At 47.8% G+C, this 61,205-nt stretch overlaps 3 protein-coding genes across 7 annotated transcripts; 1 reads left to right on the forward strand and 2 right to left on the reverse strand.

Annotated features, from left to right (window-relative positions):
- Nucleotides 1-8,707: 8,707 nt before the first annotated feature.
- Nucleotides 8,708-12,177, reverse strand: C23H1orf216 (chromosome 23 C1orf216 homolog). 2 transcript variants are annotated; one of them, XM_015649022.3, is made up of 2 exons: nt 12,130-12,177; nt 8,708-11,049 (listed from the first exon to the last, which is right to left on the reverse strand). In XM_015649022.3, the coding sequence occupies exon 2, from the start codon at nt 11,031-11,033 to the stop codon at nt 10,215-10,217; it is 819 nt and encodes a 272-aa protein (XP_015504508.1). In that variant the 5' UTR covers nt 11,034-11,049; nt 12,130-12,177; the 3' UTR covers nt 8,708-10,214. The 2 variants fall into 2 exon arrangements, with proteins under 2 accessions (XP_015504508.1, XP_015504507.1); XM_015649021.2 differs by lacking the exon at nt 12,130-12,177 and adding an exon at nt 11,150-11,866.
- A 14,357-nt stretch (nt 12,178-26,534) lies between these two features.
- On the reverse strand, nt 26,535-40,315 carry CLSPN (claspin). Of its 2 annotated transcripts, none has more exons than XM_015649155.2 (25): nt 40,193-40,315; nt 39,322-39,451; nt 38,383-38,834; nt 37,904-38,065; nt 37,220-37,309; nt 36,917-36,989; nt 36,552-36,660; nt 35,458-36,011; nt 34,799-34,990; nt 34,195-34,376; nt 33,628-33,830; nt 33,399-33,463; nt 32,775-32,980; nt 32,030-32,190; nt 31,717-31,943; nt 31,409-31,520; nt 30,636-30,717; nt 30,238-30,329; nt 29,522-29,686; nt 29,307-29,428; nt 28,928-29,052; nt 28,548-28,653; nt 28,389-28,471; nt 28,038-28,199; nt 26,535-27,838 (listed from the first exon to the last, which is right to left on the reverse strand). In XM_015649155.2, exons 1-25 carry the CDS (start codon nt 40,229-40,231, stop codon nt 27,725-27,727), a joined length of 4,008 nt encoding a protein of 1,335 aa, XP_015504641.1. In that variant the 5' UTR covers nt 40,232-40,315; the 3' UTR covers nt 26,535-27,724. The 2 variants fall into 2 exon arrangements, with proteins under 2 accessions (XP_015504641.1, XP_015504640.1); XM_015649154.2 differs by having other exon boundaries at nt 31,409-31,523.
- Nucleotides 40,316-40,677: 362 nt separating this feature from the next.
- Nucleotides 40,678-59,848, forward strand: AGO4 (argonaute RISC component 4). 3 transcript variants are annotated; one of them, XM_015649158.3, is made up of 19 exons: nt 40,678-41,529; nt 47,532-47,697; nt 48,377-48,497; nt 49,461-49,642; nt 50,045-50,181; nt 50,261-50,395; nt 50,561-50,648; nt 51,079-51,226; nt 51,303-51,422; nt 51,649-51,777; nt 51,929-52,062; nt 52,515-52,699; nt 52,949-53,108; nt 53,216-53,335; nt 54,119-54,434; nt 54,706-54,840; nt 55,599-55,700; nt 55,915-56,114; nt 56,207-59,848. In XM_015649158.3, exons 3-19 carry the CDS (start codon nt 48,393-48,395, stop codon nt 56,313-56,315), a joined length of 2,505 nt encoding a protein of 834 aa, XP_015504644.1. In that variant the 5' UTR covers nt 40,678-41,529; nt 47,532-47,697; nt 48,377-48,392; the 3' UTR covers nt 56,316-59,848. The 3 variants fall into 3 exon arrangements, with proteins under 3 accessions (XP_015504644.1, XP_015504642.1, XP_015504643.1); XM_015649156.2 differs by lacking the exon at nt 40,678-41,529 and adding an exon at nt 44,915-45,016; XM_015649157.2 differs by lacking the exons at nt 40,678-41,529; nt 53,216-53,335 and adding an exon at nt 44,916-45,016.
- Nucleotides 59,849-61,205: the final 1,357 nt, after the last annotated feature.

A 61,205-nucleotide genomic window follows, 5' to 3' on the forward strand; every position in this document is an offset into this window, starting at 1 on the left:
GGGGAAACGGCCCCGCCACCACCCTCCGTCCCTGGCCTTTTGTTCGGGCAATTTTTATTGCCGGATTGGATTTGATGAGGTTTAAGGTTTATTCTTAGGACTCCATTGAAGAGCTGATCCTTTGTCTCCCACCGTGGAGAGTGAAGAATATGAAACGTAGGCAAAAATAAATCTGCTTTTCACACATATTAGCCCCTGGTACACGCGGGGACCACCAAACGCAGCTGAGAGCAGCAGCACCCCCGGCCCTCTGCCCCGGCCCCCGGCTGCACGAGGTCACTCTGGCCTCCACAACCTCTCCCCAATTTCCAGTCCCCTCTGAGCAGGGACAGACCTGGGTGGTCACTGGTGGAGCAGTCCCCGCTGCAAGAGCCACCCAGGGCTGCTCTGGTGATATGGATTTAGGAGGTGTCAGGTCTGTAAAGAGCCCAAATGGAAGAGGGGAGGGAACATCCCTCCCTGCCCACCCCCACAAAACCCCAGCCCTACAGGCAGGTCAGTCTCTTAATCGCTTCATTTATCACCGGTGACTTCCTGAGAGATTAATCAGCAGGATAATTCCTGAGGAAAGGTTGCTCCAAGAGGCTGCTTTCATTTCAGAGGAGCTCCCTGCAAATTTCACCTTTACTGCAGAAACCTGCTCTGACATGCTCCCAGCAGCACCGGGATGAGCCCATGCCCCAGGCTCCATCCCCACCTTGTCCCCTTGGCCATGGGGCTGCTGCTGAGCGTGAGGTAAGGCTCGTGCCCCAGCTTTGAGCTGGTGACTCCTGAGCAGCCTCCAAGGCAGTTTTGGCAAAACCAGGATCCAGCAGCAGGCATCTGGCACAAGCCAAGAGGTTGAGTTTCTGGAAAGTCTGGAGCTGGAGGCAGAAAATCATGCAAAATTTGGTTCATTGGGCTTATTCCAAGCAAAAACAAAAGAAAAAAAACAACTAAAACAACAAAACAAAAACAAAAACAAAACAAAACAAAACAAAACTTGCTCAGAGCTGAACCAGAGCAGGGCTGTCCTGGAGGAGCTTGGCTGGTTTCAATCCACATCTCTCCTGGTGGCTCTGACTCCCTGGAGATCTCTGGACCCAACTTCTCCATCTATCAGGTCCCACAGCTGGGAGCTGCTGCAGCCTCATCCTCCACACAGGAGGAAGGTGCAGGCTCTGGCGTGGCAGCACCAGTAGGGATGCAGCCTCCTCTGACAGGGCTTAGAAAGAGCTGGCAAATGAGTAGGATGGGACAAGAGCTTGCCATTCCAAGCATTTAGGATGCTTGGAGGTGGATATCCACTGTCAGGATGATTGTCCCACCATGATATATCATAGAAGGGGAGGCAGAGGAGGAGTTTGGCTGGGATGCCCACACTGGTGGCATGTCTTCAGGACAGTTATTGTCCCCCTGTCCCACCCGGCAGCCCTGGGCAGGGTCTGCATCAGCCTGTCCTCCATCCACCACATCGTTTCCTGCTTTGCATGTAGTGAGATGATTCCCCAGATACCCAGGGATGTTCCAGCTCCTCCTGTTTGGATAAAATATCGATAATTACACGCATGCCTAATTTGAATTATTTCCACAGTGCAATCCTGGCGCTTTGGACCCCACTGAGTAACGTTGCAGGAGACTCCTTCCTCAGCAAGCAGATGTTGGGTGGTGGCTTCTGGCCTGGGTGACCAGCGTGGCCATCAGGTGACCCCCATGGGGTGCAAACAGCTCATTCCCAGCACCCTTAGAGGGTCTTCCCTCTTCAGCATGTTCCCAAATGTACTTTAGGTGTCCATAAAAATGAGTGGAGAGGGGGATTTGACATCTGCTCTCAGAGCTGCCATGGGTGTCCTCATGTCGAAGGTGTGGAGAGTTAATTGCTGTGCCCATGGCTTTTGTTGCCACAGAGCTGACAGATGCTTTCCCAGCCGCCACGCTGCTGTCAGAAACTGTGGGGCTGGTGGAGAAGGTTCTGGGTGAGTTTCCTTGGCCCAGGCTGGGTAAAATGTCAAATTGATTCATGTCATGTTTCCTTCTGGCCCCGCAGTCAATGAGTGCAGAACTGGGGCTGGCTGGGGAGCAAGAACTGGTTCATCAACTGTTGAAGGTTTTAAAACTTGGTTTTCTTCCAGTGTGCAACCAAACCAAGTCTTTTGGAAAGTTTTCCATGGCGAGCTGCCTGCATGTCCCAGGGAGCTGGGAGCAGAGCAGAAATCTCCCATAGCAGGCGGAAGGTTTTGGGGCGCATATTTCAGCCATGAGAATCTCCAGCCTCCTGTTCCCTCTCTGCTGCCTGCCCACACTGATCCCTGCTCTGGCAGGTCCCTGCCCACACTGCCGGGCACATTCTCTCTGTATGGTGGGTTTCCCTCAATGCAGGGGTCTCTGCAGCCCCTCACAGCTCCTCACTGTAACATTGCATTATTTGCTCGTGAGAAGTGACTGATGAACATTCTCCCTCTCTTCTCCGTCTGCAAAATTCCCAGTGACCACCTGGCATTGCCATGGCACCAGAGGGAGGTGCTGGAAAGGGGACCCCAGACCTAAGCGCCCATTGCTGCCTCCCATCCACCAGCATCTGCAGTGGGTGGCTCCAGGATTGGAGAGGGGAATTATTTGGGGATTAGGAAGTGATGCCTCAGGTGGGATTCATGCCCTGATGCCCTCTGGGCACCCCTTCACTCAGGTTCCTGCCATTCCTGGTTTTGTGAGTGAAGGTCTGGGCAGGGCTGAGCCCCTTGTCCAGGGCACAGCAGCTCCCCCTCCATGTTTCGTCCAATTCTTAATTTGTTCTCCATCATTTTTGTCTCCCCCTCCTCCCCCTCTCTGTCTCAGCTGCCTGATGAATGAAGGATGGGTGTTTAAGCCTTTTTTGCCCCCAAGGCCTGCAGCTCTGGCTCGGCTGCTATCACTGGAATAAATGCAGCTTTTGGGCCCGGAGCAGCATCCATTGGAGCTGTGGCCCCCTGCGCCGGGTTATCAATCCCCGCTTAGCATCGCCAGTGCCAGGCTGGGTCCTCTCCACTGGGAGCCCTTTTCCTACCCTCTGGCCACAAGAAAGACCAGTCTGACTTAATTCTGCACAGTATCAACACCAAACAGACTTAGCCCAGCACTACTGGCTCTCCTAATTCAGCTTTGTATGCCTCGGTTTTCATGAATTTTTAAAAAGTTTACATTTCTCCTGGGTTTTGGCAGGTTTTCTGGGGTGTGTGTGCCCCAGTGTCAGCTCCACATCCTCCTACTTGACCTCCTGGAGCAAACAAAGGAGACAGAAAGTCAGCTTGGATCTCCCCACCCTGGCAAGTTTTTGGATAATTTGAGAAACCAAGTGTGTCACACCTCAGGGGATGAAAGGGTCGGCGTGGTGATTGGATCCAGTGCTTGGGTCCTGGCACAGCCATTGTGCCACTCCTCCCTTTGGCAGCACTCAAACGTGAAAATACAGAGGGTGCCACTTGCAGGGTAGGGATGGAGACTTGGAGGAAGGTGGTTTTGGGAAGGGAAAACAAAATTAGCCAAGCCCTCAATGGACTGAAAAAACCCAAATGCATTTCTTTGTTGTTCACTTTGTTGTTGGTGTGAAATGCAGCCTCCATCTGTGACTGGAAGCTGGAAGCTGCCTTCTCCCTCTAGCCCTGTCCAGAGCAGAGAAATTAAGCCAGGACAGAGGAAAATGGAAATTCCAAGATGGAAAGCATAGATAGGATCTGTGAATGCAGCTAAGCCAGACACTTCAGTTTAAATCTAAGCATAGACAACCTGGAAGCTTCACCCCACCACACCAACCTGAACTTTCATCTGCTTCCAGTAGGCCACAGAGAGCTTGGAGACCAGTCTGGCCGTCCCAGAGGCTGAAACCTGTGCCCAATCTGCACCCCAGGGGTTCCTGTCTGCAGAGGTTGGCAGTGGTGACATTGCAGTCCCACCTATGTCCCGGAGCTGGAGCCTGTCTTTGGCAGCTCCCAGCCCTGTGCCAATGTGCAGCAGCCTGTGGGGAATGGTGTCCCCACATCCTGGCCCAGAGGAGCCAGCAGCACCCCCAGTGAGTCCCTGAGGCTGCATAGGGGCTCCTGGCTGTCCAGGCAGAATCTTTGTTTTCAGCCCTCAATCAAACACTCATGGACAGGCCGTGTGTGCAGAGCTTGGATTATTATCGTCTTGAAGGAATAAAATGCAGCATTGGAGCTTTTGGGATTCAAACCAATGCTTCCAGGCCTCCAGATATATTCCAGTGCTGATGCTGGAAACAGGGACTGCATTCCCTCCAGCGAGACAGCCACTACATCACACGGGACCTGCATGAGGAAATAATGATGTACGGCTGGCCTTGGGGCACTCTTTGCAGCTTGATTGGCCTCCCTGGAAGAAGAATAACCGAGAGTTTATTGCCTCTCTTCCAGTGATCTTTACTCCCAGCTGTTTTCTCAGGAAGGCCTGGATCCTCATACCTCATCTGAATAGCCATGGACTGCTGGTGGGGCACGGAGTTGGTTCCTGGGCACTGAGGTGCTGGTTCCTGGGATGGAGCTCTGCTCTCACAGGGGAAATCCTGCCTCACCTCTGTCCAAAGCAGAGGATGATGTCTGGGACCCCTTTTCCCCTCCTCCTGCAGGTGCAGTGAGCTCCTGGAGCAGCACCAGCACCCTCAGCCTCAGCACCCAAGCATCCCAAATGGACAGCATCCGTGTGCTCGCTCCTTCACACCATGTCCCCTTCCCCAGCACCAAAACACCCAGTGCACCTGTGTCTCAATGCTGCACCTGGGCAAAGCCCCTGCAAGGGGTCCAAGAGGCCACTTCTGACTTAAATCCCATCTACCTGGGCAGGAAAAAGGGAAAAAGAGCCCCTTCATGCCAAAAGCTGGTGATTCCCAGCTCCTGGTGCTGTTTACAGAGGGCAAAGGTGAGGTTGTGGCAGGTGATTTTTCCCCCTTTCCCTGGCCCTCCTGCAAACAGCCCAATTGCTATGATTCCTCTGTCATTAAAATGTAAATGAAAACAGACACAAAAACAATCTGAATTTCCAGCTGAGTTGCTCTTGCTTAATATTCTACCCCGAAGGGGGATGTGCGGAAGCAACAACATTTCAAAGGGAATCATTAAAGAAGGGAGGCTCAACCTGCGTTTCCATCAGATACCACGGCAGAGCCCAGCACTCGGGGTCCCACCCATCCCAATGCCCCTGGAAAGGACAAGCAGGAAACTGGTCCTGGAAAATGAACCATCAGAGCCAGGGTGAGGAGGATGCTCACACTGAGTGGGGCTGTGCTGGTCATGTCCCAGCATGGTCCAGTTCTGGCTGGGGATGGGCAGTGCTGCTCCAGGTTCATGTTTACAGCTGCAGTGATCAGGCTGGGATGATGCCCAGATTTTAATGCATTCCAATGTTTTAGAAATACCCTGGAAGGGCATCAGGGTTTGCAATGTGTCCTGACACATCAGCAGTGCAAGGTGGGGGGGAAGATCCTGGTATTCCAAATCCTGCCTCCTACCTTGTCCACCCTGAGCGCTTGGTGCTGATGCTGCTCTGCTCTTTTTCAAGCATGAGGTGAATGTATTTCTTCTGTATTTATTCTGCCAGTGTGAGGCATTTAAAATGAAATATAAAACTTCAGGGAGTGAGAATAGCCTGAAAAATCCTGTGAATGGTGCTTCTGTCCCAGTGGATGCTGCTGGAACAGGAGGGATGCACCAAGGCTCAGGGCCACACATTAAATCCCAGGATCTGCTTCCAACCCTCCTTTTCCCACTGGTCAGTGCCACTTACCCAGGGCTGCAGGAAATGGAGCCTGGCTGGACAAGGAAGATCTCTCTGTGGAGAGACTGGAGCAGCAGTACAGAGCCCCCCTGCTGCCCACTACATCTCCTGGACCTTCCAAGCAGTGGCGGGTGCTCCCAGCATGGTGGCACATATGGATCCTGTTATAAATTTGTATTGTGATATTGGCTTTCACAGATGAATATTATATATTAAATACTTTTTAGCTATGTATGTATTTATTTTCTTCTTGCTAACAAGTATTAAATCTAAAAGAATTTCCTAGGTACAAGGCAAGGAAACCCCAGAGGGCAAGGACACTGGGGCCCAAGCTGTTATCAGGAGAACAATAGAAGCCAAACTGTTATCAGCGGAAAGATGTGAAGACCAGCTACCCTCAGAGGAAGGATGAGGGGCCCAGAGTCTTATCGGCCAGTGACCATCTGCAGAAGAAAGGAAAACAAACTCCAAAATAATGCTGACCAGCTAGAATAATGCTGACCAGCAAAATAAATGCTGACCAGCAGAAAATAAAAAATTGTACAAAAGCATGATCTAAGAAGGCGGAACCAGGGAGGGGACGCTTTGAATATGCATTAAACCTTCATAGCAGGGGGGATAAAAGGAGTGTTCCTGGGATACCAGGTGTGTTCCTGGCAACCCACCAGGGCACCCGGCTGTTTTAACCCTTTGCTTTATTTCTTTTGTCTCCTAATTGTCTTTTTATTTATATTAAATTCTTTTTAGAATTTATTAAGTGAATCTCGTTTTTAAGAATCCTATAAGGGCTGAGCTCATCTCTCTGGGCAGCCTCACTCCTCCAGCCTGGGAAGGATGTGAGGTGGGACATGGGGTGCCCAGGGGGGGTGGGACCCCTCACCACAGTGGGTGCTGCCTGGATGTGACGTTTGGGCTGAGGGGAGCAGCTGTGGCTGTGCTCATCTTCCCAGCTGAGAGCAAGGAAAGCCCTTTTCCCACTGCAAACCAAACATGCGGGATCTGGAAGTCTTTGAGACACAATAAACAAGGGATCCTGGGATGCTTTAAGTGTGTCCCAGTCTGGATCTCTGGATAATGGCCTGAGATGATTAATTTTCTTTTGTACTTTCATTGCATCAGTTACTACATCATTCAATTTTATTTTTAAAGACTTTTTTTAATTCCACAAAATACTGGAAAGGGTTAGAGTGTATTCCAATTTCAAGGTAAAATATTTCCCTCCAAAGCTTCTTAAATACTTGATTTTGGTTTAAAGCCATTGTTTTAACTTTCAAAGCAAGACAACGTTTGCCAGACCTTGCTTTGTGCAGTAAAACCGACCCAGCGTCACAGGGATTTGATATAATAGTAATAATAAACTTTCAGAGGAGGCCTTAAAACCAGAAGGGCTGTGGGTCAGGCACAGGAATTCAGGCTCAGATGCCATGGGGTCCATATAGATCCCCCATGCTGGGGGGGAGCCCCAGCGTGGCTCCAGGTCTCTGCTGGGACCAATGGCTGGATCCAGATCCTGCTGGTGGCATTCCCACTGACCTGGGGGTGTTTGGGGCTGGAGCATCTGCCCTGAGAGCCAAGTTAATCCCTCTATGAGGTGAGAACTGAGCCCTTTTATCGAGGTTTGGCAATCCCTGAGAATGGGGAAATCCCTGGTGTGGAGTCCTGGGTCAGACCCCTGTCCCAGCCCCGTGCTGGAGGCTGCCTGTGGCCCCCATCCCACCTGAGCTGCACCCAGAGGGGGCTGAGTATGCAGGGTCAGAGTGTCCTGCCCACCCCCCCCCCCCAAGCTGGCCTGGGCTCAACCCTGCAGCTTTTTGTGCCTTTATTGGTTTTCCCCCACAATTGGTCGGGTTTTTAATTACTTCCCAAATCCCATTTGGGGCACGGGAGGTGGGGGTGGAAAAGCTCTGTCTGAAGCTGATTTTGCAAATCAGTTCTGGCCATCTCCAGCCAGGTCCTGAGGCAGGAGCATTGGGCTCCCAATAACCAGGGAGGAAGCCTCTTGTTGCCAGAGCAGATCCACCCCTTTGATGTGTTCCCGCAGTTATTCTTTCATTTCTTGAGCAAATAATCTGGATTTTCACAATATTTACCTTGGAAATAATTATTTGTGTAAAGCATTTGACCAAGATAAACAGAGAATCTCTCAGTCTCACTGCGGGGCTGGGAGGGCTTGTGGTCTCCCAAACCTGCTGGAGCATGGGCTCCATGGAAAGTGGATGAGGTGAGAAACGGGCTCAGAGAGAAGCACTCTACATCCTATGGAACCCCGAGTGCTTGGACAAACCTCCCGGCAGCCCTGGCTGCATGGCACAGATGAAGATGGAAAAATGTGTCCACTCTGCCCTTCACACCTTGTGTGTCTGTACATGGATCCCTGAATTGCATCCCTGGATTCCCACAGACGCGGAGGCTGGAAAGGAGAAGCAGGAAGGGGTGGGGGGAAAGGTGAGGCAGGGTTCAAAGAGCTGCTACAGCCTCGCTTTTTCATCTCTAGTTAATCTCTGTGAAGCCTGAGGCAAAGTCACCTTTGGGTCAACACTCAGGTGTTGTTATCTGCCACCTCCATCACCCGGAGCTGCCCCCCATGAGCAGGGCTGCGGAGCTGGGTGCCAGGAATCCTGGAATCCGGTCCCCCGGGTTCCAGCCACGTTCTCCTGGGGCAGAGCTAAATCCCGCACTCAGCTGCACCCCAGAGCCGGCTCCCTGCTGCCCCATGGGAGAGAGGGGAGCAATACACGGTGCTTTAAAAACCTTTAAAAATTGAGCCTGGATGAATGGCCAGTGCTGGCACAGCATGCCAACATGCCCAGGGATGCAGGGATGGGAGGAAGGTACCAAGACCTCAGCCTGCCATTCACCCTCAGTCCCACCTGTGCACGCTCAGCCCCCACGGTGAGCACGGGGTGGCTGCTCCCAGCTCAGCAGGCTCGGGAAGAAAAAGAAAGGAAAAAATCCAGCAGAGGCTCAGCTCCAAGGCTCCAAGGCTTTTATTAAGGTGTGCAACATGCCCACAATCACGGGTCTGGGATACGACAGAGGCAGCATGCGCTGAACATGAACGAGCAGATGGGAGGTGAGGGCAGCGTGAGCCTTGCGGGAAGCTGCCAGAATCCCCCAGCGATGGCACAGGTTGCTTTAGCTGAATGCACCCTTTGCCACCAAAATGTCCTTTTTGGAAGAGGATTTTTGTGGATCTCCTCACTTCACCCACTGGCAGCAGCCCCAGGGGGAGCAGAGCCCAGTTGTGTCCCATGTGGGGCAGGAGGAGGCTGGTGCTGCCCCTGGACCTTGAGTCACTGGTGGACTTGGCCATAGTTGTTTATCCACAGTCCAGGAGCATCTGGTGGGTGGTGCGTGCCAGGATCTGACCAGGCTTCCTGATTCTGCTGTTCGCTGGGGTCCTGGTGAAGTGGCTCTGATGGCAGGAGGCAGTTTGGCTGGGAGCAGCACGGCAGCTCTGGAATCCTTCATCACCCTCCTTTGCAGATGAGAAATGGAATCAGTGCCCAGCTTTACTTGGCAGCTGGGGCAGGACAGAGAGTGCAGACTCCTCTGTCTGAACCCTCACTGCCCACTGCTGCTCTTCCACATCAGCACTTGAATGGAATATGTGTCCTATGGATATACAGCAAAGCACAGCAAACAAACACAGCAGCTCCTTTTCCATCTCTAGTTAAGACAATTGTTCTTTGGGTTCTGTGTACAGCAAAATGCAGATCCAAAAAAAAACATTCTCTTTGCTCTCAAATGATAAATTAATATAAACACCAACACCACAAGTTCATGAGCAGCTTTAGGATCATGCACTGAGTGAGAGTATTGCCCACGGCAGACAGATGTGCACACACATAGACCTAAATTAACTTTTCTCTAATACTGACATTAAAAACATAAATTGTTGGTGTTGGATCATTTGACTTAAATTTACTTTTCAGGATTCTGAGGTCACTTTTCAGAGTGATTTTTTTCTCTCACAGCCCAGGACACCTCACTCTCACCAACAAGTGACATTTTCCAGGAGCTGGGCCGTGGCTGCAGGTGGGATGTGGGGATGAAGCACATGCTGGAAGTGCTATGCCCAGAGAGGTTTAGAAGCTTCACTGCCCTGGGGCCCTCACTGCCCTGCAGCTCCAGCACAGCCATCCCAGCACTGGTGTGGCTCAGCCAGGCTCAACAATGGACTAGATTAGGTTTAAAGATGAGCCTAGTCACCTTGGGCTCAGCAAACCCCAGGGTCCTGAGGTCAACACAGCTCAGTGCCACCCCGGACCTGGGTGCAGGACAAAACAAATTCCAGTGCAGAGGGATAATGGAGATGAACTCTTCAGAGACTCTTGGCTGTGTTGGAGGGAGATGGGAAGGGAAGGGTGGGCACCCAGGGGCTCGGTGAGCGCTTGGCACAGGATGGAGATGCCACCAGTCAACGCCACAGCGTCCGGAGGGTGGGGGCTGGGCTGGGCTGTGCTGGTGGCACCTCAGGGGCTAGGGGTGGCTGCAGCAGCAAGGCAGGCTGGGCCCTGCTGCATGTAGCGGATGAGCTCCTTGCGATTATCCAGGATGGTATCAAAACTCTCCTGCAACCGGTTCTGCTGGTCCACAACTTTCTGCTGCAGGCCGTGGATCCAGCGCAGCAAGGCCAGACGCCGGTACATCACCAGCTGGATGTGGTGCTTCTCCTTCTCCTGCTCTTTGAAGCGCTCCTTGTCCTGAAGGTGCTGCACAGCCTCTGCCAGCACTGGGAAGAGGGTCCCCAGCTCAGGCTCAGCCAGCCCTGCCTCAGGGGGACTCCTGGCTTGAGGGGCAGAGGCAAGAGGATTCCAGTTGGTGCTGCAGGTGCTCTCAGGGCTGTCGATGCTGAGGGAGCTGCTGGCGTAGCCGTTGTCCTCTGCAGGGGAGCTCAGGGGCTTGACACATCCCCCAGCCACCTCTTCGGCAGTGTTTTGTCCCCCTGCCCCGCTGACCTCTGCTCCCTCAGGGGAGCTGCGCACCCCCTGCTCAGGGTGCGTGTCGCCCAGGCCTGGGGCAGTGTCCCTAAGCTGGCCCTGGACCATCTGTCTCTGCATTAATAACAGCAGATTATCAGACGGATTTGTAGTGTTTTCGCTCCGGCTGGAGCCCTCCTCTGGCAGGGACCCCGGCGCTGGCTGGCTCCAGTTCTCGTTGCTGTCACACACCTCTCCCACGAAGTTGGAGTTGGAGTCTTGTCCATGTCCTGCCCCTGGGATGGCTGTGCCCAGCGCTGGGCCCCCCTGGCCCTGCCGGAATGGAGCATTTGCTGGGCAGACAGCAAACATTTTTCCGGTGTCCCTCCTGCAAGAGAGACACTGAACTGTGACACGTCCGTGGGCACCTGGGCTGGCACAACCAGAGCAGCTACAGTGGGGAAAAACATACTCATAACTTTATTTACCTCTTTAAAGTTACTGGACCTATCATAAGGTCAGTGCTCCTGGCTGTTTGACTGCTGCTCTCAGCATGTTCCCATGCAACATCATGGACTCATAGATTGGACTGGGTCGGAAAAGACCTTAAAGCTCAATTAGTTCCCACCCTTTGCCATAGGCAGGAATGCTACCCATCCAAGGGCATTTTCCCACCTGATGCAGAAACTCAAGGAGCCACCTCCCATCCCATTTGCCTTCCCTGAGAGCTTCAGTCCAAGCCCATGTTCCTGCAGCATCCCTTGGGTTATGCCAAAGGGCATCACGGGGTGCAGGCATGCAGCTCCAAGTGCTGCTGGCAGCATTTGGGCTGTGGCTGATGCAATGAATTCCATGCTGGTAAAGGTGTGCTTGGAAGGAGATGCTTTTCCAACAGCAGTAAATGTCTTTCAGCAGCTGAGACTGCCTGGGCTCCTCTAAACAACCTCTGCATCAGGATGGGGGGCTGGCCTCCACCTGCGCCCAAACTGGCGACCCCACTGGTCTTCCTTCTCTGCAGGACCGGGAACAGACTGGCCCAGGAAATGAAAGGTTACCCAGCCCTCCTTGCCGGGTCACTGGCTGCGAGAGGCGCTCTCCAATCCCTCTCCTACAAGGACGCGCGCGCTCACAGGAATCGCAGGAGGGAACCCATCAGGTTTCCCGGTCTGACCCCGGCAAGGAGAGGGGCAGCAGGACGGGTGCAGGAGCCCCTGCCCAGTCCAGGGTGCTGCCAGGAGACCCCGGGACCCCCGCCCCGCAGCTCCCCGCACTGACATCTGCTCGATCCAGGGCTGGGTGACACCGCCATAAAGCCTCTGCCGGGGGGATGCGCGGGCGGGGGGGACCGAGCCGGCGAGCATCCCTGCCCCGCAGAGCCCCCCTGAACCCGCAGCCCGGCCAGGGGCGGTCCGCGACCCCCGGGAGCCGCCATTCCGCTCCCACCGCCCGGCCGGCCCCGAGCACTCACCGCCCCCAGTCCAGCCCTGCTCCAGCCCCGGCCCCGGCCCTGGCCCCGGCCCCGGCCCGGGCTCCGACCGCCGCTGCCGCCGCCGCGGGTAGGAGCGGGAGCGGAAGCGGCCCCGCGTGGGGAGGTGTCACGGGCGCACTTCCGACGGCGTCGGCGGGACTGCTGGGGGGGCACAGTGATGCTGGGGGGGGGACAGAGATGCTGGGGGGGGGGACATGGATACTAGGGAGGACAGAGATGCTGGGGGGAACAGGAATGCTGGGGGGGAACAGGGATATTGGGGGGGATGCAGGGATGCTGCTGGGGGACAAGGATGCTGGAAGGGAGCAGGGATACTTGGGAAGAACGAGGATGCTCGGGGGGGGGGGGGGGGGGGTGGTGGTGGGGCTCTCAGGGCCGCCCAGTTCTGCCCCCGGCTGCTGTGACTGTGTGTATCCCTATAGGTCCGTGTTCACCCACAGCCTCCCCCGAGAAACTCCCACCTTGTCCTCCAGGGGAAAGGGGAAAACTCCCACCCATGTCAGGGTGGCTGAATTGGGACACTCTGGCTCCTTCCCACCAGCTCCTGGGTCCCGTGAGCCTCAGCAGGTCCCCATGGGAATGGGGATGGAGCTGAGTGCTCAGTGGGTTCTTTATTCCACTCACCCGGAGCCGGGGTGTATGCACTGGGAAAGAAAAAGGCTCAGGAACATCAAACGGTTCCCACGAGCCCCTGCCCGGCTCTGGGGTCACATGAAGCACTGGGAACCTCTCGGAAGATAAAGAGGCTTTGTGGGGCCGGGAGCCACGATAGGGGCAGCCACATACTCCCCAGTCACTCACAGAGCTGCCCCGGGCGGGGACAGTCCCATCTCCTGCCAGATCACCCGATGTGGCCTTCCCTGTCATCCTACGTGAGCTCTGGGATAGACATGGCAGGAGCAGATCACTGGCATCCCAAGCATCTCCAAGCCCAGGCTGGGCTTGGTTCCTCTCACCTACCCTGAGGGAGAGGAAGAAGGGATGGAGATGCTTTCAGGGTGGACAAAGATCCTTCTGAAAGCTCTGGATTTCTGGAGGTGGGATGTAGGGGAAAAACACAGTGAGCAGACATTCCCCCATGACATTGTGAGAGTTCAGAGCAGTGGAATATGTGAGCAATAAATAAGTTGTTTTAATTTCTCATCTGTCTGACAGGCCCCTTGATGGTGTCTCCTGCTCCTGGCTGCTCCAAAGGCTTCAACAACTCCATGGAGGAGCAGTCAGAGGGGCAGAACCAAGAGCTGTAACTGGGACACTTGGGCTGCAGCTCCAGGGGAAGCCTGAGATTAAAGAAACAAACCCTGTCAGACAGGAAAGGCAGGAGCTGACTCAGGCATCTGGGAACAGGCAGGAGAGAAACAGGAGTTTGGGCACACAATGGGCTTAGTTCAGCCTTTGCCATCAGCCGAGCCTTTGCTTTGTGCTACTCTGGGCTTCACTCCCATTGTGGCCTGAATTCAAACTGAATGAAATTTTCATCACTGAGAGCACAGAGGGAATTTTGATCAATTCAGGGACCTTCTCCCCTGGTTTACCAAGAGGCATACCCCAAACAGGCCTTTTCCACCTCTGGTTTAGATTTCAACAGTGCAGGAAACCATGAGAGCCACTGGAGTTTGGTTACAGGGCAGAACAGGGTTTGCTCCTCTCTCAGCTTTGCTTGTCCCCACCCTGGGAATCCCTGCAGGCCATGGTGGGCTGGAGCCCACTGCAAACCTGCTGCTCTGGCTCTGGCTCCACTAGTTTTGAGGGGTTTGGGATTGCTCCCCCAAGTGCCAGCCATGGTGGGAGCCAGGGAAGGTCTGCGTTCACAGAGGGATCCAGAAGCAGTGTTTTTACGGGTCTGTCTCACTGGGATTTTGCACTGCTGCAGCTCAGGTTCAGCCCAGCCCCTGGGATTGTCTGTGTCTGATGGAGACCAGCAGGATTTGCTGCTTCCTGTGAAAGCAGTTCCATTCCTCTGCAAGCCACTGTTCCCTTAGCCACAGTTGTCCCTCGCTGCAAGGACCTGCCTATGGGAACACTAGGGGAAACCCCAGAGCAGGGAGCCCCAGCTTGGGCGCAGGGTAGAGGGGACATGGGGACTCCAGGACGGCTGGTCTGGTCCTTTTGGGGACAGTTGGAAAGGGGTTTGGAAGTGGAAGGGGCTTAGCGATGGACTTCAGAGTCATCTTCCTCTCCCCTTTCCCCACTTTGTTCCAGAAATAAATTAAAAGATCTCCGTCCAGGAAATTAAAAATGATTTAAGAAGGCTGAGCACAGGACTTGATGCACTGGGGTTTTGGGGCAGGGAAGGGAGAAGGGTGCTGGGGTGACCCACTGGAGCTTCTCCAGGAGGTAGTGGCACCTGAGTACTCCACCAGAGTACTCCACGTGGCACCCAGATGTTGTGCCCTCCCCTGGCCTCAGGGCCTGTCCTAACTGGGGCAGCCTCTGTGACCTTGCACCAGCAGAGTCCTGGCGCTGTCACAGGGACGTGCCAGAGATGGGAGCATGGCACAGGCCATGGTGGAAATCATCCTTCAATCCCAGGACCCAGCTCCCCATTCCCTGCGCTCATCCTGCTCAGGGAAGCCGCTGTCTGCTTCTCATCTTACATGTATCCCACTAGCCGCTGCAATGTGCCACAGGCTTCAAACTAAATTGGTCGCAAAAGGAGCCCTGGCACTTGGCCCCGTGCCAGCATGACACCAGCTCTGTGTCATGGCCACCCTGACCCCTCTGCTGGGAAGGAGTTCAAAGCTGCTCGGTGCAAGATGGGCTGGGGATGCACGGCCTTGCTGGGAGCCGGGGCTGCAGGGGCAGGTAAGTGCTGGTGCTGCTGCTCCTCAGGTTCTTCCTGCAAACCATTGGCTCTCTGCACAGAACCACCCTGAGCATCCCACAATGTCCCTGAGAGCATTTTCCAAACACTTCTGGAGCTCTGACAGCCTTGGGGCTGTGACCATTCCCTGGAAAGCCTGTTCAGTGCTCCACCACCTTCTGGGGATAGAACTCTTTCCTGACAGCCAACCTAAACCTCCTAATGATGCTTGGATGGGCTCATGCTGGCATCTTCAAGCCTTGGGCACTCCAGCACCAGCCCAGGTCACAGCTCACCCAGGAGCCACCACCCCACTCGTGGGCTCATCTTGGTGTCCCAGTGCTGAGATGGGCAGCTTGTCCTGAAAGAGTTAAGGGTGAAACATTGCAAATACAGAAAAAAAAAAAAGAAAAAATACAAATACAAAAGTGCCCTGAACCACATGCGACCTAACCTCCCCAGCGGCTCATCTGAGTTTAATAATGGAGGAGGGAAATCTCCCAAAAAGCTCTCAGAGAAATTAAAGTAAACAGTGTGCTGACCTCCAGCCCGCACTGCCCTGACGCTGACTTGCTGGCCACAGCGCTCTGCATTCCCTGGCATTCCCTGTAATTGTAAACACATTTGGGTAAATACAAGGAAAAGGGAGTGAGGGGATCCTGGGGAAGCCACTCTCCCCACAGCTAGCTGAAATTGGGGCTGAGCATTGGGTCAAAGCCACGGGTGACACCTCTGAGCAATGTGGGCATGGATGGCCCTGGCTGTGAGTGGCTTCACAGGGACTGAGGGCCATGAGGATTGAGGTCCAATGTTGCCAGCGAGAACAGGAGCACTGGGACCACCACGCTGCCCTGTGACTGCAGAGTTGGGGCTGGATAACCTCGTGTTGGGAGCAGTGGCAGGTCCTGCAGATGGAGAGAGGAAGAGGAGGAGGACGCTATTAACAGGTTTGTCCTCTTGGCCTCACAGAATTTAAAAACAACACTTTTATTTTCATAGATCCTGGTCATTTTTTTAGGTTGAGGAAAAGAAAAGCAACCCCAGGCTGTACAAGTGCTGGCATTCCTCTCTGGAGAAGGGCCGGAAAAGCCGCTGGTCTGGAGGGAGGAAACATCACTGCCAGCCCAGCCCCATCCCTGGCCTTGCTCCATCTTCATCCCCAGCCCCAGCCCTCTCACATGCAGCATCCCATGGACTCCATTTTTCACAGGATTTTCTGGGGAAAACACCACTTGAAGGCTGGGGAAGGGGCAGAGGGGGATGGATCTAGGTGACCCCCTCCCCTTATCTGCAGCCCCAGCCCCAGTCCTGCTGGCTGATGTCTACCTGTAACCCGAATTCCTTTTCAATCAGAATTAAAAGCAGTGGCAGATGCACTGTATTTGGTGAAAAATGCCAGGAATCTGCAGCCAGATTTGATTTCAGAGGAGCTGTGAATCCCACGGAAGCCAGACGGTTTGCAGCAGCCTGGAGGTCAGAGCCTGCTCGCTGCAACAGCTCCCAGCCCCGAGAATCAGCCTTTGGGTAGCACCGGGAGGAGGTGGAGGAAAGGGCTGAGGGGAGGCCGGAGGAGGTGCGACCCTCCCGCCGCAGGGCTGAGCCCCAGTGATGGGGACTTTGGGACACGCATCTCTGTCACGCAGCGCGGGCACAGACCCCCTTGGCAAAGAACTCATTCTGAGGAGGAAGCCTCCTTACTCTTTGCTTTCCTAAAACCCCTCCAAAAATGGATTTCTCTTGGCCAAGGGAGCAGGGCTTTGCCAGGGCTGGCCCCCGCTGACGTTTCCTCTGCGGTTTATCCGCTGCTGAGCCACAAAAGGGGAATATTGCTGCCGACTCCGCCCCTTCCATCGGACCAGGACCCAAAAATCACCATTTCCTCTTGGCCTGTGAATCACTAATAAACTCCAGACAGAAAGGTCTGATTAGGAAATGGTTTGGGAAATGGCAAGGACGGGGGAGGGACGGGCGCTCGCCACAGCCGGTGCTTCTGGCTTTGCCCCTCGGCGTCACCTCCCAGAGCTGTGGGCAGGTCCCTGCCTTGGGCTCCTCAAGTCTGCTCCAGCCACGGCCCCAGACCCGTCTGGCTGCAGGCAGAGCTCTCCAGTGGATGAATCTATTTCTCTGCAAGGATTCGGGGATGAAAATCTCAGTATAGATTGAAGTATACATTTTGTATTTGATCACTGTCCTTTGGCTGTTCCGAGCCCGGCACGCAGGGAAACATTCCCGCAGGATCCTCACTAGAGTGTCCCTGGAAGGGCTGGTGCCATTAATTGGGAAGGGGATGTGTGACATGTGCTGCAGCCCCCACGGGTCCGTGGTGGCCACACAGCTCTCAGCAACCCCAAAGTGCTGCACACTTGCTCTGACACAGAAAGGCTCCACATTTGGACCTCATAACGCAGGAAAAAACATCAGGATTTTGAAATTTCAGCCTTGGACCCAAATCTGATACATTCCAGAAATGCTTTAATTTATCCCTTCGTCACAACATTCAATAAAAGATTTCATTTCAGTGCGCTGCTTTGATTAATAACTGTAACAGATTCTAACCTGAAGGAATCCTCTGATATTGTGTCCATGGAAATTAAATGTTTGATTGCACATAGTCAGGATTTTCTGATGTGGAAACAGCACCACTAGAGAACTTTGAACAAGCTCTGATCAAGAAACACTTCGAGTGTTTTCTTTACTTATAACAAGTCTAAACATCTGTTAAAAATTCAATCAATCAGAGCACAATTGGCTAAAAAAATTTAAAATTTTGCGGTGTAAAATGAAATGACTGTCCAGGTTGAACCCATGTGGGATGGCTGGATGTGGACTCAGCACTGGTGCCCACCTGGCCAGCACAGGCTGAGGAGCAGGATCCCCATGCCGGGGGTTCCACAGCCCATCCCCTCCTGCCATGGCATCATCCAGCTGGCACAGTGCTTGTCCCTGTGAGCTCCACACCACCAGCACCTGCCACAGCATCCTGGGGATGGTGGTGATGGTCGCTGAGGCAGGAGGAGCAGCTTGGCATCCCTGCAACACTAAAATTGAGCAGAAAGCGCTTTTTGAGCTGACAAGGATGTTTTCCATATGCTTTAAATCCTCTGTGCTTTAGTAAAAATGGAAATACTGGTATTTCCAATGTCTGAGTACATTTTCCTTTCTCTTTCTTCCACTTCCATGGCATGGCAAGGGGTTCATATATCCTTAAGCCATGCGGATGAGAAGAAAGAGGGAAAATCAAAATCCCACAAGAATTTGGGAACAGGAGCGCTTTTCCACAGGGATCACGGTTGGCAACCACTGCTATCAGCACTGATCCCAGCCACGCTGTGCCACAGGTGCCCCTGTGCCAGCTGGGGAGTGGTGGCACATTTTTGAGGTCAGAAAGCAGAGTTTTCAGCAATTAGAATGGCATGCCAAGTTAAACCCCTGCTTCCTGGTGGATCCGTTCCCAGCGGCCATCGTCCCAGCGAGACAGACCCCAGCGAGGGGCTCTGCTGGCAGGAACAGCCCAGCAAATTCTCTCTGCATGGGTGAAATTCCCTCTGCTACCAAGGTTATTATCTCCCAACAGGAACCAACAATATCCTTTCATTTAGGCACTAATTCAAACAATGTGCGCCAGCCGGGGGAGGAAGGGTGCTCGCTGCACCGGAGCCTTTGAAAAATCCAGGCAAGACAGAAACCAAAGGGAAATCAAAACCCTGGGATGATGCAAATGGCTCAGCAAGGCAGGGCCGGGACCAGAGCCGGTGCTGGCTCCAGCCATGGTGCTGGAAATACAGTGCTGCTAGTGCAGGGCATGGCACAGGGGCATGCAGGGCACCAGGCACCTTTCTCCCAGCTCCTATCCAGGGAATGTCATATTTTAGGCTGTGCTGGAGCCAGGAACCTCATCCATGGGGATTCTGCCCACTGGCAAAGTCACTTTTTTCTCTTAATCAGTGTGTTCAGCGTCACAATTCCAATTCCCATTGGGCAAGAGGGTGCAAGAATTAGAAAGAATTCTAAACTTTTTGTATCACAAAGCCGCACTCGAGGCACCAGGAAGAGCTGAGGTGTGTTAACTGAGAACTGTGGAAACATCCTAATTTCTTTCTCAGGAGCAAACAAGACAAACACAGCAGGGGAAGGGAGCCCCCACCAACTGGAGCTGTTCCACCACCACTCCAGCATCCAGGGGCTGGTGGCCGTATCCCATGGGCTGTGCCCACCTTACTCCCTGTGGTATGTGATGGGACCAGTGTAGTTTAGAATTGCTCCTCAACAGGGATCTCTGCTGGCATGTGTCTGGCAGAAGCATCCCCATCCTCATTCTCATCCTCATCCCCACTCCCATCCTATTCCATCCCATTCTTATCTCCATCTCCAACCTCATTCCTGATCTCATCCCCACTTCCATCCCAATCTGAGTGCCTGCTGAGATGCAGCCTCCCATTCCCACTGGCTGTCCCAGTGTTAATCCCTCCTGGGCACACCTCACAGGGGTTTCCAGGGGAATATGGAGGGATTCTCCCATATTTACACTTCGAGTGCTGCTGTTATGAATATTTACTCCTGTGTGGGGAGAGCAGGCACATTCCCCGACAGGGATATCAGTTAGAACATGATCTAATTGATTACATGGAACTTGCTGCTGGTAGAAAGGGAAGCCCTTGCCTTGCTCTCAGTGAATTAATTTTGCTTTTGCCATTCTTGGCTGTGCTCAATTAATCTTGTTAAAGTGATAAAATTTTAGCTCACACTTCTCTTACAGGGTACAAGGGAGGCTTCTGGAGCCAGGAGGTTGGTTAATCACAGAATAGAATCATGGAATATCCTGAGTTGGAAAAGATCCATAAGGATCATTGAGTCCAACCTCTGGTCCTGCACAGGACACCCCAACAATCCCACCCTGTGCCCGAGAGCATTGTCCATATGCTCCTGGAGCTCTGGCAGCCCTGGAGCTCTGACCATTCCCTGGGGAGCCTGGGCAGTGCCCAAACACCCTCTATGGGAAGAACCTTCTCCTGATATCCAACCTAACTCTTCCAGTGATGATGGGATGAGCTCAACATGGTGCTTTCATGGCCACAAGTACTGTGCCACCAGCCCACCCAGGACACAGGTCACACAGGAGCCACCATCCCACCAGAACAAGAGGTTCATCCCAGGCCTCCAGGCGGGACTGCAGGGTGCTGTCCCGGCGGGAGGGACCGAGGCCACCGGGATGCAGGATGCTGCTTCGGGAGCCTGGGCTGTCCCCGGCTCCTCGCCGAGACAAAGAGCGGCGGCTCCTGCGGCCCCCGGCAGCTGGCGAGAGGGGACGTAATCCCACAAAAGTCCTGCTCCGGGGGGCTCAGCGGGAGAGGTGAGGGACACGCCGCCGAGCCCCTGCCGCCGCTGCCCCACTATTCACTGCCTAAACAGTTCTTTGGTGATTACAATGTAAATATAGCTTTTCATGGAGTAAAGGCCTTTTATGGGATCCACACACACTTAACCACTTAACCCCGGTGACAAAAAGAGCAGTGAATGAACTGTTTAGAGGCTGCTCGTGCAGAAAAGCGGGGCCTGAATAGGATTTGGGGATCTCTGTGTATCAATTGCTATGCTCTGGGGGCCCTCAATGGGGCTTCAGCGTTCAAGCATGTGCCAAAGGGCTCCGTGGGTACGGATGGGGTGTCAAAAAAAAAAAAAAAAAAAAGAAGAGAAGAAAAAAAGCAGCTGCTTCTCTGCTTCTCTTTAATCAAACAATGATTTATTCATAGCAACTTGGGCAGGGGGACACGAGGACGTGCCAAATTGATGCTCATCCTGCTCCACACTCCGTAGAGGCTGAGGGGATGAGCCTGCATGGGGAGCAGGAGGCATGGAAAGTCCCGGAGCAATCCCTAAAGACACCCGGAACAGTCCACAGGGACCCCAGAGCAGCCCAGGTGGCAGAACCAGGTCCTGCTGCAGCCCCAGCCAGGTGATAAAGGTGTCCCTGTGGCTCCACTTCTTCACCCCAGGCACTTTTGGGAAGTATATGAGCTGGGGGCTTGGGAGCACCTCTCTGCTTTTCCTCTGCCACAAGGGCACCTTTGCAGTTGGTGTCATCCCCACCCCAGATGCAGCAGTGGGGCACGCAGGGGCTGCCATGAGGCTCAGCCTGAGATTCCCCATGCCAAGGATTGAGCATTTTGGGCTGGGAGCAGGGAACCGTGTCCAGGGCAAAAGTTAGGGGTGCAGGCACCCCTGAACAGCCACTTGGCACCTGTGGCAGGGAAGTGGCATCTGAGAGACACTGGTAGGTCCTGTCCCCATCTTGTCAGGCCACAAATGGAATCATACCAAAATCCTGACAGGCTGATGAGGCACAGACCAAGTCTGGCCATGGCCCTATTTTTAGGCCTGTGCAGATGGAGGGATGAAAGCAGAGGGGGAGGCAGGGCAGGAATGGGAATGAAAGACAAACAAACACCAAGCAGATGTTGAGAGCAGGGTTCTTCCCCTTGCAGGATGTGTGTGTGGCTCCTGGCAACGCTGGCTCAGCCAGTGCCAACCCCAGAGCTGGGGGACCTTGGGGGACCAGGGCAGAGCAGAGAGCAATGTCCCCTCCTGGATATCCCCCATCGCTGAGGATCAAGCTGGCCCCCCAGGGCAGTGAGACCATCAGCCCCATGCCCTCAATAGTGGCCCTGGCAAAATTTGTGTGAGGATTTTGCTGTAAGGTGCTGCACTTTGAATTAAAAACACCCCATGGCCATTGTGGCACAGCACTTGGGATGGAGATGTGGCTTTAGGGAGTGGATCCAATGCCTGGCTCACCTGCTAGCCCACCAGGTCCAGCCTCACCAGACTGGGGTCATCACCAGCACCACAATAGGATTTGGTTTGGCATCTCCAGTTTCCATTCCAGCTGGAGACTCCAGCAATGTCACTCACAGCCTTTTACCAGGAGCCATGGGCAAGGCCCAGCCACTGGAATAAATCCCAACCCTAAAGACTTGAGAGGTACCAAACCCAGCTTCTCCAGCCCTGCCTTTGCCTCTGCAGATGTTCAGGGGCCTTTGCCAACCACACTGATGCCATCTAATCTCTTCCTTTTCTTTTCCCTTTGCAGTGTAGGGGATGGAACGGAGTGACCACTGTGGGTCGGGCTGGGGGCTGGCTGCAGTTACACCTTGGGAGATGTTATCACACTTTGGGGTTCATGTCATCCCAGCTCCAAAGATTACACACCCTCAGCAAATCTGTAGGTGGAGAAAAGGACACCAAGACCAGCCCAATGCTGCCTGTGAGCTCATCCCGGATACCTCACTTGGAGAATTGCACCACGACCATCACCCTCAAATCATGCAAAATGGGGACCACATGGAGGGTTTAATTGCCTGTTGATTTAATTATCTTCTTACAGCAGTGGCTGGATGGGTTGGTGCTGCTTTTGGTTGGAGGGTGTGTGCTGGCACTGGCAGAGCTGGGATATGCATCTGCATCCCACCACAACATCCCACAGGGAATGCTGGCTGTGCTCAGCACAGCTCTGCCACAAAGCTCAGATGGGATGGGATGAAGGTATCGTGGGTGGCAAAAAACTCTCTGTGGGTCCTTGACTGGGAGGTTGCTGAGAGGCTCATTGAGGCACCTTGAGGCACCCCAACACTTCCAGCCAGGGGGCTCAGGGTGTCTCAGTGAACCACAGCAATGTCCCTTTCCAACACAGTGCCAGCCTGGAGCTGGGACTGGGAAAAAGCCAGCCCAAGTGGCAGCTCCTGAGTTTCACATTCCCAGGCACAATTAGGCACCTTTGTCCCATCCACGCTCACTAAGGAGGAGGAGGAAGGAAGGAGAAGCTGTTCTTTCTCTAACTTGGTGGTTATTTGAGAAAGGTTGAGGGTTTCCTTCAGGCTTCATGTAAAATAGGAATGTGGAAATGCCACCTCTGGATCCTGAGCCACCAGAAAGGTGGCATGAGAGCCTGGGTGGTTAATTATTCTTCCTGCACAGAAACGAGTGTCTGTGAAGTGGCAGCTAGAAACTGGGCAGTGCAGGAAGATGCTTCAGGGCTGGCCTGTGTCCCCCTGCAGCTGGGACCTCAGGCACAGCAGTCACAGCCAGCCATGCCAGGATGGAGTGGGACCTCTGGGCTCTGCAGCATCCCCATGGCAAAGGTGAGGGCTGGATACCACAGGTGGTTTTTAGGGTGTAAGGGCACACGTGACCATGCCCCTGGGATACTGATCCCCCATGGGCATAAACACCATCAAATATTGAAAATCAAAGGGCCGCTGCGAGGGAAGCAGCACAGAGTGTGTTGCATGAAAGCAGCCCTGAGGAGCAAAGAAGAAAATTAGCTAAAAAATAAAATTAATCTCTTGCAAAGCTGTAAGATTTGCTGATCCCCCTCCCCCCACCCACCCTGAAATCTTTTATGTTGTTTTCTTTAATTACAGCTGGTTTAGGTCTCTGCTGCCCGGAGAAGCAGAGCTGGAATCAGCCCTAAATTTGGCTTCTGGATGATACAAGAGAAAACAACAACCCCCAAGGACTGAACATCTGTCTGCACGGAGCACGCGCAGCACTGGAATTAATATTAATGACTAATACATAATACAGAGTGAAACTTCTGCTTCACAGGTCACTCACTAAACCCTGCAGGTCTCACAGAGCTGTTTTCTGTGCCACAAGATTGTCTGGACTCTGCACAGACAGGAGCCATAGGCCCTGGCTGCCAGGGTCCTGCCCTGGGGCACAGGAGGGAAGGTCAGTGACAGGGGGCTGCTACGGGCTCAGCTCTTGGGAATACAGCAGCAATCAGGGTGTCCAGCCCATTAGCAACAGAGGGCTCTTGCTTTTATTATATTTCTTTTTTATTTTGTATTTCTTGCATTATCTATTCCCTTTCAGCCATCCTTGCTGCTCTCCATCTCCTGTTTTTCCTTTTCCAACAAGAAAACCCAAAGGACAAAAAAAACACAGGCACCAAAAACTGTTACCTCCTCTGCTCCTAAACCCAACCGAAACATTTCTTTAGGCCCAAACCCCAACCCCATCCATCCCTGGGGAAGGGATGCACCAGTCAATGACTGGAGTGAAAGCTAGGGAGGGTAAATAATTGTGACATGACTGCTCTGGAAGACACCCCCGTGAATGCCTGGGGGTCTTTTTGTCCTTTAACCCTGATAATGGATCTGGGACAACTGATTAGAGGCCCAGGACAGATGAGGTGTAGAACTCACATGGTGAGTGCTTACCAAACCTGCTCCATGGTGCTTTTCATGTGTCCACTCCAACATAATTTTTCACACGTTAGAAATACAGATGATTTTAGCCTGGGTCCATCTGGTTTCTCAAATAACCTGTCTATTTGATAAATAACATAAATTAAATTAGACAAGACAAACAAATAGGTTTTTTTTCTTTCCCCTTTTCAGTCTCTTGGCAAAAAAGGGAAAGAAAACATAATTCAGTGAGTGCCTTGAGCCCTGAGGAGCTGTGCAGCGGCAGGAGCTGGGATTATAAACGTGTCTGCAATGTCAACTTTTACCACGCACCTAGGGCTGCTCCTCCCTCTGCTTTTAAGTCCTTTTTAAAAAATTCTCCATTATCATTTGGGTTCCCAAAAGCTGATTCTCTCTGCAAACTCAGCAGATAATGTTGTGTATTAACAGCACTGCTCTTATCGAGGCTCCCGTGGTACAGTCAAGGATCAGGAACTCAAGGCCCATAGGCTTTTTATTCCTTTTTTTTTTTCTGTTTTGGAAAGGGAAACTGAGGCACAGACAGGTGGTATTATTAGAGCAACCCAACTCAGATGAAAAATCTCAGGCTGCATACTCCACTTCTTTCACCAAAGTCAAACCCAAACATCACTGATTAGAACTCTCAGCTGTAGCTCCCTGGAGTTATCCCAGGGCAGCTAAGAGAGAAAAAAAGGAATAGAAGTGGAAGAAGTGGAATCAGCTCTTCCTTCAGCCCAGAACAGCCCTGCAGACTCCATTTCACAGAATCACTGAGGTTGGAAAAGATCTCCAGGATCACCAAGTTCAACCTTTAAGCCACTTCTGCTCAGGCTGAGCTGCAGCAGTGCCTGGATGCAGGACCCTCATCCCTACCCCTCACGACCCTGAGCCTCTCCCTCATTCCCAGCCCATTCTTGGCAATTCCAGCAGCAACAGGGAGGATTTTTCTCCCCATTAGCACAGTGGCCTCATGTCTGTGCCAGGAGGGGGGAGCTGAATCAATACCTGAAAATGAGAAGGCAACACTGAGTTAATGTGCCAGACAGGAGCAGGGGGCAGCCCTGGAAAAGCTGGAGCCAGGAGATGGATGGGAGCAGGGCAGGGCAAGGGTGGGAGCACAGGTGAGGGTCAGGCCCAAGCCCCCAACTTGGGATGGTCTGGCACAATGAGAGCAGCAGCATCTCAGCACATGGCTCAACTCTCCCATTGATATTCCAGCTCCCACAGAATCTGTCCCTGGCCTCTTCCCACTGCTTCCACTCCCTAGCATGGAATATGCTCCCAGGCAAGAATTTTTAGGGTGCAATGCAGAGCTTCCAGCAGCAACTCACAAACCCTGAACTACTGTGAAGTTGTTGTGGGGTAAATGCAGCCAGAAACCTTCCCATTCCATGTATTCCAATTTATAAGCTTTTCAGGCTCAGTGGTATTTTTCTACCCTTGGCTCTGGAACAAGGAAAATGTATTTTAAAGGGAAAATTCTACAGGGAAAGCAAAATAAAAGCCATAATTATGGCTATTAGCATGCGCTGAGGAGAAGCCAGGAAACCACCAGGATTCAGCCAACAGTCTAAAGGTGCTCTTCAAGCTACCACTTTCTAATGCAAAAATATAGCAATGCTAGGTCTCTATAAATTTAATCCCTTGCACTGCCTGAGCATGGAAAACTGCAAGAATTTCCCCTGGAATCAAGACACAGTTTAAGCTTTCATGATTTTGCCTTGCCCCAGTGCCAAAGCAAGCACATTCTCTTGCTGCCCTCTAGTGGCAGAGTGGGAGCAAATTTCAGGGAAAATGCCCAGGTTTGGCGCTTTAGTGTTTTACCCAACAAACCTGTGCTGAGTTAGTAGAACTTTCATATCAGTGAAACACTGATAAAGAATGAAGTGGGTGTTCAGAAATCTTTAAGTTACATGGTCCTTCAAGAAAAGTCTGATCATGAAGGAAGAAGGTCATGCCTCTTCCCTAAACCTCCCATCCCAAATCCAGGTACACTAATCATTAGAATTGCTGCAGTGAACTGAAATAGACACTTCTTAAGACAAGGATAAAGGAAATCTTGTCTAGGAACTAAAAAATCCAGAACTATTGAAGCAAGAAAATAACATATTCTTCAGGCCAAGAATTTTATGCAAACCCAAGTGGAAGACTTGAGGAGTTGAAAATCCACACTCCAATAAACACAAAGGGTTGTTGTTGTTGTATTCCAATATTATTGCAGCTGTTCCTAGTGAAGGGCTGAGTTGTGGCTACAAAAAAAAAGGCAGCAATTAAAAAACAGACATAAACAAAAAACATTGGGGGAAAAAAACCCAAGACATATATACAACTGAGTGAAATCCTATAAATGAATTCTAACTGACAAACCACCACACTCCAAAATTAAAACCATGTTTTATTGTAAAGTTGCACTTCAATCAGTACCATAATTCTTTATAACATACTGTACAATAAAATATTTTACACACAGCACACAGGGTGTGTGCTCAAGATGTTACAAAATTTACAGCTCAGACACTTCTCTGACAGCATCAGCACCTCAAATATATGGCATCCAGTCCCAGAGGTGTTTAGTCTTAGAGTAGGACCCTGTGCTACCATTATCTGCTCTCCAACACATTCAGCATGTGATCAGAAATATTAGGCATGCTGGACACTCTGGCTCAAGTTTCTTTTACACTTTAGAATAGCTGTGAATGACAGTTCCTTATAAATTCCCTCATTCTAGAGCAGCCTTTTCCTTACTGGCTGCTCAGCAATGGATGGTTTCTCTTAGATGAGTGTAGTTTCCAGGAAAACAACAGAATGGATGGTTAAAGATAGCCTTAAGTTGGGCAAATCAAAGCAACCCCAGGAACTTCCCCCACCAATGCAAATAAAACCCCCTAAACCCCCTTTTCCTCGCCCACACATTACTCACATCCTTCTCTCCACACACACATCCAGCTGCAAATTTAAGGATATCAACAGTACTAAAAGCTTGGAAAGAAACCCTTCTCATATTGCCTCAGAAGAGGCTGGGACCTTTCCCACAAAGTAAACATTTCAAGGATAAATTAGAGCGTTTAAAAGGCAGAACTTAATAAATGCTCAACATTAAAGAAAATAAGACACTCAAGGGAGCCACAGCTAAAACTTTGTGCTGCAAGTGTAAACGAGTGTCTCCTGCCATGGCAAACACTGCTTCATTCTCTCCCAGAGCTGTAGAAATTCCTCCCTTATTGTGCTTTCAGCTACCTGAGGTATCTCCTTGTCACACTAATGGCATTTCCAGGTGGAAGTGATACCTCTGCAGCAGCTGTGAAGACAGCCCACAGCAGTAGAAGTTTCTTTAATGTTTGGGAAAGACCAAAACAGCATTTCATTCCATACCAGGAATGGATTTTGTGCTCCCATTTGCCACAGAGGACTGAGAAAACACAAAACCACAGCCTGGAAATTACTGGAACTTGAATGAGGTGGCACCCATTTGTTGCCCTGCCTGGTGATTTCTGGCAGATTGGCAGAATAAACTGCAGCTGGCAAAGAGGAGACACAAACTGCAGTTGGCCCCAAACAGGAATATTCAGCTCTCCAAGTACTGGAAAATGCTTCGGCTTTGACTGGTTTCCTCTGAGCTTTCTATCCTGGGCCGCTTTGCTGCTGATGTTATTGTTGCAGAAGGGCCTCTCTTCTTCACCTAAGGGCAGTCAAATACATTAGAATACACAACATGTCCAAAAAAAAAAGTTTAAATTCTGAATTATGAGAGAAATATTTGGCACAAGAGCACATAGGGATATTTAAGACACCAGTGCTCTTAACTGCTTGGCAGATTTCAGTGCCTGTATATTCAAATAATCTTCACAACTGGCAGCACCTGCTACCCAAATCTTTACCTGAGGTTTTGATTTCTCCTTTGCCTCTTCATTCTTCTCTGGTGAAAGTGTATGAAAGACAAAATTCCTGGAATTTCGAGGGGCATTTGGATTAAGATCTGACATTGCTGCGAGCTTCTGAAGGACAGCTTTAGGTCTGTTCAAGAGTGACCCATTTTTTACCTGAAAAGCAAAGAGAAGCTGCATTAAACCACTCTCAGGATACAAGGCAGGTTGCTTAGTAAGTTACTCTTTAGAGAAAATCTACTCTGTACTCACATGTTACAACACCACAAACCAGGAGTGCCCAGAATTCAGGGGCAGCTGACTTGGCTGTGTTGGGAAATGCCACTTTTCAGGTCTGGTACCCACCTGGATGTCACTGGCAGGTCTGAAGGCTTCAAACGGGTTCCTGGGTAACAGAGTTGTGTCTTGTGCCACCACTGCTGGGCTGGCTGGCAGAGACATGGGGGAAAGATCAGTTTGTGAACATTCTTCTTTTTTTGTAACTCTAATAAAAATCAAGCTCACCTTTCTTCTGCAGGGACTTAGCAGTCACTTTTTTTGCCAGCTTCATGAATTCGCTGTTTCCACCAATTTCTTCCTCCTCCTCCTCCTGCTCTTTACTTTTTTCCTTCTGTAGTGAAGACAATTGAAAAATTGTGTATTAAAAATGGACATTTCATTCAGTATTTTAAGTAATTATTTTCCTGATGTAAATTAATTTTTAGTTACTTTCTATGTAAGAGGTTACTGCAATTTTTAGACACTTCATCATCCTTGTTCTGTTAATGAACAGCATCACGTTCAGCTGAGAAATCTGACTTAATACTAAAGCTTAACTTGAGGAATAAAAAATTTCACATCCAGCAATAATACAGAGAAAGCCTTTTCTAGCAGCTCATCAGTACCTGCTCACGAAGCCACTGCTCTCGCTCAAATCGCTCCTTTCTCCACTTCACTTCTGTCTCATCAAACTCATTCTCCTCCTCATTATCTGAATCTCCCTGGAACAAGTCCATCTGTGAAGCAAAATCTAGGCAACAAAATAAGATAGTCAGCTATCAATTTTGAAAATGGAGGCTACTAAAAAACAACAAAAAAGACCCCAAACCAATCAAACAAACCACAAGGCAAAAAAACCCCAACCAAACAAAAAACCCAGCATCATCCTCCCCCGATTTACTCCTGAAATACTTTATTGAGGACCACTAAGTGCTAGTTCACACACACACACAAGCTCTGTTTTCAATCCTTCTCCCCCTCTATTAACTCTAGATCATAGGTCACCTATGTTTTTCCATCTGAACCTCCTGGTCCTGCCCGGGCCATCACTGTGCAGGTCCCCATCCAGCAGATACCTCTCCTGGTACAGGCGGAGCTGGCGCTTGTCATCATCCAGCATCGCCTTCCTGCCAGCACAGGAGACAGGGACAGGTTAGTCCAGGTTCTGTCCCAAAGCCAGGGCCTCACTCAACCAAAGATCTACTGATAATGGCACTAACATGTGGAATTTCTGTATTTGGTTCTCTAATTCCGCTTCATTTGGGAGCTCCTCATCGATAATCTCTTCTTCATATTCATTCAGGTCTTCGCCATCATACTCATCCTCACTTCCCACATCGCTCCCTGACAGCTCTGCCTCCTCTTCCATGAAATCTTGCAGTTTCCTATGAAACAAAAGGTGAAAGAGTTCAGTTTGGGAACATAACAGCCATCACACAAATCTTCTGAAGGCAAGATTTATCTTTTGACATAAAATGAACACATTTCCCAAGGACATATTGTAATTTCTCATGTAATTTTTGGAAAGACCAAGCCTTGAGTTCTTGCACATTTACACACATGTACCACCCCAAATCATTGTTATCCACCAGATTCCAAAGATGACAGCAATAACTGTCAACTCTGTGTTTTACTTGCTAGAACAAATAAGATCTTCAGACATGAGGAATGACAATACTCTTGCATCCTTTTTTTGGTCAAAAAAAAGTTGCACTGCTTTTATTGTGGCTTTTTGATTTCCATCTATAATGAAAATTATAACGGAAATTATCTATAACCCACAAGCAACACAGTTAAATTCACGCAACATGATAGCACCAAAGTAAAAAAACAGACCATGTAAACACCTGCTGGAGAGAGAATAATTCCAAACTAAATTTCTGGTGCTATTAATAGTCTATTCTCTCTAGTAATTAAGATTTTAAAAAATAATTACAGTTTTTTCTTCGAGCTTGGTCTATGTCTTAGCAGTTCTTCTTCATCACTCATTTCTGCTTCTTCAGCAGCACTATCTTCACCTTTTTCATTCTGTCAAAGAGAAAGTTTTCAGAAATAAGGAATTTCTGAGAGTGGATTTCCCTGTAATGAAAGATTTGTCTGTTCTTCAATTAAAAAGACACTAAAACATCAGGCATATTTCAGAGGATTTGCATTTTTCTGTATCATTATATTAAAGAGATCTTTTAAATGATCCAAAATTTGCTCTGAAAAATGTTTCAGTAGCTTATTATGGAAGTTGTGGTACTTTGCATTGATGAATACATTAAAAACCTAGGAAGATAAATGGAATTATCCATTTTATCCAGCAGCTGCCTGGCTCTCATCAGTTCATACCTCTTCACTTGCAAAGGCCTCATCATCTGTTAAAAGCTGAAAACCACCAAGTTCTTCTTGTTCCTCCTCTTCTTCCTCTTCCCTAGGGAAAACATAAATGAGAGAAAGGCATTTTCATTTTACCTCCAGGAAATTAAGGCAAAATTTCAACACCCACCTCAGCTGCTATCAGGCAATTTCCTGTGAGTGCTCAGAGCTACAATCTGCCAGCAGCATTTAGCTATTAATGCTCCAAATCCCCATTAGAGTTGATGTTTTAAGACTTCGGGTCTTCATTTGCAGAAACCATGGGATAAGCACTAATTTCCAATTTTTTCCCCCCTCTCAAATTCCCCTTGAATCCCCTTAACATTCCCAGTTATTAAGCCTCACTATCCTTTTGTCAGGCAGCCATACACTTTCCACTTTAATCTATAAAAAAACTCCAAGTATCCAACTTTACATTTGGTTACAGCAGTTTGGCAACAGCCCACAAGAGACTCCAAAAATCCCACTTTTAAACATCTTTTCTCAGTTTAATGAAAGTTCTTCACTGTTTCTTTCCTATCAGTGAAATACAAAGAAATTCCCTTCACAATTGCTGTGAGAAACAGCTTATGCTGCCAATTAGAGTGTAATTGCTGAGCAATTTGCAATATTCCTCCCATTCACCTCCAAAACAAAGCACACTTTCACTGACAGCAAATTAATGTTAAACAAGAAAACACTTCTAAGAATGAAACAAGACAGTTACCAGAATTAACTTCTATAAATTTTAGGAGAGCAGTGCTAACCTGTCTGTGGGAAAGGAGCCTGAACAGAGCTCCAGAGCCTCTGCCATTGGATCTTCTATGTCACTGTCTTTTTCTGCCTTGGAAGACACTGAAGAAGCCCATGGTGGAGAACCTGCTACAGAAAACAGTAAGATGGCAACTTATTTCTGCTCTTAAAGAGTCAGAGAACACACTAGAAATAAAACAACATATGCTGCCAATAAGACGAAATTCCGCATGTGGCACCAGTGCCCAGACCTGAAGTTACCTCAGAGAAAAATTTGTAAATCAAGTAACCAGCAAAGCTGAACAAAGAATTCAGGACATACTCTGAGACATGAATTTTCCTGAACAAAGATTGAGTAGTTCCTCCATGTTCTGCTTTTTGGTGTTGCTGGCGTTTGGCACATGCTCAGCTTGCCTGCTGAACTGTCCAGAACACAGGTCCAGTAACTCATCCATGTTGGCATCCATGGCATTCTCATCCATGCTAGCGAGTGGCAGCTGAGGCTTTGAGGACTGGTATTTATTCCTGTGCTGCCCAACATTCAAGAACCTGAAAGAAAGGCTGTAATTAGAAAAATCTTGCTGTGGTCTGCATATCCTATGCACAAAACACCATCCTTTACACCCATCACTCACCCATCTGCATCAAGCAGCTGGCTTTGAGTGTCATCTTCCACAGAAAATTGAAATCTTGACTCCCCAGCCCCTGGAAATAAACTCTTGGGCTCAGGAGAGGCATTATACAGGTCCTGGGAATCTTCTATGGGAAGAGAAGGCTCAGAGGTCTTTCCTGAGCTCTAGTCAAGGGAATACAAAAATATATGTTATTTAGAAACCCTAAATTTAAATGCGAAGGGCATTGGAACAAACTTCCCAGAGAACCTGTTGCTACCCCATCCCTGAAAGTGTTCCTGGCAAGGCTGGCCAGGGCTTGGAGCACTCTGGGACAGTGGAAGGTGTCCCTGCCCATATCAGGGGATGGGGTGAGAAGAGCTTTGAGATTCCTTTTAACCCAAACCATGCAGTAGTCAAATTATGCCCATGCTGCTTCAATACACACATGAGTTCAATATCAGATGTTGTGCAGCCCATGTAAGCATTCATAAAAACCATATTTATGATGCACATATTTTATATTTAAAATCCAGATTATAGCATCTTTTCTGTGGAAAACCCTATAGAATGTAAGTTTTATAATGTCATTTTTATCCATTCCAATGTGTACACAAACCCAAGGGGCAGTTTGTTCTTCTGAAATCTTACTGATACAAAGGCATTTGTCTGATTTGATTCTATTAATAGATCTGACAATCAGGATAAAATATACTTATTTACTTTCCACTGTGTTAGTATAAGACCTGACCAGGACTGAGAATCTCACCTTGGAAGCAGAGCTGATAAAACTTGTTTTGAAGAAACCTGGGGAGGGTGACCTCAACCCCCCTGCTGCAGGTAAGGAGCTCCCTCCTCTAGAGGCCTGCTTGTTACAGGGCTGGTAGGATGGGATCATGGAGCCAATGAACTCAAAGCTGCTGTTGTGGCTGTTCTCCTTTGCCAGTGTTGGTAGAGAAAATGAATCATCATCCTCTGGATATGAAAAAAAAACAGTGCTTAATTTTTTTGTGTGTTTGTAATCCAGTAAAACTTGATATAAATTTTTGCAACACCTTGCTGAAAGTCCGTTTTGTGGTCATGTTGGATTTCCTTCTTCTTACAAGAGGCATATTACACTTTTTTACTTCTCTTATTGATTTCTGACATTTCATATTCCTTCCAGTATTATTCTGAACATTTTTCCCCTCTAGTTTTTTCAAGCCCATCCATTTTTTCATCAATCTAAACTTGGAAAAATCATACTATATACATATACTATAACTATATACAAGTGACGAAATAACAGAAATACTGAATACTGATCTTTAATAGAAACTTTTACATGTACTAAGTGAAAAAAAAAAAAGGAAAAAAAAAAAAGCAATTATCTTGAATAATAATTCTACTTTACCTAACTTGGTAGGTCGTTTGTCTACAGTTTCTTCCATTTCCAGTTTTTCATCAGGAAGAGAATATCTGCAATTCATAAAAGGTACTTGCTAATAAATTTAGAATGAACTGCAAAAAAACCAAGGTAACACAAAAATATTTATAAAAAGCACTTTAAATAAAAAAAATCTACACATGCTTATCAAATTTAAAATTTTTCAGTCACCATTTTTAAGGCTTGGATTACTTACCCCATTTTTGAGGAGCTGTCCTTAAAAAGCATCAATGTAGACTCTGTTGAAGGATGTTTTAGAACAGAATCACCATGTTCAGATTTCTCCAGCTTTTCTCCATCATTTGATTCTTTGTCAGTTTCTCTGTCACCATCTTCGATGTGTTTCTCTTCTGTATCTTCATTATCTTCCTCTGCTTCATCAAGCAGAAATTCTGAATTCTAAGAAACATCCCCAAACAGAGCACAGATATAATGCTTATTATCATGGCAAACCCTACTCCAGATGAGGCGTGCAACCTTTTTGGCCCAGCCAGAAATGAGCCAAGGATTTATAAAAAGAGGAAGTGGCATAAAAATATTTTAAACATTTCTATTTGGTTTTAATAGTGTTAAGACAAATAAAGGAAATACTCATGAATTCAAGGTTAGACAATCCAAACCCTGAACAGGGCAGCTATAACAATTTTTTTAGCTTTTAGGAAGAATTCTTAGCAATTTCCCCAATTAATAGTGTACAAAATTCCACTGGGGAGAAGCAACAGAACGGAGAAGCTGATGAGGTGGAAAAATGTTGCATACAGACCTTGTGATCACCTTCTTCTTCCTCCTCAGACTCATCTGTCATCTCTTCCTCCTCTTCCTCATCTTCCTCCAGCATTTCCTCGTTGTCCAGCTTAAATAGCGCTTGTCGCTTCTGGCGCTCCTCGGTCCTGCGGAGCTTCATGGCCTCCTGGAGCTTGGCCTTCAGGGCCCGGAGCTTTTCACCTGCACAGGAAAAGATTCAGGGAAGGGTTTGGGTTGGAAAAGACCTTAAAGTTTACCCAGTTCCATCACCCAGTTCCACCACCATCCACTAGACCAGGTTGCTCCAAGCTCCATCCAACCTGGGCTCAGACACTTCCAGAGATGGGGACAGCATCTCATGGAAGCATGAAAAATCTAAGGAACCAATCACAAAGATCTGACTGAGGCTGTCCTACACAGGCCACTGCTATTTAAGTTGTCTACCAAGAATTTTTTAATTAAAACAAGGCTATCCATTAGGGGGAACATACACAGTAATCTTACAGATGAAGATCCCTTCACCTGTATTTTGTAGGACAGCATTGGGAAACAGAGCACGAGACAGGAAAATAAAGACAAGTGTTTTCCAACTCAATCCTCATCTCTTCTTCTCCCCCACCAACCTGGCTTTGTGTGGACTGTTTCCTGCAGGCTGTCAGCAGCCAAAACTGCTGGCACTACATCTGCTCTCAGTTCCTCTTTCCCATCAGATGTCGTTTCCTTACGGATAATATTCATGGTTATGGCCCGTTCCGCTTTGGATTTCAGTGTCTGGAGAGTGTGCTTCAAGAAACGTGCTTTCAGGGCTTCTAGTTCTTTAAATACATATTAATTAAATCAATGTTAAAGTATTGATTGTTAAAAGTTGCAGTAAGAGTATGTCTTGAGCTTTTTTCTCCCAAAGTTTCGTTTAAAGCTAAGTTTAAAAAATAATAAGTTTAAAATCTAGTTTAAAAGCTAAATCTTGAATACTATAATATTTGCAAAACCATTTTATTTGACTAATAATAAACCAACACAGCATATATTTGCTGTAGCTTGTATTTAATTTGCTTTAGGCAATATTAAGTTATCTTGCCATTGACTACCATTTGTCCACAAGATTCAATTAAATTCCAGCCCAGCCTCCCAGCCACCAGGCAATTCTAAATTTCTGTTAACATGTCTCAAAAAGAATCCACACTATAAGTGGATGTGCCTGACTGTTCTATCACCTAAATATTTCTGAATTTTCCAGCCAAGCTCAGATCAACACTGCTTTGGACTACAACACAAGTAATACCTTTATTTGAATCAGCTTCATCAAGGTTTATGAAGGATTCATTGTCAGAGCATATTCTTGGCTGGATGGACAGATCTATTCCCAGTTCACGAAGTTTATCCAGCTTGGATTTCCTCACTTTTTCAGGCTGTGCCACCAGTGCAGGCTCCCCTTGTTGACTGTTTGTTTCACCTTGTACACCTGGCGCTGCTTCCTCTCTTTTCATGAGAGCATCTCCAGATGCTGAAGGAATTTCACTCTCCTTTTGCTCATCACAGTCAGTGCTCAGACAGTTGGAGAGTTGCTGTTCCCCTGTGTTATCACCAGTTACAGTCCCTGTAACTGCACGAGAATCCTCCCTGTCCTGCCTGGGCTGCTCAGCAGAGTCCTCTGGTAAATTCCTCCCTTCAGCAGCAAGAGGTTCAGTCACAGAAGCATCAGCATCTCTGCCCATGCTCATTTCTGGTTCAGTAACTGCTGATTGATCACCTTCCATTGGCCCATCTTTGCAATCATTGCTCAAGTTCCCAATGGCTGCAGTTTCCTCATTTAAGGGCAGCTGATATTTAGAGGACCTAACAAAGGCAGAAAGAAACGTACCAACCTTGTTTAGTGCGAAAGGGAAATAAGGCTGAGGACAAATTGAGACGAAAAAAACATTTTCTAATTATTGTCATTAATCTGTAGGAAGAGGTGAAGGACTTTAATCTGGAAAACTTCATTGTGAGAACTTAAGGAAGTGTAAAAGCTTTGTACTGGTTACAGCATCACAGTACGAAATGCCTTCATTTTGTGACTAATGTAGCTTCAGTATTTTACTACACATTACTCAGAGAAGAAACAGCCCAAGTGAAATATTGGTGTTCTGCCTAAATCCCATTAAAGTAACTCTGCATCAGCAAGTTCCTTCATATGAGTTACTCCTGCCCCTGATCACTTCTATAGTATGACTCTGTCAGGAAAGCAGCATTGCCTAATGTTAGCAATGACATTCTCCTAATTTCCTACTTTTATGGATTTAAAGGAGCCCAAGAAAATCTGGTTAACCTCAAAATAAAAGCTAGAGATGCCTAAATTTTATGAAAAAATTGGATGAGGAAGGTTTAAATCCTCACTTCAGCAGGGCCATGGCATTTCCTTGACAAGCTGGTCGAGGTCTGTACTTGAAGAAGTCATGAACGGTTTTGGCCTCAGGCACATGATATGGGAGAGACACAGATGATTCTGCCAGGGAAAGATGGTGAGAGAAGATTTAAAACATCATCTGAGCCCTTTATTTGATAACAAGTATATTTATCTTCATTAGTTACAAAAATACATTTAACAGGTCCTTCAATAAAAATGGTCTTGCACCCTTCAACCCTCAGTAAGCCATGTTAGATCAAAGAAGGCTCTAACCTTCTGAGTAAATTCTTTTAATTTCTCCTCTGAATCTCTGAACAGTTTATACCCCTTTACATATAAAGAATTTAAGTTTTACCTCTAAGAAGTCGTTGTGTTTCACTGTGTAGTTGTTTAATGGCTTCTTTACTTAACTTTGCTGCTTTCCGCTCCTTAAGGGGAGAAAAGAAAGGCTTCTGAGGTCAGGAAACAAAACATGGGGCTCTTTCTCTACTTCTTAAATAGCTTATTTTTCCCTTTCAAACAGAAAAGAGTCAGAATAAAACATCCAGTTAAAAAAAAAAAAAAACAAACAACTAACTAAAACCACACTGTGCATACAAAAACATGTTAGTCATGACACGCAACAATACAGAGCTTTAAAAAAATATGAAGATTTCACCTTCCTTTTTGGCTCCTTTAATACAGGCTCCTCATTCTCCTCACCAAATACATGTTTGTAGCCTTCACCGTCCGGAAAATGTTCTTTGTTCTATGGGGCATAAAAAGAAATTAAACTATTTCTGTCGATATACTGGCACTATCAAGGGCAAAAACATCACAAATAACTGTACAGAATGACCACTAGTCAGCAAAGCCAGCAAGTGTACTCATAAATCAGCACAAACCCCACATAAGGGCAGAATCCAGAGCTCCTACTCCAGCATTATCTTTTTAATTTGCCAGGAGAATATTCTTCCATCTTTAAAAACAAAAACCAGAAGGCTCTCCTCTCTTCTGCCACAGCAGTACAACTTCACCATGGTCAAAGAGTTTTAGAACCTGCTCAGGTACAAATTCCTACTAAATCCAATAATCATTGAATGATTTGGGTTACAAAAGACCTTAAAAATCATCCCATTCCACCCTCTGCCATGGGCAGGGACACCTTCCACTATCCCAGGTTGCTCCAAGCCCCATCCTGGCCTTGGACACTTTCAGGGATGTGGCAGTCACAGCTTCTCTAGGCACCCTGTGCGGGGTCCTCCTCACCCTCAAAGAGAACAATTTCTTGCCAATATCTAACCTTAACTTATTCTCTATCACTTTGAGAGTACATTAATTTTGTATCATAGTCAACTGTCACCTTGTATTGTTTTATTTTGTTTTTCACAGCTGCTCGTATGGATTCTAGGGACTCTTCATCCTCAGGGGGCTGATCATTCTCCTCTTCCAAACCATTATCAAAGAGTTCCTTGTCATCCAGAAGACATCCACTATCATTGAAGGGAAACCTCTCACCATCCACCTGTTTCCAGGAGAATAAATTGTGTGATTCCTTTCAGAAGGTCCCTTTGGTTCTTTGACATTAATTTAAAATGGCATTCAATCATCAGGCATTAGGTTTTGTACTACCTTAAACTGCAAATTAAATGCAATTTAATTGAAATGAATCTGCAGACTTTGCAGTTTAGACTTGTATGGTGTAACATAAATCCCTGTGGATCCCAAACCTGCTGCAGGAATGTGGACACAACACTGAAGCTTTGGAACAGAATAACCACAAGAAATAATAAATTGAACTTAGTCGAGAAATTATCTGAGGTTTTCTGCCAAAACACCCACCTCAGCCACAGGCTTCTTTGTTTTTCTCAGTTGTTTAATGGACTCCATTATTTTCTCCTTCTTCCTTCTTCTCAATTTTGCTACAGTTTCTTTTGCTGGCTCCTCTTCAACACTGTGTTTATGTTTACTGTACTTTTTCCCAGATTTTAGGGGTCTCTCCTCTTCCAGCTCACCCTCAAGCAAGCCAGATGTCCTGCCTGTTTCAAGGTTTTCAATCTGCAACTGGTCACTAGTGTCACTGTCATCACTGTCCAGTACAGCTGGGTGGACCGGATGGGATTTCTTATTCTTTTCAGCAGCAACATTCTCCTTTTCCTCCCCATTTTCCTTGTCTCCACCCAAATTATCTTCCTGCACAGATGAGCCTCTATCCTCCCCCTCTTCACACTCACTGTCCTGAAGCACCTTCTGGAATTTTACTTTTTTATGCACAAAAATTTCTTCTTCAGAATCTGGCAAAACACACAAACATAAAAAAAGGAAAGTGCCACAAGTTAATTAACAAACAACCAAATCTACATCCATTAAATTTAACATATATCACCATTTACAGCAAATAAGCTTGAACTCAACTTTTCAAAATCCCCAGAGAACAGTATTTATTTAACCCAAATTGATGTTAAAGGTTTTTAAACTTAAAAAAAAAGGCAAAGCTGAAACCCCTTCACTGGTAGTGTCTTGCCTTGAAATAGTAATAAAAATCACACTACATAGATGAAACAAAACAAGAAAGTGAATAATTAATTTAGACACATCCCACTCAGTCTTTTTCTTTCTGTAACTTAAAAAACACTCTTTAGAGATTTAAAGACACTTGCCCACATTCTGAGCAACAAGAGTTTGGATTCCAACAGGTCAAACAGTGACAACCTCCTAAAAGGTATTTATGAAACAAAAAATGCAGTGTTGAAAAAAACAATTCATGGAAATGTTACAGACTTCTGTCCTCAAAGGATGCTGTGCCCTTGCCAAGGGGACCTGGGGAGGCTGTCTCACAGCTGCCCTGGCCGCTGTCAGAGTCACTGTCCAGGGGTTTCTGCAAGTCTGGGTTCAAATCCACCAGTGGAAGCTACAAAGCAAAATACAGTTTTTCTTAATGTGGAAAATATTATGTAGTTCTGAGTGCTTGCATCCAAATTCATTCCAAAACCTTGGCTAAGCCCTCACACACAATTAAATCCACATGCAGTCTCCTTATAGCCTAACTATCAATGATGACATTTACATATTTAGTAGGATTATTACTATTGATATTTACTATATTTATCAAGACAAATGGTTATTCACATATAGGGTAATATATGTGCTAGTTTGCACAGCAAAAACACAAAATTGACATTGACTGATATGACTGTATTCAGACTGAACGACTTTTATTCGTTATTTCATTACTCATTTTTATTCAGACCCGTCACCGCGCGCCTAGCAGCCCTCCCGGCATGCACCGCGCCCGCGGACACCGGCTGAGCGTAGTCTTCCCAGCGTGCCCTGCGGCTGGCAGGGAGGGCGCGGGGCATGCTGGGAGTTGTAGTCTGCCAGGAAGGGCAAGGTCGGTGACGGCGCGGGAACGCCCGCGATCAAGGGCGGCGGGTAGGGGCGGCTGGTGGCTACTGACACCGCCACCGGCACTACTACCGGAAAGGGCATCCTACTGGAACGGTTACTGGAACCACCACCTCCCTCGCTGTCCCTCTCAGGCCTTCCACCTCGCCACAGCCTGAAGAACAGCAAGGCCGCAAGCAGCCACCAGCTGCCTCCGCCGTCAGCAGCCGGCCGACCATGCCGAAGGGAGAGGAACGGTAGGACTCACCTCAACGGGACCCTCCGTTGTTACTGGTACCGCCGCCATGGCCCACCCGCACTCCCGCCACCCGGAGACCGCTTCGAGCCTTCGCGCGCTACCGTGACCCCGCCCCGGCCCGGGACCATCCAATGGCTACCCAGAACAGCCCCATGAGCCCCGCCCCTTCCCGCCTTGTTGGGCGGGCTTCCTTGAGATCCCGCCCCCTCCGCATGGACCAATCGTGGCTCCTGCCAGTGTACACTATTGCGCCGCCTGGAGATGGGGGCGCTTCTCGCGCCCGGCCTGAGGCGGGACCGTGCGGGGCCCTGAGGGACCGTGAGGGGACATGAGGAACCGTGAAGGGACATGAGGGACCGTGAGGGGCCGAGACGGGACGAAAAGGGATGTGAGGGGCCGAGGGGGGCCGAGAGGGACGTGAGGGCTGAGACAGAACGAGAGGGAACGAAGGGGGATGTGGGGGACTGAGAGGAATCGTGAGGGCACGAGAGGTGACTTGAGGGACCAAGAGCGTTTGTGAGGGACCGGGAGGGGACGTGCGGAACCGTGAAGGGACATGAGGGACCGTGAGGTGCCGAGACGGGACGAAAAGGGATGTGAGGGTCCGAGAGGAATCGTGAGGGCACGAGAGGTGACTTGAGGGACCAAGAGCGTTTATGAGGGACCGAGAGGGGACGTGAGAAAAAGTGAGGGGCTGGGAGGGACCGTGAAGGTCCCCGGGATTTTCAGCTCTGCCAGTTATCGACATTGTGGGGACGGGGCTGTGCTGCAAAATATTTCACGTTGTTTTATGGGTTAAACAGAGCCTATGTTTCTTTTTGATCTTCGGGTTATGGTACATGTCGTGTATCCGGGTGACTGTGTGGGTGAGAGCACACGAGTCGAGCTCATAGATATTATATACACACAGCTATTACTGTCAGCAGTGCCCTATTTACAGAATAAAATACATGCATTTTCCATTTGCTGCTGTACAGACATACTCTGAGCCAGCCCACTCATGTTAGGTGAATGAAGGCTCAAGCCTTTTGGGTAAATTCTTGCACTTTTTTTCAATTTATCTCTTGAATTTCTGAATATTCCCTCTACATATAGAGGATTTAAGTTTTACCTCTCGTAAGTCATCAAGTCTCATTATGTAGGTTTAACAACTTCTTTACTAACCTTGCTGCTTCGTGCTCCTTAAGTGAAGAAAAGAAAGGCTTCTGAAGCCAGAAAAATTTACTGAAATCACATAAGTCAATGAAGAACTACTCAACAGATGCAAATAACTTCATACTTCACAGATTTCACAGAATAATCTAAGTTGGAAGGGACCCATAAGGATCATCATATCCAGCTGGAAGGTGAATGGCCCGTACAGGGATATTCTAGTACAGAGTCAATCCAAGTGTGAAAATATTCTACCTTATCCATTTTTGCTACTTTGAGTTCTGTAGTTATTTTGGAGGGAGAGCCCTGAGGTGGGGTGAGTTTCAAAGACCCCGTTCTGATCTACAATTGGGAATAGACTGTTACATTTCCTTCCAAGTCAACCAGTGGGAGACGGCTATCACTGAAGGCAAGCCTATGGGGAAAAAAAAATAAAAAAAAAAGGTGTTTTGGGGTGTCCGGTCAGTTTTGGGGGTGTTTGCTAGCAGCTATAGTTTCATCAGGGACAGGGAGCAGATGGATTGATCTACCACGGCAGTTCACATAGAGCCAACAAACCTGAGAACAGAGGAAATGACAAAAGCAAATGTCCATGAAAACCACCACAATTACCACAGTTCTGCTTTTCTCTTGCTGCTGCAGGAGCTACAGTAATTAATTGAATACTTAGCATTTAGTAATGGGGGACAGATGCTGGCTCTGCACAAGCACCTCCCTAGGACTGTGCTCTCATTGCTGCATCAGGATGAGAGTCAGACTCAGCTGACAAGAAAAAGGTGGCAAAAAGATTTGCCTTATTATGTAATTTCTGATCCTGGGTTGTTACTCATACCTGGCACACAGAGGCAGCCATGGAACAGGTAAAATGTTTGCCACTAAGAATATTTTAAATGTAACACAGATTTTTAGCACTGGATCAAGCCCCATATTAATATATTTATATTATAAAAGCTAATTTAGGAATCTGTGTTTTGCTAAACAACTGCGTCCTCAACTTGTAGCAGATGATGTGTTTAGAAGGAAATCCTCAGAACCAATCCTGTCATAACTGATCTGTCATTCCCAAATCCAGTCTTGCCCCTGGAAATGTGCCTCTTTTCAATATTAGAGTGGGTTAACAGAGAAGTAGGTTTCTGACTGCTGTAGCAGTTGGGATGTATCAATATGTCTAAAATATTTATCAAGTTAATTTAATTTATAATGCAGCAAGTAAAGGCTTTAGTTATCACACTCAGCATCTTACAGGACTGAGCCTTTGTGTGTTGCAGATTTCTTGAGTCAGAGATTGTATCTTTGGTGTTTTGTTGTTTTTAAAGTACTATTTTTGTAGACCTACATACGTGTTTTTTATACATAGATATGCTGAATAATAGCGTGGAAATGTTGCCAGACGCTGTGGACTCTGTTACTGGTCTGGTAAAACTGTTTTTTTCCTCAGGTGTTCATCAGCTGCTGTCAGGAAATTATGAGAGAATCTCAGATCTATGTGAGAATCCCAGATTTCATTTCATTTAAAAATAGATTTTGATGTTTCAACTAGAAAAAATATCAGCCCCACAGGTTAAAAAAGGCAAATAAAGTGGACTCAGCATTTATTATTTATAAAATGTTTTGACTTCTGATTGTCTGGTGAGTCAGCAGAGAGCTGTTGGTTAAACAGAGCCCAGGGGGTGCACAAGGGAGCAACTCGCTAAAATAGCACAAACTGCTTAAAAAAGCAAAAAGTCCCTAGGCCCTTTATTTAATGGCACATGGATGGAAATGTTGTCTCTTTAACAGAGGATAAATTTATTGTCTGTGAAGATAAGAGGACGTGGCCATGGCAAGGTTCACCCCAGGAGCTGAACACCCTGGTCAGTGGAACACAGCGGGTTCCCACCACTGATGGTTCCCAGGTAGCTCCTGGGTGATGTCCATGATGATGGTCACCATGAGGTGCCAGTGACTCATGGATGTCCAGCCCTCATGGATCATCAGCCACTCTGTCCACAAAGCACCTCATGGGCTGGTGGTCACAACCCTGAGAGGTTCAGTGCTGTGGCTCACCTGACCTATACAAATCTTGTTTTGTCGGATGTTTAAAACCCTGCTGAGGCTGTTTAGCTGGTACTGTGAGTTATTCAGGGTGTCATTAATTGAGCAGGGAGAATTCCCTGGTTTTGGGGAGCAGTGGAGGACTGGTGAAGCTGGAGCTGCACCACTGTGGGTGGGCAGGCACCATCAGTGTAGCTATCATGCTGGAGTTCTGGGTTAATTATTAAACCTGCAAACAGGTGTCTTTTGGGACAGAACAGGAGAGGTATAGACAATTCCCTCCTTCCTGGTACCCGAGGGGCAGTGGCTCTCACCCCTACTGAGGTAGCTCTGGAAGGGCCACATGCGTGAGATGCACCCTGGGAAGAGCCAGCAGGTCAGGGAGGGTATCCTGGCACCCAGCCCTAGTGAGAGACAGCTGGAGTGCTGTGTCCAGTTCTGGGCTCCTCAGGACAAGAAAGACAAGGAGATGCTGGAGGGGGTGCAGCAGAGGCCACAGAGATTATTTGAGGTCTGAAGCATCTGCATCCCATCAATCCATATCAAGATCTCAAAGGCAGGTGCCAAGAGAATGGTGCCAAACTCTTTTCACCGAATCACAAAATTGTTGAGGTTGGAGGGGGCCTCCTGCAGATCATCCAGTCCAATTTCCCTGCCAAGGGACAGTCACCCAGAGCAGGTGACACGGGAATGTTTCTAGGTGAGTTTGGAACCTCTCTGGATGGGGAGATGATCTCCCTGGGCATCCTGTTCCATAATGCTTGGCCTTATGTAAAGTTCATCCTCATGCTGAGGTAGTGTTTTAGTTTATGGCCATTGCTCCTCACCCTGTTGCTGGGCACCAGTGTAAAGGGTCTTTTCGGTGGTGCTCAGCAACAGGATGAGGAGCAATGGCCATAAACAAAACCACAGTGTTTCACTGTAACATGAGGAAGAACTTCTTCATGTTGAGGGTGACCGAGCACTGGAACAGGTGGCCAGGGCGGGCGTGGAGTCTCCTTAGCTAGAGACATTCCAAACCTACCTGGACGCGTTCCTGTCACCTGCTCCGGTGACCCTGCCTTGGCAGGGGAGCTGGACTGGATGATCTCCAGAGATCCTTTCATTCAATACCTAAATATTCTGGGATTCCGTGATTCAGAGCCGTCACCTGTTGCGGCCGCGGGGTGGCGGGGCTGGGGTGCCCGCCCCGCGGGGGGGGGGGCGGCGCGCGTGCGCGAGCCGACGGCGCCGGGCAGCGCGGAGCGGCCTCTTCCTCCGTCCCTTCTCCTCCTTTTCCTCCTCTTCCTCCTCCTCCTCCTCCTCATCCCCGTCCCGGGAGCGCGCTCGGGCGCGTGCTGGCTGCGGCGGGGGCGCGCGCGGGCTCGGCGGGGGCGCAGCGCGGGGATTGTTCGCGCCGCCGCTCGGGGAAGCGGAACGCGGGGAGCGCTCCCCGCCGCGCCCCCGCTGCCTCCTCCTCCTCAGCCGCCGCCGCCTCCCGCCCCGCCGCCCCCGTGTCCGCGCCGGACCCCCACCCCGCCGCCAATATTCCCGAGATCAAGCGCTACGCGGCGGCGGCGGGGCCGGCGGCGGGGCCCGGGGCGGGCGGCGGGGCCGGCGGCGAGAGCAGCGAGGCCGCCACTGCCGCCATGGAGGCGCTGGGACCCGGTGAGAGCCGCGGGGGGGGGCGCGGGGGCCGCGGCCTGTCGGGCCGTGGCAGCGGGGCAAGGAGGCCGCGGGCCCGGCGGGGCTCCCCGGCAGCACCGGGGCCCGCTTGGAGCCGCCGGTGCCTCCCGATGCGGAGAAGCCGCAGCGGGTCGCGAAACTTTGCGCAGGGGTTGCGGATGTCCTCACGGCCCTACTGCTGCCGGGGCTACCGGGGTACGCGTCTCGCCCTCCCCGGGGTGAACGGGACGGGGCTGGGAGCGGGACAGCGACAGCGAGGGGACAGGCAGGGCTGTAGTGTCACAGCGATGAGCGCCCTGCAGCCTGTGCAGTGATAAGTTTTATGTTTGACATTGAGCCATTTCTGAGAGTTTAAGGTGATACTGTCTGAAAATACGGCTGTTTGTTTCTTTAACAAACTTCGTTTAAATATTGGTGGATTTTTGCATGTGGTGCTTTCCTGCTTGTATCTTAATTCCATGATTATTCTCCCATCAAATGCCTGCAGGATGTATTACTAGCCCTCAGTGGCCTGTACACCTGACCCATCAAGTTCCCATTCAAACGATTGGTATAAGTGAAGTGATGCTAATTTTGGTGTGATAGGAAGCGTTTATTGACAAAAAGGTGCAATTCCAGAAGAATCCAGAGTTTGAGGTAGTGAGGGCTGACTCAGAGCCTGCTGGTATGTGTGTGATGTATCGTGGTCTCCCTGAGTTCCAGCTGGAGAAGCAGATCCTCTTTCAGTTTTGAAAACTGCTTCCTGTCTGAAGCAATTCCGTTGAGGTGCTTAGTACATAATGGTTGTGGGGTAAGAGAAATTAAAATATAAGAGTACATACAACCCTAGTCAGGCTGATCAGATAAAAATCCTGTGATGCCAGGGCAGCCTGGCTTCAAATGGAAAACAACTTTTAGCTGATGCTGTAGAATCCTTTGAGAAATAACTTTAGGAAGGTGGAGATACAAGTTTTATCTCCTTGGGTCAGAAGAGAGGGCAGTGTTGCTGTGCATTTTTTTCAGAACTTGTCAATACCAAGGAAGGAAAATGCATAAATATAGTTGTCATTTAATCTCTTGCAGGAGGTCAGTGCCTGCACTTCCTTCAGACTAATTAGCATGGGATTAATGGATCATCTCTCATATCCAAATAAGCACAGCAAACTTTGATTGCCCTCAATGATTCATGCTTGTCGAGACAGCTGTAGTTTTTTAAACATTAACTGTACCCCACAACTGGTCTGACTGTGATGGAGCATGATCTGTCAGGCCAGTGTGGAGCCAGGAACGTGTCCTGTGGGGTGTCTGTCCCCAACAGTCCCCTGCCACTGCAGCTTTGCAGAGCTGACTCGGCAGTGTGCTTCAGCTGCTTACATGCTCTGTGTTCCTTCTGCTTAAAAATATTCCAGGGCTGGTGTCCTCAGGTTGGTAATTTTATTTGGTAATGCAGTAGCCAATGGATAGCTTTTAAATCCAGTATGAATCCCCTGGGATTTGGTCCTGGGTTTAGTTTATGGCTGTGTTAAAGTTTATTGCTGCACCCTGAAGTGTACCCAAATAGGAGTTGCCTACCTCGCCTCTCTCCTGGTACAAACTCTGAGACTTCATCTTACATGGATGCTGTCAGGTTATAATGCTAAAATTGCCCTAAGTTTTATGATAGGTTTATTATTGCATTCTAGTGAGTCTGCTTGCCCTCTCCTTTGCTACTCTACAACAGAGGGAAGACACTTTGATCACACTGAGCCCTTCTCAGATATAGACAAACCCATGAAAATATACTGATGTCATTGCTTTATGTGCAGTGTCAGCTGAGGCTCTGATCGATTTAAAAAATAGTCAGTTCAATCTCGTTAACATGGTATCTCAGATCTTAACACTTTGAGGAGGGTAACTAAAGGCTTCCCTAGTGACCAGCTTGCATGTGAGTAATGCTTCCAGGCCTCTAACTATTTCCTCCTTAGATCTGTTCCTGAAGCACTCCTTTTGTCCCAATGAAATATCTCTTCCATGCCTGTAGGAGTCCATACCTATCTAAGGCTTTCTCCCTTATCCTTCTACTTAGAGAGCATAAACTTTATGTTGGAATTTTAAATTGGATCACTGACATCTGAACTTGAAGCCTTTAGTGAAAACAATGACAAAGTGTGGCTTTTGTGGCTGTTGGTTTGTTTTAGACATGGAGGTAGGGATGTATTTATCTTTGCATTACATGAAAATACATAATATCTGCATGGTTGCATTCTCTCTCAGGATTCTGTGAAGTTTTAACCACGGTCATGAATAAATTCCACTAAAATTTTAAGAATGATTTATGGCACCTACCTATACATCTTTAGAGAACATGTTTTTTACCTTGAAGTTCTGAGCAGCTGGAAAAGTGAGCCTCTTTGAACGCCTCTGTTTGAAACCTCAGAAAGCTTAAGATTTCTTCCTGCCCAGTCAAAAAATCACCCATAGCATGAGAGGTTCATGGAGTGGACCATCACATCTCATACATTTTATCTGACTTTCCTAGGGCCCCCAACAAGCCTTTTCCAGCCGCCCCGTCGCCCAGGCCTGGGCACTGTTGGGAAACCCATCCGGCTCCTGGCCAATCACTTCCAGGTTCAGATCCCTAAGATTGATGTTTATCACTATGATGTAGATATCAAACCAGAGAAACGCCCCCGAAGAGTCAACAGGTAGGAGTTACTTAATAAAGGTTTATTGATTTAAATTAAGTGTATATACCTGAATGTAGGAAACCTGTGCATCTTAGGAATTCTCCATATGCTAAAGGTCTGTTTGTATTTGTACTTTGGTCAGCAGTTGTTTTTCAGTGAACTATAATATTCTTGCAATTGGCCTGTAATCTGGAAGGCTCTGAGAAATGTACTGAGCATTGACCTCCAGAGGTTTTATTTTACAGTCTGCAAGTCAATGTCACTGGTAATTGTTCCACAGCCTGTTACACAAATGTGTAGCAGCTGAGGGGAGGCATTTCAGGTTGTAGATTTTGGAGTCCATATGTGGATCATTCCACAGAGCGCTCCCACCAACCCCAAGGCAGGTGCTTGTGTCTGCTTCTGTGTGTGAACATCCCTCCAGGTTCCTCTGCTTGTTTTGGCTGTAGCTCTGCTGACAGCCACCTGACAGACTGCTGTACAGACACCTGTACAAACACCTGTGTGTGCCACTTGGGTGTCTTAACCTGGAGGTGACATTTACAGCTTTCTGGTATGACCTGGGGATGCTTTCTTGCATTATTGGTTTTCATATCTTGCTCCATTGAGAAAAAGTGAAAAAAAAAGAATTTTAAATTGTGTAAGCTCATTACTGATTTTTCTGTTCTTCCACTTAATTCAATGAATCACTGCCTAGGGAGGTGGTGGATACGATGGTGAGGCACTTCAAGATGCAGATATTTGGGGATCGGCAGCCTGGGTATGATGGGAAGCGGAACATGTACACTGCACACCCCTTACCCATTGGCAGGGACAGAGTAAGTGTTGCTTTAAGTTTCCACGGGAAAACTATTACAGTGTTATTTGAAAAGTGTTCTTTTACTGACATAAACCCAAAACACTATCACACCTATTGGTGTAGTCTGTGTGACAGACAGGACCAGTCAGGGTCTCTATCTCACTGGTGTTTTACTGAAGTTTGTGGTTTTGGGTTTCTGATTCTCAGTTCTTCAGCTACAGAATATCATGAGCCTTGAGAACTACATTGTGCTCTTATAGCTGTAAGGAGACTATTTTTCTTTCACCCTGATGGGAACTTCCCTTTTCCCTGTTCTGACCCTCGTTCTGCTGCTGAATGATAAAGTCATTGTAGCTGACAACAACTCTGGCTGGGTTTAGTTGTGCTGTGGAGATACATCCTCCTGTTCCATGGGAACAACCAGATCAGCTGTTCCTGCGTTGCACAGGGATCCCAGCTCTAAAGAAAACTTCAGCCCATCTGCTGATTTCTCAAGGGATCCCAAGGGATCAGGTCATTGCTATGCCTTAGGGGATGTCGAGGATGAGTTCACAGTCACTCTCTGGGCTGTGAGAATCATTCCAAGTGCTGTGCTAGAACTCTGAGATATGTGTTTCCCAGTGAGTCTCCTTTTTGACCAAAAGTTTTTCTTGCCTTCCCATTTGGTTCACAAAACATCCTTTTATTAATTGTCTGACTTAAAAAAGTGACTCACCATTCTCCAGAGCTTTGATGTCACCATACTAATTACTGCTTAAAATTTACATTTAAAGATACTTCAGTGCAGTTTCTCATGAATAAATTACAAACTTTCAAAGTCCTGAGAGAACCATTTGTAATGTTTTAAGGTCATTACACAAACTAAAAATCAAAAATACAGATTCAAAGGACACCTAGGAGAAAACTGTATTGTTGCTGAGTGTTGTGTCTGTCTGCAATCCATGACAAAAGCTCGTGCTTAATTTTCTGGTGCCTGTGGCAGGTGGATATGGAGGTTACGCTTCCAGGAGAGGGGAAGGACCAGACATTTAAGGTTTCCATTCAGTGGGTGTCAGTCGTCAGCCTTCAGATGCTGCTCGAAGCTCTGGCAGGGCACTTGAATGAAGTTCCTGAAGATTCTGTACAGGCACTGGACGTAATCACACGGCACCTTCCCTCCATGAGGTAGGGTACCATGAGGTACTTGTAGAGCTTTCCTGACTGGAACTATCTTCTATCCATCTTAACATTTGTGTTCATTATTCCTTGCTGCTGATCTGCTTCTGTTACACTCCTGTGGTAGAAGGGATGAGGGATACAGCCATGTAATTCAACACCTGCCTTACAAATTTGCACTAGAATAGGGAAATGTGATCTGAACTAAGGCCTTGTGTCTGCTGGTCATGTTTCTAACAGGAATTTGCTGTACCCTTTCCAGCTGCAGTGTCACAAAAGGCTTTGTGTGCTTGCCATAAGTCAGCTCTGACGGTTATAACATGCTGTAGAAAGGTGTTTTAAACACTATAGGTGTGAATGTAAAAAGTATATAAAAAAATGCTCAGAGTTTTAATTTCCTTATTTTTTCAGGTACACCCCTGTGGGTCGCTCCTTTTTCTCCCCTCCTGAAGGTTATTATCACCCCCTGGGAGGGGGCAGGGAGGTCTGGTTTGGCTTCCACCAGTCGGTCCGTCCTGCCATGTGGAACATGATGCTCAACATTGATGGTGTGTAGGAGATTCTGCCTCACTCATGTAACAGAGTTCTTTATGCTTCCCAGTTAATTTTCTTGTCTTCTTATCTTAGTGTCAGCGACTGCTTTCTATCGTGCCCAGCCTATCATTGAGTTCATGTGTGAGGTCTTGGACATCCAGAACATCAGTGAACAAAGCAAACCTCTGACAGACTCCCAGCGCGTCAAGTTTACCAAAGAAATCAGAGGTAAAAGCTTGTCCTAAAGCTGCTGCAAGAAAATACTGAAACCTGCTCATACTATGTTGTAGTGAAAATTTGCAAGGCGCATGGAGAACTGGGCTGTTCCTTTTTGCCTTCATCCTCTTCAAAGGTGATTCCTGTCCCTGAATTTATTTTCTGTTGGGTTTTCAGGTCTAAAAGTAGAGGTTACCCACTGTGGCCAGATGAAGAGAAAATACCGAGTTTGCAATGTTACCCGGCGACCAGCCAGTCACCAGACGTATGTATCAAGCACAGCCTGGCAGTTCTTAAAATCTTCAACCTATTAAATGTATCTGGAATATATTTGCTATATTGTTTATGCAGGCATAGTTGATTCTGGAGGTGAAGGAGCTGTGTGGCTTTACAGGAATGTTAAGTCTTAGTGGAGCAGAGGAATAGTGTGGGTTTTGACTACTGCTTTATTTCCTTCAGCTCAGGAAAACTGAGCTATATCCTGGCTTTAAAAAACAGTTATCAAAAGCTCCTGTTTTAAAAATAGGTAAAATACTATTAAATCAGTATATAGTCTAAAATCTTTTCATAAAGAAGAGATCCAGTAACTAAGGAGAACAGAGATTTTCTAAAGGTAGTCAGGAATAGTTTTTTCATACCATTTTATCCTTTAAAAGAATCTGACGAAGTCTAACCAGAACAAATATAATTTCCAGGTTCCCTCTGCAGCTGGAGAACGGGCAGGCCATGGAGTGCACAGTAGCTCAGTATTTTAAGCAGAAGTACAGTCTACAGCTGAAATACCCTCATCTGCCCTGTCTGCAAGTGGGACAGGAGCAGAAACACACGTACCTGCCACTGGAGGTAAGGATCCAAGTCCTGCACTCTGGGGTGTCCTCTGTCAAATGGTGTAACAGCACCTCTCCCTGCCCCTGTGTAGGTGTGTAACATCGTGGCAGGCCAGCGGTGTATCAAGAAGCTCACAGACAATCAGACCTCAACCATGATAAAAGCAACAGCCAGGTCTGCCCCAGACAGGCAGGAGGAGATCAGCAGACTGGTGAGTATTTTTGCAGCTGCACAGTGTGTGTTTGTTACTTCTCATGGCTTTTCCATAGCATTGGAGCAGGTGATGTTGAGCAGCATGACCAAGAGGGAAGTCTTGAAGAAGAAAAGTCTGTCTTGGTTAAAACAAATCCTTCTAAACAGAAAGGCTGTTGATGACAAAGAGGGCAGAGTCACCTGAAACTTTAGTGTAATGACATCAGTACTTGTCCTGTCCCCAGGTGAAGAGTAACAGTATGGTTGGTGGGCCTGATCCATATCTGAAGGAGTTTGGAATTGTTGTCCATAATGAAATGACAGAGCTGACAGGCAGAGTTCTGCCAGCCCCAATGCTGCAGTATGGAGGCAGGGTGAGTTTCCATGTCTTGTAAAACTCCTTATCCTGAGGTTATTGAAATTCATGAGATGTTTTTTTGTATCTTCTCATGAGGCTTCCTCTGGTGGGCTACAGTCAAAATGGAGCAGCACTTGATTTCTAATTTGCCTTTGGTTTTTACCTAGAACAAGACTGTGGCCACACCAAACCAAGGCGTGTGGGACATGAGAGGGAAACAGTTCTATGCTGGCATTGAGATTAAAGTTTGGGCTGTTGCCTGTTTTGCTCCTCAGAAACAATGCAGGGAAGACTTGCTGAAGTAAGTATTTTCCTATTTATTCAGGATTCTATCTCAAGATATATTTTTCTCATGTGTGAAAGGTAATGTGTGGTATAAATTGATTTTCCCCTGCCCTTCAAATTACTCTACAGAATCCTAAAGAAAGATGTTTTGTGAACCACTGATTGCTAAAAATCATGGTTGCAATAATGCTCAGATAAATTAGTGAAAATTTACCAGAGCATCAGTATTAGTTTGGGAGTCTGCCTCAGGATGTTCATCTCAAATGTCTGTTTCTGTAAGGCTTGTAAAATTACAGAAGCTTCCTCAGAGAGGATTAGAGTCATATTAGTGAGTTCTTGATGGGGGTAGAATTGCTAAAAAATGATTACTGTAGTGCTGTGAAATAGCAGAAACAGTGTAGATCTGGTTGGTAAAACTGATGAGTGAACCATAGTGAAAAGGCCAGAACAAATCCACTTCTATTTCAGGAGTTTCACAGACCAGCTGCGCAAGATCTCCAAGGACGCCGGGATGCCAATCCAGGGCCAGCCCTGCTTCTGCAAGTATGCCCAGGGTGCAGACAGTGTGGAGCCCATGTTCAAACACTTAAAGCTGACTTATGTTGGCCTGCAGCTGATCGTGGTGATTCTGCCCGGGAAGACGCCTGTGTACGGTATGGAGAAGGGGCTGTAAAGTGATCAGGAGTTTTACTGCAAATGGGTGGCAGGAAGGTGGCAGAGGAGGCAATGGGTTCTCTTGAAAAGAGTGTTTTGGAGCTGGTTTGTCAGGCCTGGTTGGAGAAGTTGTGTATTACCAAAGAGCAAACTGAACCTTTGTCAGTGAAGTTTCAAGGATCTGAATTACAGTAACATTTGAAAAAAATAAGAGCAAGCAGGAACCACTGCCTTATTTTCTGTCACAGCTGAAGTCAAGCGGGTTGGAGATACTCTTCTAGGCATGGCCACGCAGTGTGTTCAGGTAAAGAATGTGGTCAAAACCTCACCACAAACGCTGTCCAACCTGTGTCTGAAGATCAATGCTAAGCTCGGAGGAATCAACAATGTGCTGGTACCTCATCAAAGGTGAGATTCAATCAAAAGCTCTTTGTAATGTCTGCATTGTCAAGGAAAATGGTGTTGTTTTGTTGTGTTTGCTAAAATGATACTTTTCAAAATAAAACACACTTTAGAAATTCCCACAGTCTGGAGTGGACAGTGGAGGATATGTCTGCATTTGGAGTGTTCCCAGTAAACCCTGAGCCAAGGGGAGTCAGAGCCATCCAGCAGTCAGAGCCACCAAACTCACCAAGGTTTTTTTCCTGTCTCTTTCCTGCCTTTGGATTCACTCAGTGTACCTTTTCCTCGTGCCACCTTCAAAAGCATCCTGTGTTTGCGTCCAAATTGAAAGAGAAGGAATGAGGAGGAGTGACTTGGAATCAATGCTTGTAACTTGGTCTGCCTTTGATCCTGTCCTTGTCACTTTCTGTTCTTTCTGGACTGTAAGTGCTGGAGGCAGAAAATGTTGCCCTTAAAGACTCACAGGTTTCAGTTCTGTTTAGCGCTTTCGATGCACCTTCCTCAGCTGTAATTTTTTTTTATTCCTCTTTCTTTTTGCTGTTCTTACTTATTATTATGAGTTGATAAGAGGCTACCTCTCCTGTCAAGTCAGGATGAGGATTTTTTAAAAATATAATAAATTAATTATTTGGGTTATTTAGCCTAGAGAAGACAAGGTTGTGTGGAAACCTCACAGTACCTTCCAGTATCTGAAGGGGCTGACAAGGAGGCCAGATAGGGAGAGGTAGTAATGGCTTCAAACTGAAAGAGAGTATATCTAGATTAGAAATTAGCAAGGATTTGTTCCCTGTGAAGGTGGTGATGCCCTGGCACAGGTTGCCCAGAGAAGCTGTGGCTGCCCCATCTCTGGAAGCGTTCAAAGCCAGGTTGGACAGGGCTTGGATCAGCTTGGGATAGTGCAAGGTGTCCTTGCCCAGGGCAGGGGGTGGAACTGGCTGGGCTTTAAGGTCTTTTCCAACCCAAACCCTTCTGGAATTCTGTGATTCTAACTAATAAACCTTAATCTTATCAAACAGGCCCTCAGTATTCCAGCAGCCAGTGATCTTCTTGGGAGCAGATGTCACTCACCCTCCAGCTGGGGATGGGAAGAAGCCATCCATCGCAGCTGTGGTGGGCAGCATGGATGGGCATCCCAGCCGCTACTGCGCCACAGTGCGTGTGCAGACCTCGCGCCAGGAGACCTCCCAGGAGCTACTCTACAGCCAGGAGGTGATCCAGGACCTGACCAACATGGTGCGGGAGCTGTTGATCCAGTTCTACAAATCCACTCGTTTCAAGCCCACGAGGATCATTTACTACAGAGGGGGAGTGTCGGAAGGACAGATGAAGCAGGTATTGTCTTACCATTTTTTGTTACTCATGAAAAGGGGTTGATATATAGTTATGTGGATTATAAGGGATTGGCCCTTGAAAAAATATGTTTATTTATGTGGTTTATATTTGTTATTGGAAAAATTAAGTCTCCTTGAATTGTCCTGGGCAAACACAATGTACATTTACCAGTCTGATCATGTCCCTGACAATGTGGCATTTGTAGACGGGTAAAAAAATAATCAAATACCTACTGAATTCATCACACAGTAGTTAAATCTTCTGCTTATAGGTAGCTTGGCCAGAGTTGATTGCCATCCGGAAGGCCTGCATTAGTTTGGAAGAAGATTATAGACCTGGAATAACCTACATTGTTGTGCAGAAAAGGCATCACACCAGGCTGTTCTGTGCTGACAAAACTGAAAGGGCAAGTACTGACTCCATGAGGGGGAGGTGATGGCACAGGAAAGTGGCATTGTTTGATTCAATGGGGTGGAATCTGTCTTGCCCACTAAAGCTGTAAAGCAGCAGCAGTACTGGCTGGTAACAGGCTTTCTCTACCAAAATAACCAGTTCCTCCCTTTTTTATTGCTCTACATCAGATAGAACAGCTTGTTCCTCCTTTTGAAATAGGTGTGCTCAGTATCCTAGTATTTGTATACCTGGAGACGTGTCCTGGGTTTTTCTAGTCCAGGATTCCTGATGATGAGCTGACCTGGCTGTTCACTCTGTTCCCTGTCTCCAGGTGTATCTAAGATGTGCCTGTGGCAGAAATCCACAGGCCAGCTGAGGAACCTTCTTTAGGAAAGAGATTGATCTGAGGTTTGCTTAAAAACCCAGATCTCTGGGGTGTGAGAGCAAACAAGGGTACGAAATAAATTTATCTCAGGAATCTGCATTTTCAGATCCTGAATTACTTGTGTAGGCTTTATCCTACTCTGCAGTTTTAATGGTGCTGACAAGGGTTTTATTTTCCTCTGATGACACACCAGCTGGATTTGGTGAAGTTTCTAAAAATGAATTCACAGAGAACATTTTCATTCCTCCTGTGTAAACGACCTTAATATATTTTCACCTTTTTGAGCAGTAAATTCTCCAGCAGCTTTCAATAGAAGCTACCTTTGAAAGCATTTTGGAGTCACATCCAGAAAATCCCATGGACTAATAATAAACCTTTCTCACTAGGTGGGTAAAAGTGGCAACGTACCAGCAGGCACTACTGTGGACAGCACCATCACACATCCCTCTGAATTTGACTTTTACCTCTGTAGCCATGCAGGAATTCAGGTAATGTCAGCTCCGCTGTGCTCAGGCTGTGCAACTAAATCCTTGTAGCTGTCCCCATGGGAAATGTCACTTCTGTTTGTTGCTTGGCAGACTCAGAGTGTGTTGGTGCCTGCTTGGCACTGACTCCTCAGTGCCTGCCGGAAGGTGCAGCCTGCAGGTACCACCTCTGTCCTTGCTGTTGCTCTCCAACTCACTGCTCACCTGTTCTCTGCAGGGAACCAGCCGGCCCTCCCACTACCAGGTGTTGTGGGATGACAACTGTTTCACAGCAGATGAGCTGCAGCTGCTGACGTACCAGCTGTGCCACACATATGTGCGCTGCACCCGCTCTGTCTCCATCCCCGCGCCTGCCTACTATGCCAGGCTGGTGGCTTTTCGGGCCAGGTACCATCTTGTGGATAAGGATCATGACAGGTAAGGAGTGGCCTCATCATCCTATTAAGCAGATAGAGAAGCTAAGCTATGCTGCTTGTCCCAGTTGTTCATGGGTGTGTGTCTGCTCACAGCGCTGAGGGCAGCCACGTGTCGGGGCAGAGCAACGGCCGCGATCCCCAGGCGCTGGCCAAGGCTGTGCAGATCCACCATGACACCCAGCACACCATGTATTTTGCTTGAGAGCACCTGGGAAGATGAGGCAAAAACAACAACCCACGCAGTCCTGAAGTGTTTGGAAGCCTCCTGCTCTGTCCAGGGCCAGGGGATTTCGGACTGCCCACTACCAGCAGCTCCGGACAGTCGCACTGAATCTGTTCTTCACTGCAACGTCTGATGCACCAACACAATTGAGCCATTTGTTTCATTGTTTTCTGTACTAGAAATCCATAGACTTGTCTTTTCTGATGCATTGGACTGAATTTTTACCTCAAAGCGCAAAGGCTGATCATCCTGAAATTTTTCAAGGACTTGGCACGAAAAGTTTCTATCAAATCTTTTGCTAGCTGTGGTTTTTCAGTTCTCCTCATCCCATGAGCTGACGGTGACTGCTGCTCTGTCTCCGTGCCCTGCTTTGTGAGTATGATGTGATGGCAAAATGTTTTATCCAGCTCGCTGTAATCCTTCTGTCGTGTGGGGCCATAGATTTTTTAATGGAGATTTTAGACTTCACTACTGTAAATGCCTTTTAACAAACATAACTTTCACGGTATTGCAGTTTTTTGTCAGTTTTACTAATTATCTTTTTAATCTCTGCAGACTTGGGCTGCAAAGCAATTGCACTATACTGCGAGTTAATAGGTGGTTCTTGTTCTGTGAATGTGTAATATAACCAATAGTGATGCCTGTCAGTAGATTTTGATGATAATGGTTATAAATAATACTGCCATGGTATCATAACAAGTACTGAACCATCATTTCCCCCTTCTAAAAATGATAAAACAAAAAAAAAAAATTAGCTTTTAGGTATTTTGCAAACTTTTACAAAAGTGCCCACTTTATGCTGCTGTGTGGTTTGATAAATCTAAGTGATTTTAAAACTTTTTTCTCATAGAAGGTTTAACTTTGGCAATAAATCTTTGTTTTTTAAGCCCCCCCAAACAGTGTAATTTTCTAGCTGAGGATTGTGCATGACTTTAACCGACATTCTCATGTCATTTTCTGAACACACAATTTGGCAGTTTCTGAAACAGATTAGAAAAGACGCATTTCCATGCTTTTTTTAAGAATTATTTTTAACTGTTTTGTATTCACTGTTGGTGTCCTGTCTACGACATTTTTTATAAGCTTGGAAACTGGGCGTTCCATGTAGAAAAGGCCAACGTGTGCAGTTGAAATGTATTGTGTGACAGGCAACCTGAGGACTTGTACCAGCATTTTTAACTGTTTTTTTTTCCTGGGAATCTGGGTTGCCCACACAACTGCATATACAGCATTGTTGAACCCGTGTGAGTCTCAAATGCTGATTCTGTCCCAGCCTAGAAATTAGGGTTTTTAATCTGCTTGGCTTTTTTCAGCTGCAACCTGTAATCCAGAACAGGGACGTGGTTTCCCTCGTATTCCTGTAATCCATGAACATTGTAATTTAAGACTAGATTCCTTACTGTATACCTGAGTTAGTGCAAATTAAAGTTTATTCCTAAACTAAGGAGGAGTTTGAGAAGCCCAAGGATTGCACTGTGGTCTCTGATACTTGTGTGGGGTTTGCTGCTAAGTTGTCTGCTGTCCCAAAGCTTAGGAACCAGCCCCCTCCAAATTTCAGCAATAGGAAATGTTGTTTCCTTCAGTCTTTAAGCTTGTAAATAAATGAAAGTTTACATTTCTAAATGCTGTTGTTTTCAGTTGTACCAGAGTACACTGAACATCTTCAAACAGTTTTATAACCTCCTTGCCAGTAGGAAGTCTCATAAATTAAGTTTAACTTCTTTTCCATTTCTGTTGAAAATGGGACTGAAGTGAACCCTGCTCCCGGCATGTGCCAGGACAGGTTTAGATTGAAAAAACGAAAAGATTCTTTTAAGTTTTTTAACTTTTCTTTTAAAGAATACCTCACTTGTGTAATAAAATCAGGACATGTGGGTGGGAGACTGACCGCTGCTTTTCTCAGTACTCGTTCAGGGAGAAGATACAAAAACCCTTTTTAGAGTGAACTCTGACTGACCCAACACACACGGAGAACTTTGGCACCTTGAAAAGCACCTGAGCACCTGTTGGAGGTGGTAGGATCCAAGATCCCTAATTTGAGTTTGTGCACTAGGAATGGGGCTGGTTTAACAGGGGTGCATAAGAAATGAACTTTATCACAAATTAGTTGTCCAGTGCCAAGCACTCCTGGTTGAGACTGAGGGAAGGAAGAGACTCTCCTTGGTTTGCCTGTGACTGGATATTTGACCAGGTGGACCATTGGCCCCTGGTGAGCCCTGGGCCAGCACCCGAGCAGGGCTGGTGTGAGCCCACTCCGGGCACAGGGCTGGAGTTTTGGTGGGAAAGCACTGAAGTTCAGGATCCAAATTGCAGCAGTGCTGCCCTAGGCAGGTCTGAGCCCAAGTCTGGAGGACTTGAGGACCTGGGTGAGCCCTGTGGGCCTGACTGACTCGTTCTGCATGTGTCAATCAATGGGAAGATGTGCATTCTGTAGCTGTAGTTTTAGGGTGTTTTTTGTTTTTTGGGTTTTTTTTAATAAATAAAGCCTGTTGGCCACTGTTTAGCTCTGTGGTGTGAAAGATTTTAAATGTAGCAAAGTTCAAAGAGTTGGGGAAGGGGGTGGTTGATATATCTAAAATATATATATATATAAAAAAAAAGGGGGGGGGGAGGGGGCAGAAATCCTGTTTTCCACCCGATTCTGCTTGCTTTGTCCCTGCTGAGTTCTGAACAAGCCCTGGCAATCCCTAGTTAGCCTGTATCCACCAGTCTGGCTGTTGTTGTCTGTCAGTTACCCAGGCTTGTGCCCGGAGCTACATCCAAAGGGTGCAGAGGTCAGGGCACGGGATGTCCGGTGTCCACCCTCGCTCAGCCCTTTGGATGGGGAAGGGCCCTGGTTCAGAGCTGGTCTGACAGCACCGACCCCCAACCCCTTTGTGGATGTCCTGTACGAGTTTTCTGGCTCAATAGCGAGGGAGTGACTCTGCTTTCATTTTCAGAAGGCAGGGCCAGAGGGCATTGATCCATCCCCATCCTGATCCACTGCGAGGCTCTTTCCCTGTGCACTGGAGGAAAGATCTTGCACTAAATATCACTTACAGATTTTCTTAGACCTTGCTATTGGCATTTTCATATTTCTATGTCTAGAGGCTGCAACTTCAATGTAAAATGTTTGCATTTGTTCAGTTTGACTTCTGATGTAATTTTTTGGTTTCTATATTGTTAGACTTGTAATGTTTCAAATGGTATTTTATTAACTTTGGACTGGATGTATGTCTCTAGCAATACGAGGTACTTTCTAAACTGTCCTGGGGCTCACAGCCCCATGTCGAGGTAAGATGCTGATCGTGTACAATTGCAATGTATTTTTTTTTTAGCCTGCAGGGGTATTTTGTGTTCATGTGTCCAAAAATAATAATAATAAAAAATTGGCATTCTTGTGCCAAATGTTCTGTTTTTCCTTATTGGTGTCCAATAAATGCAATGTACAGAATGAGCAACCAACACTGTTGCCTGTAAACAAATGTCTTAAACTATTTAACTTTTAATTAAAACTTGTACACAATCTGTCACCTGTGGAACTCATTACCACAATATATGTATTTCTGATGCATTAAGAGTTAGCAAGTTAAAGAAATACCTATGGGTGACATCTCCCAAGATCCTAAAGGAAGCTGAAATTGCAAATCCCAGGGGTGGGGTTCAGAATGGGCCCATTTTTATAATATTTGGGAAATTACAGAGAAAATTTGGTGTTCATGGTCTGTACCTGCCTGGAGAGGGGATTCTATATCTGAGAGCTTCATCTTCTCTATGTGAGGTTAGGGTTTATCCTAACCTCAGACAGCTCCTCAGACAGCTGCACTGCACTATAAATAATGCAGGAAGAACAGGAAAAGCTTTTGGAGGAGACTGGAGCATGGGAACTGTGACTGAAACCAGGACAGGATTGTCTGAAATGCCAATACCTTTTGCAGCCCTGCATTAGGTGTCAGTTCTGCTTGCAGGGCAAGTCCTGGGGCTTTGGCACTGAGGTTGCTCAGCCTCATGGAAACCTGAGGAGGTTTCCCCAAGGTTTGCTCATCCTGGTGTCTTCCAAACATGATGTAAAGGCCTCTTGGACCAAACCTCAGGAAGCCAGAACTGAGTGATGCGCGGGATTCAGTGCCCCAGGCTTGCTGTCTGTGCAGCTCTGACTCCAAAATCCCAGCTGGGTCCTGCTCCAGCCACTCCCTCGGGACAGCAGGAGCTGCTGTCTAGCAAAAGGCAGGAATGTTTTGACAGCATGAAGTCCTGTGGCTTTTCCACAGGTTTCATGGAATGGCCCAGCCAGGAACACACACCTGGGCTCGTTTTGGGAATGACGCTCCTGGGGTTTATGGTGTTATTGACAACGTCAAGGCACAGGATCGGGAATTGCATTTCCTGGGAAGGACAGGTCTGGAAGGTGGTGGGAAACGGGATGGAAAAGGGACGCTCTACCCGGTTTTATTGATTTAGATGGAGCAGGACCACGGGGAATTCCTGCCTTGCTCCTGGCATGGAGAGGTTCAGGGCACTGCAGGAATGACCATACACCGGCCGATGCAAGAAGTACCGCTTCCTCAGCCCGCCCGCACAAAATGAATACAAAAATAATAATAAAAAAAAAACAAAATGTAAAAAAACCCAAACACACCCACACCCACACAAAAAAAAAAAAAAAAAAAAAAAAAAAAAGGGAAAAACCACGAAATAAATATTTGTGGCAACGGCGCAGCGGGAGGCTCGGGCGCCGGCGACCGGGCAGCGCTCCTCCGGCTGCAGCGAGGCCCCGGCTGGGCACTCCCCGCGGTCCCGAGCGGAGCCCTCAGGTCCCCTGGGTCCCTCCGCCCCCCGCGGGCCCCAAGATGGCGGCAGGGCCGGCGGGCGCCGCCTTTGTTGCGCGCG

This window comes from Parus major, chromosome 23 (genome assembly GCF_001522545.3).
Source record: "Parus major isolate Abel chromosome 23, Parus_major1.1, whole genome shotgun sequence".
Taxonomy (NCBI): domain Eukaryota; kingdom Metazoa; phylum Chordata; class Aves; order Passeriformes; family Paridae; genus Parus; species Parus major.

Coding starts and splice junctions, on each gene's coding strand:
- C23H1orf216 (XM_015649021.2), bottom strand. CDS start 11,175: ATGATAGGTCCAGTAACTTTAAAGAG. Junction 11,050..11,149: donor GGTCCAGTAACTTTAAAGAG/GTAAATAAAGTT, acceptor TCTCTCTTGCAG/GAGGGACACCGGAAAAATGT.
- CLSPN (XM_015649154.2), bottom strand. CDS start 40,231: ATGGCGGCGGTACCAGTAACAACGGAGGGTCCCGTTGAG. Junction 36,661..36,916: donor AACACAACGACTTCTTAGAG/GTAAAACTTAAA, acceptor TTTCCCTGGCAG/AATCATCTGTGTCTCTCCCA. Junction 28,200..28,388: donor GACCTGCCAGTGACATCCAG/GTGGGTACCAGA, acceptor TTTGCTTTTCAG/GTAAAAAATGGGTCACTCTT.
- AGO4 (XM_015649156.2), top strand. Junction 52,063..52,514: donor TGCAGGGAAGACTTGCTGAA/GTAAGTATTTTC, acceptor CTTCTATTTCAG/GAGTTTCACAGACCAGCTGC. Junction 55,701..55,914: donor GTAGCCATGCAGGAATTCAG/GTAATGTCAGCT, acceptor TGTTCTCTGCAG/GGAACCAGCCGGCCCTCCCA.